Here is a 72,089-nt window from a genome sequence, read left to right as displayed (position 1 = left end):
AGCAGTTTGATATCTTCAGAACTGAAGACCTATGTATAAAATATGATTTTTTAGCATTTAGAAACTTCTAACAGAGAGCAGTGAAACCCAATCTAGTCAAGAACTAAGCAATACAACAAAAGATTTTACTTTTTTTTCACTTTTAAAGCTCTTAGACTAACCCACTGCACTTCCAACAAGCTAAAAGTTCCTTTACACTTGCTGATCTACAAGAAACAGCCAAGATTTACAACCTCAAAAGCAATACCAGAAGAGCTCAGCATGTATATCCATCACGTAGACCCTCAGAAATTAACTAAACAGCAGGCATTTTTATCACACTGATCTTAACAAATTCACATTATCTTTCAGCTGAAAACACAGATCAGAAGATAAACTGAACAAGAGAGAACCATAAATTAAAAGAAACAACAGTTGATAGGTACATACAGAACAAACAAGGGAAAAAAGCAAAGAACTTTGAAGTAAAAGAAATTTGGATCGAAGGGAAATACCCAGAAGAAAGGCAGAAAGGAAGAGCTCCAAATCAGAGCCCTTTTGGTTGAATAACTGAGTCTAGATCTCTGTAGTACAAAATAAGTGGAGAGAGAGAGAGAGAGAGAGAGAGAAAAGATAAATAATAAAAGACGTTGGGCTTTACAGTGAAGAGAGTGTCTTTTGCCTTGCTACCAAAAATAAAAGAGATTAATTACCTGTGGAGTTTACTTGAGATGAGTTTGGAAATTGGAGGTAACTACAAAAAACAAAGCTTTGGGGAGTTGGAGGAGATGATGTACTCTGCTCAATGTGGAAGAATTGTATTTGTTGTAAAATTTTATATGACATAATTGATTGATAAATCAGATATGCATCCCTGCCGACACCAAACAGTTTAGATCAATTGTGGAGATTAGAGGAAACAAAAGTAGAGAATCGGAGATTGATAAAAAAGGATTCAGATTTAGATTGCCAACAAACATTTTCCTAAGATTTTTGTTGTAATATATTTATTAGAAATGTCGGATTGGACCTGCTTCGTCACTATGAGCGACATTAAACAAATGGAAAACGGTGGTGGTGGGGGGGGGGGGCACATGGCCGCTTGAGTCAGTGTGACCACTTTCTCTTCAGAATCTCTCTACTAAGTAATAAACTTCGGTTTATCATTCCAATATTTTGTACTATTTGCAGTATTAATGTATGACATTCAATTAACTCAACTAATTTAAATTAACCCAACTTAAATTCAATTAACCTAAACAAATCAAATTTTAATAATAAAAAACACGATTCTGTTTAATTGAATAGGTGTCGCGCGTCTTTATTTATTTTCTTGATAAAATTTATATATTCTTTATATTTTTTCCTTTTTTTCGATTTTTGTTAATCTGTATCCATTCTACCCTCACATAAATAAAAGAGAACTAAACTAAACTCATAGTCGATTCAAATAGATTCTAATAATTAATTTTTAGGGTAAAGTATAGTAATGATCACTGAATATTTCTGAAGCTTGCATTTAGGTCCCTCAACTTTTAAAACTTGCAATACAGTCCCTCAACATTTATTCCGTTTGCAATATGGTCCCCCAACTTAAACCACAGTTAGAAAATTAGGGTAAATTATATAAATGGTCATTGAACTTTTCAAGCACTTGAATTTAGGTCCCCCAACTTTTAAAACTTTCAAAACAGTCCTCAATTTCATTATAAACCTCAAATTCCAAAGTAATTCAATTTCACTCTAAACCCTAAATTCCAAAATAATTCAATTAAATTCTAAACCCCAAATTCTAAAATACTTCAATTTAAGGTTTAGAATGTAATTGGATTATTTTGGAATTTAGGGTTTATAATGAAATTAAGGTGTTTTGAAATTTTGAACATGAATTTACTATTTTCAAAAGAAACAATATGTTCTCATAATATAAAATCAGAAATTCATAAAACAGTGAGTATATTAAACACCTTGAGAACAACTAAATTACTAGACTCAAGCCATGAAGTTGCAACAGTTGTGTCTTCACCACCATCCATTAACATTTTGGAATTCAACATTAAGAATATTTTCACAGTCATGCGTAAAGCCCCATAGACCTGATATCAGTCAAACAGAGAGGTTACAAAATAAAGACCATAGACCTGATATCAGAAACATATTATAAATAGGGAAAAAAGAAAACTAGGGCAGAATGGTCAAGTAAAGCAGAAAAAAAGTAGAAAGCATTTGGGATAGATTATATATTTATCATCCCGTTAGAAATCATCCTGCTGCTTCAATAAGGATATTTCAGAACTCAAAGACATGTTAGCAGACCTAAAATGTGCCAGATGAGGAAATATATCGTAACAAAGATACAACATATGGATAAAACTTCAATTAAAATATGTAATCTATTTTCTGAACAGTAAACAACTTAGCAATGTGACTATGACAAGAATTTAAGACGAAAAATGAAATAGTAACTATAATGATACATATCGTTCAAGGTCCGTAAGAAAATGAGTCCATCACCTTGATTGTAGAATAACTCATTAACAGTTCTTCTGCCAATAGTTCAAACTCTGAAGACGCATAATGTGCTAGCCCAAAGCTCAACACCCCCCGCTCAGAAGGCTTATATGCCCCTGCACCTATATAGGATGCAAACACTTAAATTAACTTCCTCATGCCAAATCTAATTTTATCTCAGTAAACTTTACAAGCATAATAATAAAATAAGTAATACAGGAAGTGCAAGAAATGGTAACTACACCTATAAAGGAGGGAGAAGCTTAAAGAGACAACTTCAAATTTATAGGCGCACGCACAATTTAATAATAGCTCAAACGGTAAAAGAAAAAATAAAACATAAAAAACACTTTGAAGGATCCAAACCAATAATCATGAGTGTTGGCCGTTTGCATTGCATGATATCAACATTTCTTAAAATCTTAACAAGAGCAAAAACTTAAAATTCTCAAACCTGAACCCGACTCCAAAGCAAAGGAACAGAAGCTCTGGCATATTTTCAATATAGACATTAGTCCAAAGTGGCTGGTAAGGAAATTCTAGAAGAAGAGTATCTGTATCAGTTGACATATTATGATTGTTAACAGTAAGGCTTCGGGGGACAGCTTCATAAAGGGTTCCAGCAGCACCAGAATTATTTGGGCAGCCACGATTAACTCCTCCTGAAGTTAGAAAACAAGCAAAAAATATTAAACGATGAAATCAAAAAGCTCTCAACGGTAAATTTATTTTCCAAGCTTATCATCCAACAATAGTTCATTTACTACGAAATTTATTCATTTATCTCACACCTTCAGAAGGCATCCCTCTAGCTCAAAGACACTATAATCATAAAAAAAACTGCCTTAAACTACACTAAAATATCTAGTGAATCTTTTGAAAATTGTTTCTTTTAGCAACAAGAAAGTATTTGAAGTATTTTAGAATTTGGGGTTTAAAATTTAATTGAATTATTTTGGAATTTAGGGTTTAGAGTGAAATTGACTTACTTTGGAATTTGAGGTTTAGAATGAAATTGAGGACTGTTTTGAAAGTTTTAAAAGTTGGGGGACCTAAATTCAAGTGCTTGAAAAGTTCAATGACCATTTATATAATTTACCCTAATTTTCTAATTGTTGTTTAAGTTGGGGGACCATATTGCAAACGGAATAAATGTTAAGGGACTGTATTGTAAGTTTTAAAAGTTTGGAGACCTAAATGCAAGCTTCAGAAATGTTCAGTGACCATTACTATACTTTACCCTAATTTTTAATATAAGGTACATATTCTCTTGATTATAAGATGTTACTTTATTAAATCATTCGATCATTAAAAGTTACAAAATGACCTCCCAATTACATGATGTTTCTTTGTCGAGTCCCTTGATTATTATAAGTTACAAAATGGTTACTCGACTATTTATTATGTTCTAAGCCCATCATTTTTCGTTAAAAAATAATGGCAGTTTGAGCTAGATGTTAGTTTGTTGTATGAGATATGATAATTGTTTAAGACTCATGAATCATATTTTATCATATCTCAGATAGTAGATTAACATCTAGTTTAGATTGTCGTCAATTTTTTTGATGAAAAATGACAAATTTGAAATATAATGAATTGTTAGGTGACCATTTTATAATTTTTAATAGTCGATGGACTCAATAAAGTAATATCCTATAGTCAGGGTTCATTTTATAACTTTTGATAGTCGGTGACTTAACAAAGTAATACTCTATAGTCGATGTATCATTTTGTTTATTTTGCCCTAATTTTTAACAAGTTTGATATCAAAATAAGTGTTCTAACTATATCTGAAATCAATTGTTATTCATTTAGGTATCTTGACTATAACAACCGTTATAAAATCCCATTAAGCGACACATGTCACAATCTTAAAATTTTAATTTTTTTATTTTTCTTAAAAAAATAAAAATATTATTAAAAAAAACCCAAAACCTTTCATCTCTCGGCCCTTTTTTTCCTACCCCTACTCCTCTCGCTTCCTCCTCGAGAAAAACATAGTTTAAACATTTATTTTGATGTTATGGATTCATAATATTATACGCACTGAATACAAGTAAATTTGTCGTCTGTGGTAAACATAACGTATAGAGGAAATCCAACATTAAAACATAAATATTAAAATAAGAAAAGATTTGAACACAATATGATCACAGATACATAAACCAGAGAAAGCGAAAATAGAAATAGTAGATGATGATATCAATCGAAGGAATCCAAATACCATGACAGGATTCCAGTTTATTATAAAATGGAGCTTCTATTACTTCATGTGTCCAACCACAGCACTTCCGGTTTTCAACCAACCCTGCAAAAAAAAAAAAGAAGAAATAAGAACAGTGAATCAATCAATGTATGAAAACCATCGATGAACATTCTTTTTCCTTCAAATTACATACTTGGAACAATCGACGTTCGGTGAAATGGCGACGGGCAATGTGATTCCACAGTTTGAAGGAAGAGCCTAAGCCAAGTCGTTTTTGGGTTTCATGTTCTTAGCTGCAGATTTTATGCACTCACAACAGCCTTCTTGTCAGCCGACGACGACGCCGCGGATGCCAGAGCAGACGCTCCGGCACAATAAGTCGACGGCGGTTTCCCGGTCCCGTTCACCAGATAATTCACACAGGGTCTCAAGTCCTTGATCACCGCACTGCACGAAATGGCGGCATTGGAAGTCGAGGCGATCAACAGAAGAAGCATAACCTAGATTTCGATTCTTTCAGCCATCGCTGTTCTTGTGTAAAACCTTTAGCTTTGATCGACGACTGGTGATTCTGATTTGGGCTGGATATTTATAGGAAGCTTGAAGTTCTAATTACTCATCGATCAAAGAAACGAGTGGAAATATTCTAAGCTGATTGTTTCTTACACCCAAGTAAGTTAGGCGAATTCTTCTGAAATATAAACCAAAGAAGCCTCGCCATGTCGGTTCATGCTGTCCAACACGATATGAGCCCAGCACTGAGAGATCAATGGCTGATTAATTGAAATGTGCTGAATGTTCTAATAATCTAATGGGTTAATATTAGTTTTGATATCTAATTTGGTAATAATTAGGGGTGTGCAAATACGGGTACCCGGATTTGCGAGTACCCTCAATATCCGAGTCGGTGATTTTTCTGTCCGTGTCCCGACCCGGATGTTATGGGTACCCAATAATCGGGTACTCGGTTTTTTATTTTTTATTTTCAAATTATTAATTTAAAAAAATATACACAAATATAAATGTTCGAAACTTCGAATTACATACTCTAATATCCGAACATAAAATTTAAAAATTTGAAATACAAAATCTAATAATTCATAATGTAAATAATTCATTATATATATATATATATAAACAAAAACAAACTGGGTACTCGGGTAACCGGGTACCCGGAAAAACTAGATTTTGTGACCCGACCCGGAAAATGTCGGGCCGGGTACCCGACCTGGTCGGGTAATTTCTTTTAAGAAAATTATCCGATTTTTTTAGGTTCGGGTTGGCGGGTTTGTGGGTCAGGTTAATCGGGTCAGGTAGTTTTGCACACCCCTAGTAATAATGCGGTACTTATTATTATTATTATTATTAGTGTAGTTGAGTATTTATTTTTCATTTTTTAGTATAATTAAATATTTAATTTTTAAAATTAACACGTGTATGTAAAAAAAAAAATAAGATAGAGTACATAAATGATCTCTGACTATAGGACTATTAAAATTTACAAAATATTAATTCGACTATTTATTATGTTTCAAACTAGTCATTTTCTATTAAAAATTTTACGATAGTCTAAGTTGTACATTAACCTAATGATTGAGATATGATAAAATATGATCGCATAATCTCAAACGACAATTATATCTCAATCAACATATTAACGTCAAACTCATATGACCGTTAACTTTTAATAGTCAGGGGACTCAATAAAACAACTCTCTATAGTCGAAGAACCATTTTGTATCTTTTAGTAATCAAGAGACTTAATAAAGAAGTATCCTATAATTGAGAGATTATTTGGGTACTTCACCCAAAAAAAAAATTAACGCCCAACTTTGGAATATGTAATACATAATGGCCTTTCAACTAACATCATTAAAATTATAAGTATGAATCAATCAAAATTCAGCATGTGTCATTAAAAAAATTAGATATCCAATTATACTAAAAGTATTAAATATATAATTATATCGTTTAAAATAATTAAATATCTAATTTCGCCAGAAAATATTGGATATCAATACCAAAAGTATTTACACAAAGTAATATTAACCCTAAGCTAATCAAGGAAGCTTTGTCAAAGTAGTTTTATATATTTTAAGGTAAAGTAAGTGGTTGGTTAAGATTTAAGAAATAAAAGCTGATAGAAATTGCAGCATAGTCAAATACAGTGAGATTACTTCCTTTACAAGAGTATACAGCACATCGAAAATCTACTGCTTATGTGTTGCCATGACTGAACATCTTAACCAAACTTTATATTTGTACATATAATACTAGAACTAGTACCATATAAGCTTATATCAAACAGTAATAATAGATAAAATATTAAATATATTAAACATTCGAACTAATTAAATAATTATTTTTTATAAAATTTAAAAAAACTGTTGATTTGATGAGGTAAACATAAATGATATTTAAAATATGAGAAAATAACCTCAGTGACCAAAAATCCCATATAATATACGATTTTAACTAACTTTTTCCGGATTTGCCAAAATGACCAACAAAATCGCAATGTGATCGCTAATTCGCAACGCGATCTCCATTATCGCAAATTCGCATTGCATTTCGCGTTGCGATAGTTGGAAATCGCGTTTCGATGGTATACAATGTCGTTGCGATTTTCCCAATTCGCAATGCGAATAAGTAAATCGCAACGCGAATTGGGAAAATCGCAATGCGATACTGACTATCGCAATGCGATACTTACTATCGCAATGCGATAATACAAAATCGCAACGAGATACTGACTTTCGCAACGCGATTCTGACTTTCGCAACGCGATTTACATAGCGCCATTCGTATTAACGCGTATTTTTTTTTCAAATTCCAAACACGAATTTTTTCTTAATAAATCGGAAACTGAACCGTCCACAGTAATCGCAACTCATAACCTCAAACCCAAAAACACAACACTCAGTCCCATCTCCATCTCTCACTCTCTACGACGAAATCCGTCCCCATCTCCGAAGATTTCCGTCCCCATCGCCGGCGAAATCCCTCACAACCATTCACAGTCAAAAATCCCTCACAATCATTCAGAAATGGAAAATCAACCTCCGAGGGTTAGTTTTTTTTATTTTTATTTTGAAAATTTTGCATTATTTTAGGTTTTTCATATTGAGATTGATGATAAGTTTACTGGTAATTTCAATAATAGATTAACCATTTCACTTAGATTTCTTATTAAATTCATTCGATTGCTGCCAATACTGCTAAACTATTTAGCCTGTGAAGTTAGTATTTGTCTTTGCTTTGTCTTTTGGTTGAAGTAATGCAGAAGAAGAATAGTTTCGAGAATGAAAATCGCAACGCAGAAATAACTATCGCAACGCGAAATAAAAAACGCAATGCGAAATAAAAATCGCATTGCGATTTTTGTTTCGCGTTGCGATTTTTATTTCGCGGTTGCGATTTTCATTTCGCGTTGCGATTGTCTGGTCGCGATAGTCATTTCGCGTTGCGATTCTCTCGTTGCGATAGTCATTTCCGCGTTGCGATTCTCATTATCTCATTGCGATTTTCATTTCAACCAAAAGACAAAAACAGTGTTGCAAATTTTAGTTTCAAGAATAAACTACTATTTATGTTTATTGTTTTGTTTTTGGTATATCTTGACGGTGTAATTTTTGGTATATCTAACTTGGTATGTTTATTGTTTTTTTGTAGAAATTTTTTTCGGCTTCATTGACATTAAGGAATAAAGTTAGCCTAGCCACTACAATTGCTTCTAAGCTTTCACCTGCACAAAGAAAATTATTTGAAGAAACCTGCTTCGGGCCATGGCTGAGAGTACAGCATCCGGGTGGAGATGCTAGTTTGACCCATTTGTGGCTTCAGACCATGACTAGCGATCTACCCGACAGTATACAACGTGGTGAGAAAGAGATATGGTTTCATTTTCCACCGGCGTATACTTGTTTTGGGCGGAAGGAGTTCTGCTTAATCACTGGTCTACGATTCGGACACGATGATGTAGGCCGGTACACTCGTCATATCACCCGCCCATCATGGTTATCCAGGGTTTTTCCTGATGAGTCAATAGAGAAGCCGAACTTACACGTCGACGACATGAAGAAATTGTTTAATAAGAAAGATGGTTTTACTCGGATGAATGACGTCGATGTTGTCCGAGTATGCCTTCTACTACTTTTGTATGCCGGCTTTTTAGGCAGAGAGGCCAGACAACCTATTCCTCAGGAGCTAATATTATTGGTAGAGGACCTAAATGCATGGAATCTGTTTCCGTGGGGTTCGTATATGGAAAGCTACCTGGACTAAGTTGTCGTCTGCCTTTGATGACCGCAAAAGTTTGCGGGGCGATGGGTCGAAATACACTTTGTCAGGCTTTGTTTGGGCCTTTAAGGTAAGAATTTCTATATAATGTTTTCAAAATTATAATTAATTATTTAACAATTACTAATGTTTGTTATTATATTGTTTGTAGATTTGGATATTTGAGGCCTTTTCCGCCATGAAGACATATGCAATAAAAACTTCAAATGATATTCCCAGGGCTATTTCCTGGAAGAGGAAACGTCTGTTGGATTGGGAAGACTTAATACCATATGCGACAATAAATAATGTAAGTTAACACAAATACTATCATATATAAACAAGTTATTAATATTAGACGTTTAACTTTGTTTGAGTTTTTATATTTTTAGGAGGCTAACATTCCATTAATGAGACTGACACCCACGGAGGCTGAGCTTGCCACTGATTGGTGGCAAGCTAGTCAGCGTTTTCTTGATGGCACGAATGATGAGCAGCCTCCACTTCCTCCACTTCGAGAGCCATCACCTCACCTAGAGCCATCACCTGATCGACCCGACTATACACCTCTACAACGAGAGCCATCACCTATCCCGTCACATCATCGAGCCTCTTCTCCACCATCACCTCATGATAGGCGACCGGCAAAGATGCCACGACTTCTATCTCCCTATTCTCCACCTCCACGGGATGAGTTAAGGGAGTTACGTGATGAGGTCAATGCCTTGCGTGAGGAGATCGGTACTCTACTTGATAACGATGGTGCATGGCGTGTGGAGGTGTCTACTTTACGTGGTGAGGTTGCCGCTCTACGTGAGATGGTAGTATCGTTGCAGAATGAGGTTCATACTCTACGCAACGAGGTAAGTTTAAGATTTTCCATATTTAACTTGATGATAAATTTACTCGTAATTTCACTTAAATTAACCATTTCACTTAGATTGCTTAGTAAATTTATTCGGTTGCTGCCAAAACTGCTAAACTTTTTACTTTAACATTGTGAAGTTAGTATTTGTCTTTGTTTTGTCTTTTGGTTGAAAGTTTGAAATATATTTATCTTTGTTTTCACTGTTTAAATATCATGTCTGTTTATTTATTGATATTTGTATTTTTATTTAGCGGACCGATAAGGTGGATGCTTTACGTCGGGTTTTTCTTGCACGACAGAGTTCACACATCAGACGGCGTGCACGTGCTATTAAGTCTCCGTATACCCCAATAGTGCGAAGACACCGCAAGAAGAAGCCCGACTCGCCTATCATCCCTCAAGAGTCCACTCCTATCGTTGAAGAGGCCCCTATCATTCCTCGAGAGTCCCCTCCCACCGTTCAAGAGGCCACTGTCATTGTTGAAGAGGTCCCTCCCACTATTCAAGAGCCCGATTCACATGGCGTCATATGTAGGATTCTTGAGAAACCCTCTGACGTGCCGGACATGATGGATTCAAGTTGGCTCTCGTATGAGTTACCGGCCAGTACCATACCGGTATCTGAAGAGGATTGGAAACAACTACCGGACACAATTCTGGATAACACCCTTTGGGCTAAGACCGCAGTTGATTTTTATCTACATGAGCGAAGCCAGGGGTGTTTCACTGACATATGCAAGCTCAATGATGATATCTATTTGTTGCTTGATCGGTCTTGGTGGGGCGTATTATTAGGGGTCAAAGACAATGGCTATTTCGATGGAGGGGTAAGTCTTATATTTTTCTTATATTTTCATTTGATTATTTTTTTTGTAAATTTATGTAAGTTACTAATATATGTCTTTTTTTGTAAAACAGCATATCGATGCGTGGGTGTCACGTCTTCTAATAAAACAGTATGTCCATTTGTGCTTTTTTATACCAGCAGACCTTGATTTTAGATTTCTATACAAATGAACACCACAAAGTCCATGAAAAGCATCTGGGAAACACCTTCTAACAGCGTTGTCAATTGAGTTTGCCCTATCGGATATGATTGTCAGATTACTAATAGGACCTATGCAATCCCTAAGATGCCCCATAAACCATATCCATGAATCAGAGGTTTCAGATTTGCCAACACCGTAAGCTATTGGCAATATCCCATTGTTAGCATCCATGGCTACTGCTAATAAGTTTACTCCAAGGTATCGACCTTTCAAATGTGCTCCGTCAACTATAATAACTGGGTGCATGCAAGTAATAAACGAACGAATCTACAAAATAATATACACAAGAAATATAATCATTTAAATGTGAAATGCATGTAACTAACAGAAATGAGTCAACAGAATTATATTGATTTACTAACCGCAGCACCAATGGCGATAAACAGCAACTCAAAGCGTCAATCTCTATCTGTTTTGATATGAGTTACCGACCCAGGATTTTTCAGCTTTAAATTGTGACAATAAGCCAGCAGTTGGGCAAACGATGCTTCTGGCGACCCCCTCAACAATTCCAAGGCATAACATTTGGCTCTCCAAGCTTGAGAATATGATATATTAATCTTGAACCGAGCATTCATGTCAGTCATAATTTCATGTCCCCGATATACCCTGCCATTCAAAAACATTAACTCAGCCAGAAAACCACCCAACACCTTTTTGTTTGCCTGTCTATGGTGAGGAAAAACTTGGGTTCTTGAACATGTATGTTTATCAATAAAAGTCCTAATTTGAAACATTGCGCAATCTTTTATCCTCTTTGCAATCATACGCCACGTACAGTTTTTGTCAATCGTACACCTTGTTTCGAAACGATCTTTGCTTGATTTGTTAACTTTTAGTTGATAGCCATCTTCCACACATTTCGTATACAAAGCTATCTTCAAGTCTTCCTTTGTATCAAAACAATCATCTTTCTTGATACGAATAACTTTTGTGTAACAATCAACTGCTTTCTTTGCCAACTCTTCTTCCGGTAACTGAAGTAATTCTGGCATATTCCAGTTATACTCCCGTGGCATTTTCTTTTCTTCGGGGACTTTTTCTTCTTCTTTTTCTTCTTCAGGATTATATGAATTACAGAATGGATGTTCAACATGTTCATTCACAGTCGTAACTTCCTCCTCATTATCATCAACAACATCTTCCTCGGCAACGGGTGTTTCATCATCAAAATTCGGGTATTGACCAATATCATTACACGCAGGGTCTGTTTCTTCTTCTGAAACATCATCAAAATCCGTGTATTGACCAATATCAAAGTCCGGGTATTGACCAAGATCAAATTTCGAATACTGACTAGTACTCATAATTTTTTCTCTTGGCTCATCATCGTCTAATTGGTCAATACGAAAACCGGAATTTAGTGCTGAAAGTTGATTTGGATTTGGATTAGAGAAAGGCTGTGGGTTTTGAGACCCACTTAGTTGATTACTACCCGCTACTGACCCAACAATACTACTTCTAGGTTCAACAACATACAATGTAACATCATCACTTGAAACATTAATGTAAGCAATGAATTGTTCAACATCTTCATTGTCGGTTAACAAATAAACTTTACCATTTCTCTGATAAGATAGCCTAAATCCACTTAGGGGCTCTAAATTCAATTTCTTTGAAACACGTAACATTAGGGTTTCATAAGTTAACTTCTTTAATGACAGTTTTAGTTGAAGATTCATGGGTAAAGGCATATATTGTAAAACACCATGAGCATTCTCCCATGACCCTCCAAAACACAAATCTATCCAAACATGATCAACATTAGATGATTTCATGGTTGTAACTAAACAAACGAGATGCGAAACTAAGACCTGTTGCCGGATGGGGAAGGATGTCGTTGGATATAGGAACGGATGTCGCCGGAGAGAGTGATAGATGGAGATGGAATGAGTTGCGATTTAGGGATTTAGGTTATGAGTTGTTGCTGCTGCGTATATATATACACAAAAAATTTGGCTTGCGAAACTAAAACCTGTTGCAAACTTTGAAACTCGCATTGCGATTCTGTATTATCTCGTTGCGAAAGTCAGAATCGCGTTGCGAAAGGCAATCATTTGACCATCGCAATGCGAAATGCAAATCGCAACGATAGAATCGCAATGCGAAATGAAAAAGGCAACGAGGATTAACATGCATAAACTTTTAACAATTAATGAATTCTAGGTACTTAACCAAATATTTTCAAACCAAAAGGAGTATATATGTTAACAAAACTTGCATTATGTGTATTTTATGTGTGTACTTTTAACATTTTCAGTTAGGCATGTATTAGTAACTTGAGTTTGAACATTGTTATAATATGTTTAGTTGTTATCACTTATTAGACATTCATTTGACTATCGCAACGCGAAAATGGCTATCGCAATGTGAAAATGGCTATCGCAACGAGAAAATCGCAATGCGAAATGAAAATCGCATTGCGATTTTCTCGTTGCGATTTTCATTTCGCATTGCGATTTTCTCGTTGCGATAGCCATTTCGCGTTGCGATAGTTTGTTTTGCCTTCAACATAAAGCAGATTGAAAATCAACAAATCAACTATTACATTTCAACACAAATTATGTACACATCAATTAAACAAATCAACATTTACAAATCATCTTTTACAAATCAATTAAACAATCAAAAAATAATAATAATTCTTATTTCTTCATCAATTATTGAATCAATGAATCAACAACTTTGTGACCCCGTACATCCATTTCACGCAGCTCACTTAAGGATTAACCTGCAGAAACCAAACATTTGCTCAAACAAGACTTCCTACATATCTAAAACCTACAAACAGCAAATTATTGAATTCTAGGTACTTAACCAAACATTTTCAAACCAAAAGGAGTATATATGTTAACAAAACTTGCATTTGACTTACTAATTAACAATGGACACTTTCATAACGCGGATGCAGATAGGCAGCATCTCGAATATATTGCTCTAGCCATATAATGCCGAAACCACAAGCCTACTGCAGCTCTATCTCTATCGGTGGGAGGTAAAAACTCTGTGCTTCCCGTCGTCAAACGCGCCAAGCAAAGGCATACGAGAGGACCACAATCCCCTCTGGCTCCCGGCGATTGCTGTGGCGCGGTCTCGTCTCTGACAACTGTGACATTGAACTTCTTTGGCTTCTTGTGTCCAGAATGACTCCAATACTTAATCCCATCCAAGAATTTAGCCAAATGAGAGCTCCATCCCTTGAAAATATCTCTCAAATCAGACAATGATATGTAATTGATCATGCTGTCATACACTATTATCTTCAGGGATGGGAGCTGAAGTTGGACGAGAAGCCAGTGATGACGTTCCAAAACAGGGATAAACACCTGCGATTATAAGTAATAATTCATTTATTTGCGCACTTATTTATGAACACCTTTAAAAAATTTAAAAAATAAACACTAACCTTATCGACCTCCCACCATGCAGGATAAAGTTTAGCTTGTCCATTGCCCAACAAAAATGATTCATCTCGTTGATTCTTCAAGTGAACTGCGTGAAAAGCCGTCGGCATTATTGTATATAGCGAATTTTTTTTATTTTTCCTAAGCTTCCTTATTATTAGTAGACGTGACACCCACGCATCGATATGCTGTTTTACAAAAAAATACATATATTAGTGAATTACATTAATTTTTAAACAAATTAATCAAAATCATATATAAGACAAATATAAGACTTACCTCCCCATCCAAATAGCCACTGTCTTCAACCCCTAATAGCACACCCCACCAAGACCGATCAAGCAACAAAAACATTTCATCGTTGAGTTTGCTGATGTCAGTGTAACACCCTTGGCTCCGCTCATGTAGATAAAAATCAACTGCGGTCTTAGCCCAAACGGTATTATCCACAATTGTTTCCGGTAGTTGTCTCCTCTCCACTTCAAATACCGGAAGGGTACAGCCGGTAACTCATACGAGAGCCAACTCTCATCCATCATGTCCGGAACCGGTGGGGGTTTCTCAATACTTCGATATATTACCCCATGTGAATCGGGCTCTAGAATGGTGGGAGGGACCTCTTCAACGATGACAGTGGCCTCTTGAACGGTGGGGGGGAATCTTGAGGGAGAATAGGGGCCTCTGGAACGATTGGAGGGGACTCTTGAGGGATGACCGGTGAGTCGGGCTTCTTCTTGCGGAGTCTTCGCACCATTGGGGTGAACGGAGACGTAATAGCACGTCCACACCGTCTGATGCGTGAACTCCGTCGTGCAAGGAAAACCCGACGTAAAGCATCCACCTTATCGGGCCGCTAAAAAAAATTAATACATAAATCAGTAAATAAACAGACATGATATTAAACAAAGACAAATATGTTTCAAACTAGCATTGTATTCACCCAAATCATTATTCTATCATAGTTCACAAAATGCTCAGATAACATTCCAGAAGTAAGCACTTATATAAACATTTAAAAGGACAACATATATAAATATTCCAGAAGAAGAATAGTTTACTTTCGCAACACGAAACTTAAAATCGCAACGCGAAATGACTATCACAACGCGGAAATGGCTATCGCAATGCGAAATGAAAATCGCAACGACAAAATCGCAACGCGAAATGAAATCGCAACGCGAAACACAAATCGCATTGCGATTTTCATTTCGCGTTGCGATTTTGTCGTTGCGATTTCATTTCGCATTGCGATTTTGTTGTTGCGATTTTCATTTCGCATTGCGATAGCCATTTCCGCGTTGCGATAGTCATTTTCGTGTTGCGAAAGTAAACTATTCTTCTTCTGCAAATTGAAACTTGAATGGATTGCATTACTTCAACCAAAAGACAAAAACAAAACCAAAAACAAATACTAACAAAAACAGTTTAGCAGTATTGGCAGCAACCGAATGAATTACGAGTATGAAAAATCTTAAACTTACCTCGTTGCGTAAAGTATGAACCTCATTCTGCAACGATGCTACTATCTCACGTAGAGCGGCTACCTCACCGCGTAATGTAGACACCTCAACACGCCATGCACCATCGTCTTTGCGTAAAGTACCGTACTCCTCACGCAAGGCATTGACCTCATCATGTAACTCCCCTAACTCATCCCGTTGAGGTGGAGGTGGAGAACAGGGAGATAAACGTCGTGGCATCTTTGCCGGTCGCCTATCTTACGGTGATGGTGGAGAAGAGGCTCGATGATGTGACAGAATAGGTGATGGTTGTCGTTGTGGAGATGTATAGCCGGGTCGATCAGATGATGGCTCTGGGTGAGGTGATAGCTCTGGGCGAGGTGATGGCTCCCGAAGTGGAGGCTGCTTATCAACCGTTCCATCAAAAAAACGCTTACTAGTTTGCCACCAATCAGTGGCAAGCTCAGCTTCCGTGGGTGTCAGCCTCTGTAGAGGAGTGTTGGCCTCCTAACAATATAAAAGCTCAAACAAAGTTAAACGTGTACTAGTAATAACTTGTTTATAAACATATGGTAGTATTTATGTTAACTTACATTATTTATTGTCGTATACCGTAGTAAATCTTCCCATTGCAAGGTCCGTTTCCTCTTCCAGGAAATAGCCCTGGGAATATCATTTGAAGTTTTTATTACATATGTCTTCATGGCGAGAAAGGCCTCAAATATCCAAATCTACAAACAATATAATAACAAACATTAGTAATTGTTAAATAATTACTTATAATTTTGGAAACATCATATAAAAATTCTTACCTTAAAGGCCCAAATAAAGCCTGTCAAAGTGTATTTGGAACCATCGCCATGCAAACTTTTTCGATCATCCAAGGCAGACGATAACTTATTCCATGTAGCTTTCCATAAATACGAGCCCCACGGAAACAGGTTCCACGCATTTAGGTCTTCTACCAATTTGATTAGATCATTTAGAATAGGTTGTCTGGCCTCTCTGCCTAAAAAGCCGGCATGCAAAAGAATTAGAAGGCATACTCGGACAACGTCGACGTCATCCATCCGAGTAAAACCATCTTTATTATTCAAAAATCTTGTCAGGTCTTCTACGTGTAGACTCGGCCTCTCCAGCTCAGGAAAAACCCGGGATAGCCATGATGGGCGGGTAATGTGTCTAGTGTACCAACCTACATCATCGTGTCCGAAGCGTAGACCAGTGATTAAGCAAAACTCCTCCCGCCCAAAACACGTATACGCCGGTGGAAAATCAAACCATATCTCTTCATCACGACGTTGTATAGTCTCTGGTAGATCGCTAGTCATGGTTTGAAGAAACAGGTGTGTCAACATCGCATCTCCACCGGGATGTTGTACTTTCAGCCATGACCCGAAGCATGTATCCTCAAACATTTTTCTTTGTGCAGGTGAAAGCTTCGACGCAATTGTTTTGGCCAGGCTAACTTTATTTCTTAAGGTCAATTGAGCCGAATAAAAGTTCTACAAAAACAATAAACATACTAAATTAGATATACCAAAAACTACACTGTGAAGATATACCAAAAACAATAATAAACATAAATAGTAGTAGTTTATTCTTCAAACTTAAATATGCAACACTGTGAATTTCGTATTTGTCTTTGTTTTTTGGTTGAAGTAATGCAATTCATTCAAGTTTCAATTTGCAGAAGAAGAATAATTTCTGAAAATGAAAATCGCAACATGAAAATGAAAATCGTAACGCGAATTCGACTATCGCAACGCGAAACTAAAATCGCGTTGCGATTTGCATTTCGCGTTGCGATTCTCGGTTGATTTAATAAGCAATCTAAGTGAAATAGTTAATCTATTATTGAAATTACCAGTAAACTTATCATCAATTTCAATATGAAAAACCTAATAATAATGCAAAAATTTAAAAAAGAAAATAATTAAAAAAACTAACCCTCGTTGGTTGATTTGGTTGATTTTCCATTTCTGATTGTGAGGGTGGCTCTGAGAGATGGAAATAGACGGATTTCGCTGGAGATGGGGACAGATTTCGTCGGAGATGGGTGAGAGAGTGAGAGATGGAGATGGGACTGAGTTGTGATTTTAGGTTTTAGGTTATGAGTTGCGATTACGGGATATACTGTGGACAGTTCAGTGTTCCAATATATTAATATTCATGTTTGGAATTTAAAAATAAAATACTTGGCCAGGATACTAATGGCGCTTTGAAAATCGCATTGCGATTATGTATTATCGCGTTGCGAAAGTCAGAATCGCGTTGCGAAAGTCAGTATCGCGTTGCGAAAGTAAGTATCTCGTTGCGATTTTTTATTATCGCATTGCGATTTTCCCAATTCGCGTTGCGATTTACTTATTCGCATTGCGATTTTCCCAATTCGCGTTGCGATTTACTTATTCGCATTGCGAATTGGGAAAATCACAACGATACTGTAGACCATCGCAACGTGATTTTCAACTATCGCATTGCGAAAATGCAACGCGAATTTGCGATAATGGAGATCGCGTTGCGAATTAGCGATCGCATTGCGATTTTGTTGGTCATTTTGGCAAATCCAGAAAAAGTTGGTTAAAATCGTATATTATATGGGATTTTTTGTCACTGAGGTTATTTTCTCTTAAAATATAACGTAGTATTTTGAACGTGTCGTGGTATTATTTTTAAATTGATTAGTTTTTTTAGTAAATTGGGTATAAAATAAAGTTAAATTAAATATGTGTTCGAATTAAATTCTAGTAGGTTAGAGGACGAACTTAATTTTGATTTTTTTTACTGGGAAAATTCATGAATTAGATAGACCTTTAGTTGAAGGCACAATACTGATATCGCTGTTACTCTTCCCAGATGATCTGCCGAGGGGCGAAAAATTCTCGGAAGAGCTGTGTTTAGGAGGTAAAAAAAAGGCAAAAAAAAATCATATCTAACTATACATTTTGATTTGACCACTCAACGTTAAAAAATTAACGGTGATGTTGATATGTCACCATAAAATAATGTCACATCAGTATTGAAAAATAATAAGAAAAATATTACATCAGTATCACCATTAATTTTTTGATAGCGGGTGACCAAAACATGAACTAAGTAATAGATGGGTGACCAAATAAATAATTTACCCAAAAAAAGAAAAGCATTCTACGATCGTATGCGAGTCTTCCGGTTTACTATAGAGAGGCTGTCAACGTGGACTAAGAAAGCTATTTACTTCATACTTCTACAAAAGCATTACAACAAAGGCACTGTTTTAGGAAAACAATAAAAGCATAGACCAATGTTCTAGAAAATATCTAGGTTTTAGCTGGTTGGAAAACAAAAGCTGCACAAGAAAATGCAACAAAAGTTGAAAATTAAACTTACACCTTCTCCGGTCTGCGGTCTCCCTCGTTCTTTACCGGTGATGTAAACGCTCTTAGCGGGGAGTAGGGCGGTTTCATCTGGACCATGAGACTGAATCAATCTCATCCATTGCAGATTTGTATAACTCAAGCCTCTTCACACATTGTTGCCTCCTTTCCATCAATGCAGGGTCTTCATCCAATAACTTTGCCAGTTGCTTGCCCTACAAGAAAAGAATGAAAACAAGTCAGCAAAGAACCCTCGTTTAGCGTTGCAACAGCCCGAATGGAATCCGTTCACAATCAAATTACCAAGTAGGTGTCACGTGGATGTGTCAAAATGAATGTATGTGCAAGTGGAGGAGAATGCTGGAGTAAAGATATTTGTTACCTCCATTTTACCCAGCTGTATATAGAAGTGATCAAGCAAGGACTGTTTGGCCTCCCTTACTTGGCAATAAACCACGGCCTTAGGAATGGTATTTCTAAGCGTATCAGACACCATCCCCACGTAAGAGTAAACAACTGATCCTATGCGGCGAAAGTGACTTTCAGCGTATCTATCTGCAGATGAGGAAGTTGGGTTTTCACCTTTCTCCACTTCTTGGGGGAGTCTCCGAAAGAAATCCACCGTCAAATACAATGATTCCATGTCCACCATTCGCAAAGTTGTTTTCTTACTCTCTTCACGGAACCTCCCCAATGCTTCACTTGCAGCTGCTGCAATTTCAGCTTGGAGAGTTGGAAAGCGCTTCAACTCCTGTTGAATTCCGAAAGATGAAATTTTGTTCTTCCATTATCCCTAAAGTATCACTATTTCATCCAAGAAGGTAGTGAAGTTTCAAACTCCTAACCTGAGTTTCTGCAATGGACCTTCTTACAAGCTCTTTTAAAAGAAAGTGAACCTGCAAAAAAGAGATAGTCACTGAAGATGAACTACTTTTAAAGAACGAAAATGCAATAGATTTTTGGTACAATGAATGAACCCTCAGCTCTGTAATGAAAACACTTACAAGGCTACAAAACCCTCTCCATTCTACTTACCTCCAAGTAGTCAAAAGGTCCTATGCCAATTATAACAGAGACCTAACCAAGATAACAAGAAAATGCCGCCTTGAGAAGGGAACTTGCAGCATCAACAGAAGCCTCCGCTGGGCCTCTGAAGTAACTAAGTGCACCATCAATGAGACGCCGGTAACCTTGCTCAGGAGCGATTAAATGAGGTTGGTACCCATCTGCCTCTGAAATTACTTTCCTAATGTTTTGCAGTGACAAATGACGGTCAAATGGAAGCTTCTTTAAAGCAGCAGGTAGCTGGTGGTCAAAAACTGCATAGATGCGGTCTCCACCTGGTCGCCTAGAGAAAGATAGAAACAGGATGAAAAAGAATTATGATTTTATTATATATTTAATTTGCACTGCAATTTCTGCACAAAATGGAAGTGAAAAGAGAGGAGCTAAAAAATAGTACCCTCCATCCAAGTGTTCCTTGAATATGTGATCAAATGCTCGGCATAACTCTAGGATGGTGTATAACTGAGCCTGATATACATAAAAGCAATAAAATTTAAATTGATTAATGAAATCTATGAATACCCCAATATGAAAAAAAAAGACACCGAATGATGAGGCTCACTACCCCAGAATCAACGGCAACAGATCTACCGAGGTGAGACAATTCTGCTTCAAGTTCTTCGATGCTTTTGTTAATTAAAGAAGTAATGCCAGGAAGCCGGGCTCTAATTACTGATTCCAAATGCTGACACCAAAGGAATATTCTAATAAGTAGATAGGCATGCCATGCAGAAATGCAAATAACCAGGAAACAAAACCTGTGAGAGAACTTTTGCAAGATATTCTGAGCCCATTTTGCTAGCTAAATGTCCATAATCAGAACTAGTTGCAAAGAACTCACGCTCCTTCTGCCTAGAGGCAATCATGTCAACATTTCTGTTAATATCAGCTTGTGAACGGTTTACTATTCCAACCCAAGGGTGCAGAAGTGGATAAGCTCTTCCCTCAAGAACCTGCATTTAAAAAGAAAAGAAAAGAAAAGAGAAGAAGAAAAGTTAACATGTGTAAACTGGGCAAGAACAAATAAGCCGTATGTATGATCCTATTCAACATTAAACTAACAAAATACATATTTGATTAGGTTTTATACACTGCAGTAAATCCCAGTCAAGTTATAAACATACTCTCGATGCATATTAAAATAGGAAGAAAGCTTACATCTATAGCATTTGTTCCCTTGTCCATCAAGTCAAGCTTGGTTAATACACCAAATGTCCTTTCACCTAATACAATTAACAATGGCTATACAAGACAGTCCGATTAAACTGTAACCAACAATGATAAGAAGACAGATACCTGCAGGATCTACTTCTCTAGACAGCTTCATAGCATCAGATGTCGCTATATCTTGATTAGCTGGAGTTATGGCCAGAATGATGCAATTTGGCTGCAATCAATGGAGAAGAGAAACCAGTCATTTGAATTCCCAAAGGTCTAAGAAACTCTAGCTTATATAGTAAATTGGAAAAAAAAGAATTAACAACAAAAAAAAAACATCAAATAGATATTTATCCACAGATATTAGATAGAGTTACCACAAAGAAAAACTTTAAGCAATTGGTTCTAAGGCCTACTAAAGCATCATATACTACCAATGAGGGCAATTTCAATTTATAATTATAGTATATTACACAAATCCTAGAAGCATGCAATTAATTGTATTCTTCTAGCTGCCCATCCAGCACAAATAATTTTAAAATGGGAAATTTACTGTTACCTTCTCAACATATGAGCGAACCATGCTTTCTATGTCTTGAACAATACTCTCTGGCTGTCCCTCTACCAAAAACAAAAACCTCTATTGACAATCTGACAGACGAAAAGAAAGAGAAATTTTTTAGGAGAGCGGGGGGTATACCTACAGCAACCTTTGTTAAACCAGGCAGATCTATCAATGTTAAGTTGACAACTGCAAAACCATGAACTACAATTGTTAGATAATAGAAAGCAAGATTACTAATAGTACAAGGATACCATAGAATGAATCTAAAGAGGCTAGTTTTCAGCTTCTTTGACAGAAGTCAAATTCTAAATGCTATTACCATTTGGTGAGTAGATACTGAGATGAATTGGTACAGGAGAAATCTGTTTTGATTTCCCAGTCATCCTTTCAGTTTCATCTTGTATTTCCTTCCGAACCATAGCTGCATTAGGAAAGAAGTAAACCATACAATTCAACTCTAGCTGGACATTTTATTTTAATTCACAACCAAGAAACGGATCATTAGTTCATTACTAAAACTTATAAACAAGAAGCAATAGCAAGTACATGAAGTTATCATTGTAATACAGTTTCTGACGATGAAAACACTATGACTTATGAACACGTCGATAGTTTGACTGATAATGAGCATGAAAAAGAAAGGTTTAAGGCTGTCTAAGCCCTTCAACTTTTTTTTAAAAGAAATCAATTGAACTCTTAATCTTTTTTCACTCAATTGAATACTTGGACCGAGAAATTGAATCATTTAAGTCATTTGACCAATTTTAACCGTTAAGTCTTAAGGATTCTTTTCTTAGATATTACTATTACATGACACATTGCAGTTCTGCCATGTGTCATTTGCGGATTTTGTAAAGGAAAAATATAACTATTAATAAATAGAAAAAAAGTGATAGATTTTATGGTCATTGGATTTAATTGATAAAATTTGGGTCAAAAAAGTTAGTAGCTTAATTGGTTTTTTTAAAAAAATAGAGGGATTCTGCATCCTTAATCCAAAAAGAAACTGACACCAAAACCAGAAAAAGTGAACAAAATCCGAAAATTATGAAATAAATAAATAAATAGGTTTATAGAAGAAATAACTTACAGAAGTCGGTGAATTTTTTCTTGGGCAAGTGAAGGAACTCTCCATATTCTTTAATCCCTTGTTCTGTTTTATGTAGCTGCAACACTAGGGGCCTCCTAGTCACAATACCTGAAATTTCAAAGGCATAGACAGAGACAGAGATATCATCTAAGTTTCTCAGCTTAACAACAAAAGCAATGAATTATATAAAATTTTATTTATCCATCTCCCAAATGAAACAGTATGAAGCATGCCACACCAGTTTTGACTTTTGTTTGAAGGATTAATTAGAAAATTTTTAAATCAGTTGGACCTTTTTTCCTTTTTTTAAAAAAGCTTGAACTCCCAGTATAGTTAATCCATAACTTAAAAAACATAAACACGTCACACGTGAGGTGACGTGCTTCGCCTTACATTATTTTATAATTTAAATATTTCTTTAAGATTTTCTCGGCTGCCAAACAGAAGTCAAAACAGAGAATTCAACATGCAAACATATAAATTAAAAAGAAAAAGAAAGATAACCCGATCCCCTAGGAAGGAAGTCGCGTCCGACAATGCTCTCCAGCACCGATGACTTTCCAGAACTCTACATTCGCAGCAAATTAACACACATTAACAGATAATCACAGCAACGCCACGAAAAAGTTATATACGGAGACACAGAAAGAAAGAGGCAAACCTGGCCTCCTACTACGACAACAGAGGGAAGAGCTTCCCAAAGAGTAGGCAAAGCAGCGTCTCCGCCGTGATCACCGAGTACCGTACAAGCTCTCTGAATCCTATTCACCGTCACAATCAAGCTCTCCATTGTCTCCATTTCACCTCCTTGTTGTTCTTCTTGTTGATTATAAGCCCTAACGGAGGAAGAATCAGGATTGGATTTCGAATTCGAACGGATCGAAATTGCTATAACGAAAGAGATTGAGAGGAAACCGTAGAGGAAGGAGACGAGGAAGTGAAGTAGAAAAGCTATTTTCGCTTCTTCTTCTTTTCTGTATGGGGAAATTAATTAATTTTCTGGAATTCTTTGTGGGCCTTGAGATGGTATGATGAGATAAACTTTCCAGAGGGAAAAGATGATATAGTGAGATATTGTCGGGGTATATAAATGCGCCACGTAAGCAGATATTATTTGAAAAGTTTTTTATTTTAATTTAATAAATTGTTATCGTTTCAGGAGTTTGTTGGTTTCCTCTGCATTCGGCGGACGCCACCGCCATTTGGATGGTAACGGAAACGGGTGGGCCCGTTTACAAATTTGAATCATTTTGAATTTTGGCGGACTTCTTATCCTCAACTGTCACTGATAGTCTTATATTGACTTATCCAATCCTTTATTGGAATATTTACACCTAAAGTGCTTAAACAAGGCTCACGTATATTGGCATTTGACCTTTTAAAAGTGTTGAAAGAAGAACTAATTTTTAATTATTATTGGCACAAATGTAGCAGAGTTTGCTTTAATTTTAAAAAAAATCAATCTCATCATCGTATTATTTTTTATGTGACCTTTCAACTTAAAAAAATTTAATGTAGTATTTTAATCAATATTTTTCATCGTTGACCATTACAGTACTAATATATCAGTTCACGATGCTAACGTGGTGATTCACAGTACTAACGTGACAGTCTATTTGTCATGTTTGAGTTATCAATTTAATTCATATTCTATTTCATCTGTCATGTTAATCTGTCACCCTAGCCCGTCATGTCAATATTGTAGACTGTCATGTCAGTACCGTAAACTATCATGTCAGCACTGTAACAGACAACAATAAAAAAATATTACTCAAAGAGTTATATTAGGTTTATTTTTTGAGATAGATGACAACATTGGAAAAAAATAATACGAATGTAACATTGATTTTTTTAAATATATATATAAGGACATGTGATGCCTTTTTGCCTATATTATTTTACAACTTAAAATTAGGGCAAAGTATAAATTTGGTAATTGTATTTTGTTCTCTCTCCTATTCTACTCATTGTATTTTAAATCTTTTTTAATTTTCTTATTGCACTTAACGCATTAGGTTTTTTGGTCACTAAGTTGCTTTCTCACTAATGGCTTTATGATCTGTGTTGGGTTCGAAGAAGCTCGTTCAATCAACCAAAAATGTGTCAAGAGGGGGTTAATTGGATTTTTGAAATTTAGAGAGCAAGGAGTAAAAAGATAGGGAAAATTGAACAATGATTTATAGTGGTTAAACTTCCTCAATGAAGTCTACATCCACTACCTAAGCTCCTCACTTAGGATTTTTCAACAAATGCACTAATTTGTTCTTTCTTTTTCAATGATCAAGAGTAACCTTTACAACTCTCTAGTTTTTCACTTGGCTAAACTAGAACCAAAACCCTTTACAAAGGATAAAAAATGTGTAAACAATAAGACATCTCTAGGTTGGTGTTTACAAAGATTTAACTCACAAAAACAAAACCTAAGGTTATACAATTAAACTCAAAACACAAATATTTACAAGAGAAAGAAAATAAGGATTGAATTTTTTTTCTATTGTGTATAAATGCTTGGGTAGAAGTTGGTCTACATCTTCAAGTGTCCTCAACTTATTTTTATATGTTGGAATGAGTTACTAGTCGTTTCTAGCCGTTGGGAGCTGAAAATTTTGCAATTTTGCACGGGGAATTCGAAACCATCTATGGGGTTTCAAAACATGTCTTTAAAAATTCGATTGTTGGGCAAGGGGATTTCGAAACCAGACCCAAAATTGCATGTTTCACCTTTAAAAACTTTGAATTATTTTTGCAATGTTTGAACAAATTCAATTTGGTCCAAAAACATTTTTGCCCTTATTTGTTATATCAAAATATTAGTTATACAATCTCCCCCTTTTTGATATAACAAAACCTTTGATTTTTTTGGCAAAAGCTTCCATTTGAAAAACATTTGATGAAAAATAGAAATATTTTTGAAAAATATTTAAGCTCCCCCTTTTTCATTCTTTAAATAAAAATTTTCAAACCTATTCTTCTCCCCTTTTTGTTATATAAAAAATAATTCAAACTTTAAGGTAAAAAATAACAATGGAGAGTAAGTATTAATTTTAACATTAAAATCATTTGAAAAATCAAAACTACCCCCTCAACAAAATGCATTCCAAACAAAAAATTTGACTTTAAAAGCTTGACACTTAAAAGACATTGAATTTCAACAAAGATGAACAAACAAATTAGTAGCACAAGAAACTCAATATATCCAAGCCTAATATACTTTATGCAATACCAATTGTTGTATTTAAGTGCATGTGCATAAAGCTATCCAAAAATGTTATGCATTCGAAAAATTCATATCAATTGTTAGAGAGATGTCATTTGCAATAAATCACATGCATAAACATTTAAATTAAGGTCAAAAATTAAAATTTGTAAATACAAAGCACTAAAACCAATTTTCACCAAACAATCATTATGATGAACAAACATTTATGAAAAATTATTAAAACTTTAGAAAATGTTCATCACAACACTTTTTAACATACATGAGATAGAAAACATAAAATCATTTAAAATCAAAACTCATGCATGCTTAAATCAAATGAGCAACCAATTATGCAAGATAATCAAAATAAGCTTAGAGGTTACCCATTCTATATCAAGTGTAGCTAGAGCATTTGAATATCTTCACTTTCATCATCATTGCTCCCACATGCCTACAAGAGACATTTATTTAGATTTTGGTATCCAAATTGCTTTGAATCATTGAACATTAATTTCAATGCCCCTTGTTCCCTTTTGGAACCCATACTTGTTTAATTTTAAAATGTTTTCCTTTCTTTAAAGGATAAATATGTTTCAAATGAACATGAAAATGCCAATGTGAGCATTTTCCATTTGTATACATAATGAGTTGTTTTTAGAAATTAATTATTTTGCTTTTGTTAAGCTTTCAAGCTTAACTTTCAAATCAAAAAATTTCTTTTTCTAAATCATTGATCTTGATTTTTGAAAGTTGTAAATCATTTTTCAAAGTTTCATTTTGTTTTTCAAAATCAACTTTTGCTTTCAAAATCAAATCTTTTTCGACTTTAAATTTTGAAATTAATTTCTTATATTTGGAATTTATGGTCTCAAATTCCAAATACAACTCATCATAGGCATCTTGTAACTCTTTAAATAAATAAGAATTTAAATCACAAGAGTTAGAAGTTACTATTGAATCTTCTTCGATGGCCATGAGGCATAGATTGACTATTTCATCATCATCAGAGTTTTCTTCATCACTCCAAACTGCCATAAATGCCTTCTTTTTGCTTGATCACTTCCTATTTAGGATAAGACATTCATACTTGACATGTCTCATCCTTTGGCACTCAAAGCATATCAAGGGACCTTTTTTCTTACTCGATTCATGTTTCTTGTCTTCTTTGGATGTCATGAATCTTTTGAATTTCTTGAAGAACTTGGTGTTGGGACTGTCGGTGCACCCCATGGAGCAGCGGAAACAAAACTCGACGGTCTCACCAGCGATCCAAGTACAAAAAAATGAAATCGGGAGGAAGTGATGCGAATACTTACAGCTGGTTCCTTGAAAAACAACAAGGAAAAAACAACAAGGACAACAATGAATACTGGTGGTGTAGATCATTTCGAATTGTAGGCCTCCACGAAATCACGTCTTAGCCTCTACTCAGTTCACCCGATTGAGAGCAATAATTTTCTTCCCCAAAACCGTTTTGAGAGAAAAACGGTTGAAGGTTTTGTGTGTGTGTTCTAAAATGGCTGTTAGACCTAACACACCCTTTTATAGCCAAGTTACCCTAATCATATTAGGGTTTTATTATTTCAAATTAATTAAATCTATATTTAATTAATTGGAATTTAATAATCATTTTATATCCAAGTTACCCTAATCATATTAGGGATTTTATTATTTCAAATTAATTAAATATATATTTAATTAATTGAAATTAAATATTTTGGATTATTAAAACATATATTTAATTAATTGTAGATATATATTTTAGTAACGTACAACAAATTGTACATCTTTGCTCGTTTCAATCCTAGGGTGTGACCCTGTAGGTTCTTGTAACGTTAGCATTAATTATTAGAACAATTCTAATATTACATACAATGAGTGACATCTACAATATATCATTGTCACCTAAGTTACAAGAAAATATGATTCGACATATCATCTTGGTGATTAGCTCTTTTATGTATTACATCCTTATGCCCTTTATATCTAGAATAGACACAAGTCTTGGAATAGTCACACTTGTATAGCTCATCTATTGTTTCTTGATATCTAGAGTAGACTTTAATTAACGAATAGTCTATGATATGTCATATCAACTTATTTGAGCATGGCCATGCGTTTCTAGTCTTACTCAATCAAGTGGCCTGTGATATATTTCCTATTATGTATGAAGGACAAATCCTATCTTAATCATACACACCCACTACATATATTGAGATATATTCAATAACAGTCTTTATAGAGAAACCGGTTACGGAGCTTGTTTAGTTACATCAAAACATACAACAATATATGTTGGGATAGTATCGATCTCAAGTCTAAGGATCATACATATAGTCATCACCATGAGCAATGTTATGACTGTCACATAATAATCCAAGACATATGCTCATGGTGGGTCAATCCAATACATTGTTCTCTAACAATATAATCATGTATCAATTTTGACATCTCTATGTCAATGACAACTCGTTGTCATCAATCAATAACATTTTAGTCTTAAGTGTATTATTATTGTTCATGCCCATAATAATACTTGACTAGGGATCTTTTAATAATAACAATTATGTCATTATATAGACTTTATTATCTTACAGTTTATGTTAAACACATATATATAACTGAAAATAATAGCGGCAATGCCTTTATTCAATAAAATTGGTAAATAAAAGTATTATTACAATCATCATATGATTGGTCTTTGGGCATACTCTAACACTTGGCCATTTCTTCATCATCATCATCTTCTTCACTTGAGGTGTTTTCATCTTGAGTAGAGGATTTCAAGGCAACACAATTTTCTTTCTTTTCTTATTCTTGTTCTTCCTCCTTTTCCATCATCTCATGAGTGAGAAAGTAGCCAATAAGTTCATTAAGTGATAGAGTTTTTAAGTTCTTCACTTCAATGATCATTGTCTTCTTCGATTGCCAAGATTTTGAAAGAGAATATATCATCTTCCTAACAAGATTCTCGTTAAGGATGATCTCTCCATATCCTTTGAGACCCTTGACAATCACGGAAAATCTATCCGTCATAGCTTTGATGTTTCCATCCGGTTTCATCTTGAAATTTTCATATCTATGATATAGAAGACCGATTTTCGTTTCCCTCACTTCATCAGTTCCTTCATGAGTGACTTGGAGCTTGTCCCAAATCTCATTGGCATTTGAACAAGAGGAGACTATTCCATATTCATCCGGGCCTAATGCACAAAACAAAATGTGCATGTCTTTAGCGTTGAGTTGGAATTCTTTCTTCTCTCTTTCACTTCATTCCGTCATACCTCTAGTTGGAGTAGAGTGACCCGTCATGATAGAGCTCCAAGCATCTAGATCAGTAGCTTGAATGAAGATCATCATCTTATTCTTCTAATAAGCATAATTTGCTCCATTGAAATAGGTTGATTTGTTAACCGGTTGAGAATCTTTGATGTAGTAAGAGCTTGAGGTAAAAGTCATCTTTATTGGTTAATTGAAAAAGTTGATAGAACTCTTCTAGAATCTTCTCAAGGTTGTTAAATCGTTGATTGTGACCCGCTCTGATACCAATTGTTGGGTTCGAAGAAGCTCGTTCGATCAACCAAAAATGTGCCAATATGGGGTGAATTGGCTTTTTGAAATTTAGGAAGTAAGGAGTAAAAAGATAGGAAAATTTGCACAATGATTTATAGTGGTTCAACTTCCTCAAAGAAATCTACATCCACTACCTAAGCTCCTCACTTAGGATTTTCCAACAAATCCACTAATTTGTTCTTTCTTTTTCAAGGATCAAGAGTAACATTTACAACTCCCTAGTTTTTCACTTGGCTAAACTATAACCAAAACCCCTTTACAAAGGATAAGAATACCTCTATAGGTTGGTGTTTACAAAGATTTATCTCACAAAAACAAAACCTAAGGATATACAATTAAGCTCAAAACAAAAATATTTACAAGAGAAAGAAAATAAGGATTGAAATTTTTTTCTCAAATTTTTTTCTCTTGTGTATGAATGCTTAGATAGGTGTTGGTCTACTTCTTCAAGTGTCATCAACTTGTTTTTATATGTTGGAATGAGTTACTAGTTATTTCTAGCATTTGGGGATGATTTAGAGCCATTGGGAGTTGAAAAATCTGCAATTCTGTACGAGGGTTTCGAAACCTGTCTTTAAAAATTCGACTATTGGGCAAAGGGGTTTCGAAACCTGTAGGCCAGATTTATATTCTACCTTAGAGGTTTCAAAACCATACCCAAAATTGTCTATTTCACCTTTTAAAAACTTAAAAACTTTGAATTATTTTTACAATGTTTGAACAAATTCAGTTTGGTGCAAAAATATTTTTGCCCTTATTTGTTATATCAAAGTATTAGTTCTACAATGTGGCTTTTTATATTTTATTTTTTAATGGGTAACTTAAAAATTTAATAATTGAATTTTACTCTCTCTCTCTCTCTCATATTTCGCGCATTACACTTTTAGTTATTTTTAACTTAATCACTGAACTTTATGCATTGGAATTTTTTAGTCACTCCTCTATTAACGACAAAAAGTCACATCATAAGGTCACTAGTGATGAAACGATTGAGTGATAAAAAAAACCCAATATATTTAGTTCGGTGAGAAAATTAAAAAGATTTAAATTACAATGAATGGAATAGAAAAGAAAGTAAAATTCAGTTACCAAAAATGTAATTTATTCTAGAACCGAAAGAAGTTAAAAATCATTACTAAACTATCTTAAAATTATATTTTTATTATTAAATATTTAAAAGTTACAAAATAAATATTAAAATTTTATTTTATTATAAAATAAATAATATATTTTTAACGAGGTGATGCAACATGTTAAATTAAAAGGTAATATCTCTTTGATTATTTAAATATAATTAAAATTTTATTTTTAATACTTATAAATAAAAATTCTAAAAATATACATATAACATTTAATATTATAATTTCATGTTTAAAAAACATAAATAAATCATTTTAAGTTAAATTTATATTTTAACTTTAAAAAACATTTATTTTAATTTTAATTTATTAAATATATTTTATTAAAAATATTTATTATTATTATTATTATATCTATACAAATGTTAAGATTTTTTTTTATTAATTTGAGGTAAATAGTATTTGTTTATAGATAATCACTCATCCTTTTGATATTGACGGTGTTTGAACATAAGTCTTCAACTAATAATAACAATTCTCGTGCACAAATGTTTTAGATTGAATGGAAAGAAAGGTGCCACTAGTTCACCTCTTTGTTGAACCGCCAGTGCGAACACAGTTGTCTCTCACCTTTGGAATTTGAATCACGACACATTGCTAGTTTTTAATGGCGGGCATCTTGCCAGGAAGTTGGTGGCGGGTGGTTTCGTGATCCCGTGGAAACGGCTTATTTTATGCCTCAAGTGTTAGTAACCGAAAATTTTCCTAACCATTATTCAAGGCTTTTCTGTTATGATTTTTCAAATATTCTACAAATTACAAAATGGCAATACCGAATTCAAGGGACGGCAAAGTGTTAAGAAGAGTGCTGGTAAGTGGTAACTGGTAAGTGATTATAGGTATGCGGAGTCCAGCTAAGCCAAAGCGTTGCTGTGTTGGGAATTATATGAACGAGACTTTCGACTTTCATTTTGACTGAGAAAAGTCACCATTGTTTTGCTTCTCGCCTTTCTCCGTTGCCAAACAGTACTCTCCTCCTCTCGCTTTCTGTTTTCAAGAATCCGAAAATTTAAGTATGTAGCGTGTGTGACCTGTTTTCTACAGTTTTTAGTTTGATTCTTTGAGTTCCAGATGCCTGAAATGTGTAAGGTTTTGACTCTGATAAGAAAGAATCAGTATATATGTTTATTTTAAGTGCTTATTTGATGATAGTAAAAATGAGTTTGTGATATGCATTGCATGGTATTGTAGATTTATTAATTGATTTTTGCGTATATTTGTGGATAATTTAGTGGTTGATTTGAATGGAATGGCATCGATCGTGCAGGTGAAAGTCTCTTTAACTATTGTGTCCAGAATTTGGCATAATTAGTAAGTAGATTTAACTGGACTCACGGTGATGCTGACGAGATTTGTTGCTTATTCTTGGAAGTAGTTGGAAGATAGAAATATGCACTAACGTTTCATTATTATTGTTTAACCCAATAAGATGGCTGAACTAGGAACTAGGAAAGATTTTAGCATTATATTTTATTTTTACTTATAACGGTCAAAGTGAAGGGAGGTAGTGGACAATTTCTTGTAACTGCATTACATATTAAATATATTATTTTTTATTTTTATAAACAGGGATGGATCGAGCAGACGTCCCCTAAAATTTTTAAATTTTTATATATTTTAGATATTTTCTATTGATAATCTACTTTTACCCCCATAAAATCTTATAAGTTCGCCACCTCCTAAAATTTTATAAATTTGCCCCCCTAACATATAAAATCATGTGTCCATAAGCTCCGTTGATTTGAATATAATTGCCTACTAAGGGGAGGATAGCAATTTACAAACTCTGTCTGTGTAGGAAACATCTGCTTGGCTGGATTTTGCTCTCTTTGTTTCCTAAACTGTCATAGATCTTTTTAAGTTAATATTCTTCCAGTTTAGTCCATTCTTGCTATGTATCTTATGCTGTGTGTTGTCTGTACTCTTTTTTTTTTGGTTGCAAAGGGAGAAGTAACTAGAGATCTTTTTCGACCATTAACGTCATGTCTTTGTCTGTACTCTTTCATTATTATGTCTTTTGTCAAATTATGTCTAAATGTTTGGTCTTCCTGGCAGGATGACATTGTGACATTATTGGCTGTGTGAATTTCAGTGCAAAGAAAAGAGAATATTTCTGTATATTGTTTATGGGAAGATGGTTTCAAGTACATGATTTTCTAAGATAAGCATCTCGGTTAGAATGGGAAGCTAAGATTTGCGTGCAGTATTGGATTCATGCAACTTTATTGAATGGTCTATTGCAGTGGATAGTAATGCATACATTGCTAATATACCGGTACCTCTGTTGGTGCATTCTATTTGGCCATTTTTACACATCTGTCCTTTGTCTTTGTTTGAAGCAGTCAGAGAATCTTTTCCAGAAACCTATATTGGTTTTGAGAGATGAATCCGTAAATGACACCTCTAGCCACATTAAGAATTCAATTTCATTACCATTAAATGGTTCTCTATCTTGCGAGGACTTGGAAGGCGTTGGATCATTAAATTCTACCTGTTTGTTAAACTCAAACTTGTATCTGAGTTCTGATCTTTACATTTTCGGTACGGGAAATTTAGAGATACTTCCCCATGTTTCTATCCAATGCCCTAAAGAAGGCTGTATGGTTACCTTTAACATGTTTGGAAATGTAAATCTGGGTCAATATGTTGTCATCGTTGCTGGTTCAGTAGTTATTTATGCTGCCAATTTGACCATTGGTCAGAATTCTGCTATTAATACAACATCCTTGGCTGGCCCACCACCTCCGCAAGCTAGTGGTACACCTATTGGCCTTGATGGAGCTGGTGGAGGACATGGTGGCCGAGGTGCATCATGTTTAAAAGATACTAAGACAAGCTTTTGGGGAGGTGATGTTTATGCTTGGTCAACTTTGTCTGAACCATGGAGTTATGGGAGTAAAGGTGGTAGTAAGATTGATAGTCCTTTGGTTGGACATTGGTTTGGAGGGAAAGGTGGAGGACGAGTTAAGCTTATTGTAGAGGACATGCTGGATTTGAATGGATCTATAACTGCAGAAGGTGGAGATGGAGGTCTACAAGGGGGAGGAGGTTCTGGTGGAAGTATCTATATAAGAGCTGTGAAGCTGTAAGAAATTCGCCTGTACAAACTGATTTCCATGTTTCAAGTTTTCTGCATGGTTTTTTTTTACCATTTGATTCTAATACCTACTGATTAATCATTTTTACAAAAATATATTTATAGTACTTATCATTTTCTAATTTAATGAAAACTCAATTATGCCTTACCCTTCATACTCATGTACAAATATCTTATAAAAGGTTGTAATGATACACTATTGACTAGTGAGTTGTTGCATCCTAGCCATTCCTCATTGTTGGTGATTCAATGTTTCCGTTGCAGCATTGTGTTTGACTATAAAATGATGAAGTTGATACATCAGTTGACTAAATCTTGGATTCATTTTGTAACATTTTTCATTGATATAGTTAGGAATTCAACCAAAAAATTCTGTTTGAGTTTCTCTTTACCTTTTCGGCCAGGTTTTCATTGTGTACTATGGTTAACATCAACCGTAGGCTTATATGTTATAAATTCAAGTGGAGTCTGTTGTTTGTTAGAATAAAGCTCTATTTGCTTGATTATTTTCTGGAGAATATTGAATGGGCTTATTCTTAAGCTCAAAACCAACCAAATAGTGTAGTTTACTTTTGTTGTGACTTTTTGTTCTTGGTTTGAAGAGACTGAGATGCTTTCTTACTGGTTCCATTTCTCTTTCCGTGACATTTTTAGATAGTAATATGAATGAAAAAACAGTGGTGTTGTAGTCCTGTTGGCCACATCAGGGAATTAAAGTTGATCATCCTACACATAAAAATCATGAGTTAGATTATATATCTTGACTAAATGCTTGCGTCCTGTTTTGATTGCATAGGAAGGGATGTGGTACTATAAGTGCAGCTGGTGGGAAGGGGTGGGGTGGTGGTGGTGGTGGACGAATATCTCTGGATTGTTACAGCATACAAGAAGAAGTTAATGTTTATGTACATGGTTTGTATTGATCACACACTCGTAAAGGCTAAAAATTTTAAACCTAAATGTAAAATGATCTTTTTGTAGTTAGATTAGGCTACTTCACATTCTTCATTTTTGGCAGGTGGTTTTAGTTTTGGTTGTCCTGGAAATTCTGGAGCAGCTGGTACATATTTCAATGCTGATTTACTTAGTCTAAGAGTCGGCAATGATAATGTTACCACTGAAACCGAAACTCTTTTGCTTGATTTCCCTACTAGACCACTATGGTCAAATGTTTTTGTGGAGAATAATGCAAAAGTTTTGCTTCCTCTTCTTTGGAGCAGAGTTCAGGTCTTAACCTCTATCTTCTTCCAAATATGCTATACTCCTTTTCATAGATTTATCATTTTTAATGTTTTCTTGTATTTCATTGCTTTCCAGCTCAATATCTTTTATAATATACATTGCTCTTCTAGAATAGAAGTTAGTGTAATATTCCAAATTTCCCACGGGATGTTATTTTCTTAGCATTCTTTTCAACTTTGAAGGTGAAAGGCCAAATCGGCCTGTATAATGGAGGGGCAATTGTCTTTGGGTTGTCTACATACCCAATATCAGAACTTGAGCTTGTTGCGGAAGAACTTTTAATGAGTGATTCCACCATAAAGGTATTTCAATTTATTTTTTATTAATGTTTTTCGAGGAAAACTTCAAAATTAGATATTATTATTTTTATTTAGATAAACCTGAACTAAAAAAATTCGCGGCTCTATCAGGTGCTAAGTAGTTGGGATGTGAGCTATTTCTAACAAGGTTGAGCACATTTGGAAGATGAGCATTTATTGTTTGACTTGGGGTTAGTTCTTGACCAAGATTTTGGTCCTTACCCTAGAAGCAGATGAAATAATTGTGTGTGCATGGTGAAAGGACTAATAAAAGACTTTACTTTGTTAATGGTTCTTTGAGCCATTCCTTTCCAAAACGTGTTTTGGGACAATCACTAGCTTAAAGTTTTCAGATAATAATCTGTGTCTTATTATTTTACACTGCAATACATATTTTGTTCATAAGTTTCACTTTGTTAAGGTCTATAGGGTGATGATATTTTGATGAAATGATTCATCACTTATCCGCAATTTTCATTTCATTATGTTCTGAGCGGTGGCTCCAATTGTGTAGCCCTATTAGTCTTAGGGAAGCTCGAAAGAGCTGTATTTTTCATTTTATTTTGGAACACCCCCCCCCCCCGCGCGGGAAGGGTCAGTCCTGTTTAACAAGCATGGTCATTTTTTTTCATTGTTACTAAAAAAAAGTTACTCTTCAAAAATGAAGGTATTTGGTGCATTTAGTGTTTCTGTCAAAATGTTACTCATGTGGAACTCCAAAATTCAAGTAGATGGAGGTGGAAATACAATTGTCGCTTCTTCTATCCTTGAAGTGAGGAATTTGGTTGTTCTAAGGGTATAATGCTTGAACTTCTCATGATTTCATTGCTATTTCTTATTCTTAATACACAGTCTTTGTCCTGGATGATTAAAAGCGTTAGATATTTATGTGGAGCGATTCTCTTTACAGGAGAACTCTGTCATTTGTTCAAATGCAAACTTGGGTTTATATGGTCAAGGGTTGCTGCAGTTAACTGGTCAGGGAGATGCAATTCAAGGCCAGAGGCTTTCCTTGTCTCTGTTCTATAACGTAACAGTAAGCCATTACTGCATGAATCACTTTTTTTCTGCTGTTTCTAATTACCGTGCTGCTATTTTTGTGTACGTGTATCCTCAAGTATGCTTAGCTCTGTGTATATGTGTACGTATGTATATCTGTGTAAGTTCTGCACAGATGACTCTGGAGAAATACTATGGTATTGTGTTCATACATATGAGAACATCCCCAATATTATGATTTTGTACCATAGAAAACATATAATATAATTACTTTCTAAAAGAATCTTGTTATCCTCCGACTAAACTCTCTCTGCACTTACGTTAACATGCATAGTAGAATCGAGGTAATGTTTATGAGAATCTAGGCCTAGGTCAATGTTCATGCAAAAATGTATTGACCAACTTTACTACAGACAATACTGTTTTCTGTCGGGACTATTGCCATAAGTCCTTCAGAATCTGATTAAGAAACTTTCTAAGCTTCTACTTAGTTTTATGAAAACATTTCTTCATTTGTCTCCGAGTTTTATATTATTGTCTTATATGTCTGACATCCTTTTATTTCTGTTGAGATAAATTTCTCTTATATTCTTCATATTTGTCCTGTGGTTTAAGTCCTTGTATGTTATAGGTTGGGCCAGGTTCTTTACTTCAAGCTCCAATGGATAATGATACTAGCAACAATGTGTGAGTGTGAATTTTGATTTTCTTTAATATCTTTTTCATAACATTTGGTGTCATAGTTAAATGTTTGAAGTTTCTTTTAACTATATTTTTCATTTGTTTTTTAGGGTTACAAATACGCTTTGTGAGTGCCAAACATGCCCAATTGATTTGATAACTCCTCCAGATGATTGCCATGTTAATTATACACTGTCATTTTCTCTACAGGTAGAAATCATATTTGTCTTTGATTTTATCCAGAATAAGCCATTTGTTTTCAAACTTCTCACCACTTTTCAATATTTTCAAAATAACGCAGCAAGTTGGACCCATTAAAATTTTCTAATATAGAGTTGAAGGTGTTTTGGATTGGGTATAAAGCAAGTTTAGACCCATTAAACTTCTTCGATTTTAAATTGAAGGTTTTTTTTTGGATCGGGTTTAAAGAAATGATGTATTGTTGGGTATGAATTTAGGAAGAGTTAATGAATAAGACAAGAAAAACGAAACCCGATATGATTAACAACATGGTTTTTGCTGAGAGGGGTTTAGGAGGCTTTGATACATAGGATATTAAAGAGAGATCAATAGAGATTGCCATGGTTGGTTTTGTTCATTCATCATGGAGTTACCAACCTTTTTTACCAACAATTATTTAACCTATTCTTTCACATATTTCATTGAACACTTGGTTTTTGGTTTCAGTAATAATTAAAGAACCTAAGTTAATGGCCTTTCCTACATTGGCTGGTAACATGCACCAGTCTTCATGTGAGCTTCTTCCTGGTTCACTTATATGTGTTAGGATGTTATTACTACAGTGGCAAAGTTAAATATCTAACTGGTTATGTTTGATCAATTTGCAGATTTGTCGAGTTGAGGACCTTTTTGTTAATGGGATCATCGAGGGAAGTATAATTCACATTCATGGGGCAAAGACAGTTACTGTTGATGTTGATGGTTTGATTACTGCATCTGAATTAGGTAACAAAGAGTATAATCCACAAAATATTTGATCCATTTTGGTCTATTGCATTTCTAACATCTCCATCTTTATATAATCTACAGGGTAATCATGCTAAATAATCTGTTAATTCCTGTGAATTATGAATCAAGCTTTTGTTAGCATTTCTAATTTTTTAGACCCCTATTTTAGGTTGTAGCAAAGGTTTAGGAAAAGGAAACTATCTTAATGGAGCTGGTAGTGGTGCTGGCCATGGAGGACGTGGGGGTGCTGGATATTTCAATGGAATGTTTAGCATTGGTGGTCATGAATATGGTAATGCTGATCTGCCTTGTGAATTGGGAAGTGGAACAGAGGATCCCGCTCAGCCATTTGGACATGTATTTGGAGGAGGAATGATTGGTGAGTTTTCAATTAAAGAATTGCCAAAATAGGTTATTATAGTAAGAAATTTTACATGTAATGTGAGCTATTAAATCTTTCAAGAAACAAAGTGGTAATCAATTTATACACTTAATGTGTTTTCATCATTTTTAATATTCTTTGACATTGTACATTAATTATTTTGACTGTCTGATTGTTGCATCTTCGCTAGTAATGGGATCAACCCAATGGCCTTTGCTAAGAGTTAGTATTTATGGATCTTTGACGGCCGATGGTCAGAGCTTTAATGAAGCAACATTAAATGGTAATGAATTGTTAAGGGGTGGACTTGGTGGAGGTTCTGGTGGATCGGTTCTTCTATTCCTTCAAGAGCTTATACTTGGAGAAAATTCATCTTTATCAACTGTTGGAGGAAATGGTGGTCCTCTTGGTGGTGGTGGGGGTGGGGGTGGAAGAGTGCATTTTGATTGGTCTAAGATAGGTATTGAGAATGAGTATGTTCCAGTTGCTACTATCAATGGTTTCATCAATAGTAGGTATGACTCTTTAGTTCAAAAAATGTCATTATTTCTTTTAATGCTTAAGTGAATTGACCAGTAGCTAATGAATTGTTTAATATTCAACTTTTATTTGGACCAACTATGTTACAAACATTTTAGACTACTCCTGATTTTTTCTGTTTGCATTTTGTTGTTCATTATTTAGTTTCAGATAAAAGAGTTAACCAACAGCTAATACTGCAAATATTAGGTGGATTCCTTTTCCAGGAATACTATTTGCACTTTCTATTTATTCTTTACCATCATATTGTTAGGAGTACACTATCAAATGACAACAGTTCTTTTCCAGAAAGATTTTGAAAGATTTATTACGTAATGTCTTCATTGCTTCATGGACCAATAATGTATGGTGTTTTATTTTCTCGTCTTAAGAAATTATTAAAAATTCAACAGAGAAGCTTACTCTTCATTCATGATGATTGACAGTGGAGGTGCTGGAGATAATGTTGGATTCTTTGGAGACAATGGCACAGTAACTGGGAAAAAGTGTCCAAAAGGCCTCTTTGGTACATTCTGTAGGGTAAGGTTTCACTAATGTTGAAGTTGTTACACACTTCTAAAAATTTATGATTCTACCTGTTGTAGAAAAAGGCTTGTGCTGTTATGCATTACCCCGGTGGGGTCTTGTTATGAGAATACTTACAATTCTAAAAGTTCATGATACTTTGGTGTATATGCCAAATCCCTCTAAAGCTAATTAAATCCTAGTGCAACTTTGGTGTAGCATCATAATACATTTCTTTGTAGGTTGCCATGGAAGGATATTAGACTGCTAAGCAATTTTTGCTCTGATGCCATCATTTTTCTTTCTTCAATGATGACACACAAACTTGAGTTACTAAAGTTTGCTCTGGGAAAAATATTTACTTTCCATACTATAATCTGATTTGTCTGATAATACTCACTTTATTACGAGACTATAATGAGAAATTATTCACCATTAATCAATCTGGGGCTTGGTTTGCTTGACATATGGGTATGTACCATTCAAGTCTTTGAACTTTTTCACTTATCAATATAGATGCAAAACTATTGTCTTTTTCTTTTAGGTTTAGAATGTTGGTATCAGTTCTATGCATCATTTTATGTTTTGACTATGAAAACTTTTGATGTTTCAACTAAACTGTTTTTTTTTAAAATCATACTCAGGAATGCCCCATTGGCACTTATAAAGATATTGATGGCTCTGATGAAGATCTTTGCATCCCTTGCTCTCTGGAGCTTCTTCCTGATCGTGCTAATTTCATATATGTACGAGGTACTTGTTAATAGTGTGATTTACATTTTGTTCTTTGTCTTTATTTTCAGTCTTCCATATATTTTTTGTTCTCACTTAGAGTGTTTATTTTTTGCAGGAGGAGTCAGTGAGCCATTTTGCCCCTATAAATGCATATCTGACAAGTATAAAATGCCAAATTGCTATACTCCTATTGAGGAGTTGATGTATACATTTGGAGGTCCTTGGCCTTTTGCACTTATTCTGTCTGGAGTTTTGTTGCTTTTAGCTGTTTTGTTAAGCACTTTAAGGATCAAATTGGTTGAATCAAGCTCATATGGTGCTAATATTGAACATCAGAGTAGCGATCATTTTCCATGCCTTCTTTCCTTATCAGAGGTATATTGTTGAAAGCCATATTTCATTGGTATGACAAGAACCAGTTTCATCATTATATGACAATGCTTTATGGACTGTATATATTTTCTCATTCAAGGTACGGGGGACAAGAACTGAAGAGACTCAGAGTCATGTTTACAGAATGTACTTCATAGGTCCCAATACTTTTAGAGAACCATGGAACCGTCCTTACTCTCCTCCTGATACCATCACTGAGATAGTGTAAGTAAATATTTTAGCTCCATAAAGATCAAAGTATGGCACTTTTTTCGTGCTAATGTAATATTATAATTCTCTAGTTGATCATTGCTGAACTCAAAATTTACTCCGCCCCAAAAAAGTATTATGCTATTTCCAAAATTTTTGTTATGTGCATAGTAACCCAAGGTTTTAACAGCCTGCTGGTCATATGGGCATTGTTCTTTTCATTTGTTTTTATTTTTGGAGGGTTCGGGTTGTGAGAGTGGTATGAAGAGTTTACCTCATGTACGTTTAATTAGGATGCTAATTGCTAAAGTACCCTTCATGAAAAATCCTTGGGAGAACAATGATCATGTAGCTATATTTACCCTGTTTTGCTCGCTGTTGATGCAAAATACACATTGAATCCCTTTTCTTTTCGTATGTTAGAACCCAACATTCCTTTTTATTTTTGGGTCCTAAAATAGCATTCATAATTAAAAAACTTCCCTGAGCCATAGGTATGAAGATGCTTTCAACAGATTCATTAATGAGATCAACTCAGTTGCTGCATATGAATGGTGGGAAGGATCAGTGCATAGTATACTGTCATTTCTTGCATATCCTTGTTCCTGGTCCTGGAAACAATGGCGCCGCAGGAAAAAAGTAGATCGACTTCAGGAATTTGTCAAATCGGAGTATGACCATTCATGTCTCCGCTCTTGCAGATCACGTGCTCTATACAAGGGGATGAAGGTTATGCTTCTCATATTTTATTCTTTTGTAGCCATCTTATTCTCCGAGTGCTAAACATTGTCTAGTCAACCTTTTCGTTATTGTTAGCTTGAGATGTATTTCTGAAATTATTCTGATGCCACGTTTTGTTACTGTCTTGATGTCACTTATAATTTTGAAGAAGATATTGAATTCTATATCATCATGATTTAACTACCGTAAGATGGTTACTAAGTAAATCATTTCCTTAGGGAAAATTGAGTGGATGGAAGTCAAACCTTTCCATGAATTCCTTGTCTTATTTACTCACTTATATAGATTTTTTTTTAATTCAAAAATTGTACATTTTATCTTCTTTATATTGGTGCCTAATTTATGCAGTTTGGAGCAACGCCTGATTTGATGGTTGCATACATTGATTTTTTCCTTGGTGGTGATGAGAAGCGTATGGACATGGTATCAATCATACAAAAGAGGTTCCCCATGTGCATAATATTTGGTGGGGATGGAAGTTATATGTCGCCCTACAATCTTCATAATGATACATTGTTGACTAATCTTGTTGGTCAGGTGTGTTGGCTGTCTTGTAAATTTTCAATAGCTTTATCGTAGCTTGAATTATCCTTCATCTGATTTTAAGAAATGTTCTCTTCCCAGTACATTCCACCAACTGTTTGGAATCGTTTGGTGGCTGGTTTGAATGCTCAGTTGAGGACTGTGAGACATGGATCCATTCGCTCTGCACTAATTCCTGTTGTGGATTGGATGGCTAGTCATGGAAATTCCCAGCTTGAATTCCTTCGGGTTAAAATTGAGCTAGGCTGGTTTCAAGCATCAGCTTCTGGGTACTTTCAGCTAGGCATCTTGGTAGTGATTGGTGACTATCTCTTTCACAATTTGCACCAACCTGATCCTTCAGATAGAAGCAATGATGAATACCCAAGGTAACCTCAAGTAACTATGCCTCTTTAGATTTCTATGATAACGTTTCGAATATTTGAATGGTTTCTCTTTGATCTCTGTAAATTATTATGTCCTCATTGGCTGTTTGTTTGTTTATGGTTCAGGAAAGATGCTGAATCCACAGACAAAAGCCTCAAACAGCTTCAGCAGAGTTGCCCATACCCAAGTCATGCATTATCCCGTAGAAAGGTCACAGGGGGAATCAGTGGAGGTCTTATAAATGATAGTACCTTGAAATCTTTGGAATTTAAAAGAGACTTTTTCTTCCCATTCTCTCTCTTACTGCACAATACTAAGCCCATTGGTCGTCAGGTGATTCCGATATATTTCTTGTATAACCTCACTCATATGGCTGATTTTATGAATTGTTCATCACCTAATGCTTAAAATTTGTGTTTCAGGACTCCCTTCAGTTCCTATTTACTACCATTCTTTTGGCAGATCTTGCTGTTACCCTTCTTACTTGTCTTCAGTTCTATTGGATGTCTCTTGGTGCATTCCTTGCTGTCTTACTTATTCTTCCTCTATCGCTGCTTTCTCCATTCCCTGCTGGTTTGAGCGCCTTGTTCAGTAAAGAGCCTCGGAGAGCTTCTCATACTCGTATATATTCCCTGTGGAATGCCACATCCCTGTCAAATATTGTGAGTAAACTCTAAATAGGCACCTTCTACCAATGGCAGTTATTCTACTCTGGCATTAGCACAAATAAACTACAATGCTTTTGTTGTTCTGTGAAATACTCTGATGCAATAAACTAAGGTGTAGTGTTACGCTGAAACCTATCCGTCATACTTATACTGTAGTCACTAGTCATTAGGCATCGGTATAGCAAGCGGAGGAATTTGTGTTCTCTGTAATTCGTAAAGCATCGAATCGGGCACTATATAACCATGTGAATAGGACATCAATAGTTGAGTTACATATGTCATATCTTATTTTTGGCAGGCTGTGGCTTTCATCTATGGCATGATTCATTACGGATTCTCCTCTTTTCAGCCACCTGAGAAGGGAAGTACTTGGAACACGAGAAGGTGAGGAATTTGATGGTTATTAATCTAATACTGGATATAAACTTGAGGATGATTATAACATGAAAAAATAACCGATCGTGACATTGACAAACGTCCGTAATTTATTTCCATGGATTTTAGCAACAGGGAAGATAACAAATGGTGGCTTTTGCCAACCATACTTGTGGTATTGAAGTCAGTACAAGCTCGTTTAGTTGATTGGCACATAGCTAATCTAGAAATCCAAGATTTGTCCCTCTTCTGTCCGGATCCAGATGCTTTTTGGGCACATGAACCTACGTCTTGACTTCTGCTGCTATGGGCTATGGCTCCAGCTTCCTCTGTAAATTTTGTTCGAATCCGTACAAAGCACCAGGTGCAGTATGCGTTCTTTTATCCTTTTTGGGCATAGTTTTTGAGGTTAATTAGAAACCATTTCCTTCATCCTTACATAATAAGATAAAAAAGGGTTGTAGTTTATGAGTTGGAATCAGAGTTGGTGTTCCATTTTCGAACAATTTTGCAACACTCGATGTTCGATTATGACTTCATATCTGTTTTGGGCCAATAGTAATGGGTTTTATAAGTCTTGGATTACACAAATTGTGGGCTTTAAGTAACATACCAGTGTTAAAGCAAAGCCAATATTCTTTTTTGACAGTCAAGTTACTCAAGTTGATGACAATTTATACACAATTTTATTGTATTATTTTTCTTCACAAATGATACTGATGCACTCCAAAGAGAAATACTAAGATGAATGAAACTTTAATCTAACGATTTTTGTAGTTATACTTTTAATTTAACTTCAATATCGAATTCAATTTCATGATCCAACAGTAATTTCGATAGCTCTTCTATAAACACGTTAAGAAAATACTTAACAACTCATAATATTATGCATCTTCGAATCCTTACGAGCAGACGAGAGTGAGAGGAGAACCTTTGTCCAAAGCTTTTAACAAGTCCTCTCTAAGTCTAGCTCTCGCTTATGAAACCCTGAATTACGAACTCTTCATAATTAATTGATTACGGTGATAGTGACAAACGATAATTGTGACAATAACAACAAAGAGAGAGAGTTAAAGAAGAGGGAATAAATCTTGAGATGGAAAAAATAGATTCTCTTTATTTAGAGTGAAAATTCAAACTTTTTAAAAAAAATAGAAAATAACGATTTTATTAATGTGCTACATGAATAATTGAGTGATCGAAAACATAAGTGACAAAAATCAAACTTTGTCAAAATATATAGTCAAATAGAACATATAAAAATTAAAAGAGACCATCTATGTAGTTTAACCATTTGTTTTTTGGCAAAACAAACTTTAGCATGGTGTTAACAGCAAGGCAGAACAAATAAGTAAACAGTAAAAATAAAGGGCCTGGAAAACAAAATCCAATTAACAAACGCTCAATACATTTCCCCAATCTCCCAAACCCCAAATCCAGCCGAAACCACCGCCACCAAAAGACTCATCTCTGATCATGTTCCGGCAAGCGTCACGCCTCTTGGCTCGAACCACCACGGCCGCCACATCTAGGAGGAGTCGAGCTTTTTCCTCGGATGTACCGGCCACTCCAGCTCAAGATTCCAACTTCATCGAGTCATGGACCAAAGTGGTTCCCAACCTAGACCCTCCCAAGACTCCCTCTTCCTTCATGGCACCTCGGCCCGCAACCCCTTCTTCTATCCCTACTAAACTCACCGTTAACTTTGTCCTTCCTTACGCATCTGAGCTCGCCGGGAAAGAGGTTTATTTCCACCTCCTTTTTTTAATTAAAAAATGTTTTTTCTCATTCTATCATGGTTTGCTTGGATCTTTGGTCCGTGGATTATGAATTTGGTTTTGGCGTCTGGGTTTTGCTTCGATTTTGATTTTGTAGGATTTTCCCATTGTTTTTCTTTAATTTGATTGGTCATGTTGAGGCTCTCTGTTCCTTGAATTAATGACGCTCATCTAAGATTGGAATATATCATTCGATCGTCCATTTTATCTTGGAACTTTTGATTTATTATTATTATTATTATTGTGCTGTATTTTAAAAAAAATCAAGTTATTGATCAATTTTCAAGTTTTTAAAAGGGATTGTTTTTATGCATTTAGTGAGAATTTGTAGCTTCTTCACTCTTTTTTATTGACCGTTTAATCTGATAATTTCAGTTTATTTTATGAAGCATATCTTATGGAAACACTGAATCAATTATCTATTCAAGCATTCTTGATATAACTAATAGCCTGTTATTTCAACATATGCATCTTTTTTATGTATTAATTCCATTGTGTACCTTCTTCTACGAGATATCATTTGTCCGTAATTACACCTTTTGTCTATTGATCATTGGATGTCTTAAGCATGGTGACCATTTCAGAAATTTACCTAATTAAAATTGGAGTCTTTTTACTTTTTGGTCTGAATGATAGTATTCAGCCTAAAAGCCACATAGAATGAGGAATGTTTATAAACCAAAGAATTTTTAAATCCTTTTGATCTTCTGGAATTTTGTAATACGAGCCTTCTGATCCATGAAACTTTTGTTTCATTTTAGATTCTTTCTTTTCCTTTTCACTTTGCTAGTATAAGATGGATAAATAAGCTATTGTCGCAAACTGAATAAACTAATCGAGCCTAGCATAATCTACTCAACAATGATGAACCAGATTTAGGAATGAGAAACCCCTAAGTACAGAAATATTTTGCATCTTTTGAGAGTTGAATAAAAATTTCCTATTTCTGGGATATTACATTGTCAAATTTCTGATTTATAGTATTTTAACAGGTTGATATGGTAATAGTTCCAGCAACCACCGGACAGATGGGTGTTTTGCCTGGACATGTCCCTACAATTGCTGAACTGAAACCCGGGATCCTGTCGGTGCATGAAGGAAATGATGTAAAAAAATATTTCCTTAGCAGTGGCTTTGCCCTTATCCATGCCAACTCTGTTGCTGATATTATTGCCGTGGAAGCAGTGCCATTCGACCGCCTCGATCCTGCTTTGGTCCAGAAGGGTTTGGCAGACTTTACCCAAAAGCTTAGCTCGGCTACAACTGATCTGGAGAAAGCTGAAGCCCAAATAGGTGTTGACGTTCACAGTGCTATGAATTCCGCTATTGCAGGTTAATTGTTTTCTTAATCGACTTTGCTCGATTCATGGGCTTTTGTTTTCTCAGATTGCTTCTTGTTTTGTGCATCAACTTTTTTTTATGTCTTGATGATCATCAAATGACAGAGATCTCTGAAGATGACTAATTAGTTGATTTTCAGAGATTTTGGAATAAAATTTTCTGAAACAAGAAACTTGTAATATACCTTTGTTTGCTGTTGATGGTTTTATTCAAATTAGAATCATCTCATTGTGGTTATTAAAAAGCAATAATCTAAATCTGTTTTACTCCAACGTCGGTTTTATCTTACGATTTGATTCGAGAAATTCAAGGCTAAATATGTTAAAGCCTCACTGGTCTTCATGAATACTGGCAATGGCAGCCTCACTGCTCTTAATGAATCCTGGCAATGACACCATTTACATTTATAAGATATATAATTTTTTGTGCTTAACATTGACATTAATGTAACATGATATCCAACTTTTTTTTTGCAATTGGTATTTAATAATTTTTGGTACAATTAGATACTTTTGTCTTTTCCCTTTAATACAATTAGATACCTAAAAATAATATTTAGCATTTTTCTTTGAATAATTTCATTATATTTAGCATTTTTTTTATAATTTGAAATGATTATAAGGTAATATTTGTGAAGAATCTTTCTTAATTTGTAACAATATACACAAATCTTGTAAACATAATTTCTCGAACTTGAATCTTTAAAAGAGAACAATATTCTTTTTCACCATTGAATTACTTGTTAAGTTCATATTTACAACATAATTGCTCGAACATGAATCTTTTAAAGAGAACAATATTCTTTTTCACCATTGAATTACTTGATAAGTTCATATTTAGCGTATTAAGTATGAAGCATCGTTTTGTGGGGGGTACCATGTATCTCTATAATTGCATGTATTGGGTAACTGTTGTTATAGCTGTGATTGATGCCACTCGTTGCCATGCTTTCAAATTTCAGCTGTTGCTTCTGTCATCAAAGACCACACGATGCATGTTTTTCATGGTTTTAAATTTTAAAGTCGAACGATAAAATCATTAATATTTGTTTTTATATAAAATCTTGTTTATGATATGACTTTAGAGAATCATCGTATGTGTGGCCGAAATAGCTGCCCTCAATAAGCAGGCAGCAGCTGAGAAATTAGCCGCCAGAACTAAACCAATGTTTGATTAGGACATATTCATGGCCGGTGCCTAAGCTGTCCACTTATTTTGTGCGTTTACTTTAACCCATTGAATCAATGTGATTAAACAAACACAAATTCATTATATCGACCAAACACTGCTCATGTGTTTGGTTTCATATCAGGAAAGGGTTGGGGCCCTTTTTGTTGGAGCATGCATGGGTCGCCTACTGTCCTATTTCTTACTTTATAATTTTAGCCCATCAGTTCTATCAAGCCCCCAAATCTACTTTTTCCCTTATTATTGATGATTATAAAGTAATATCTATTCTAAATACTATTAATTATTTGAAAATAAATATTAAATCACCATGCTACAGTCATTGATGCTTGAACCCGTAACTTTAGAAATGACAATGATTCCTTAAACCATTGAGATAAGCTGATTCGTGCCTTTTACATATTATCTTAAATTCATTGTAAATATTTTTTATGAAACTTGTGTTTATGAAAAATCGACTAAGGTTCAAATTATACAATAATTTCTTTAACCATTGAGGTAAGTTGGTTCGTGCCTTTTACATATACTAAGGTTCAAATTATACAATAATCCTTAAAACTTGTGTTTATGAAAAATTAAATAATTAAAACTTAATTCAAATATTTTTTTAATCAATTAATAAAATGTGTAACATTTTATATGTATCACTTGAAATCAAACGCCCATAATCCCACTACTACTTTTAGGTTATGAATTCATTTGTAAAAAGAAAAGGTGGTTGGATTTATTTTTCAAATACGAATAGTTTTTTACCCAAACCAACAAGACTAAAGGTTACTAGAGGATACATTCATATGATCGGGTAATTATGTTGTACGGTAGTCTAATATAAGGCTAAAGAATGATGCTACCGGAAATGTTAATATATTTTTAATATTTTCGGTAGAGCGCTACCTAAAATTTTATTTTATTTTACATGAAATGTTAATTCGCTACCTAAAATGAATATTTTCGATATTAACATTTCAGGTAGAAAAAATAATATTTTAAGTAGCGCCCGATATTAATATTTTCTGTAGAAAAAAGAATATTTTAGGTATCGCTCTACCGGAAATGTTAAAAAAATATATTAACATTTCCGTTAACGTCTTTTTTCAACCTTATATTAGGTTGTCTTTCATTTGACATCCCCATCTACTCACTTTAATTACATATGACATAGTTGAGATATCCACTAGCCTTATAATTAATATGATGTATTTTATTAAATTTATTTCGATCTGTATTTTATATAATTATCTCTAATTTAAGAGTTTTAAAAAAGTATGAATCAAACGAATTTAATGATTACGGGATCTAATGATATCCCTTAAAATTTCGAGTTCAAGCACTACATATTTAGGGGCATAAGATTTCATTTATCAAAGGGTTGAAAGTCTTTAAACATAGACTACTTTATATTCGTCAAAATTTATATAAAAAAATATTTTACTACACAATTAAACTGTCTATTAATTAATATTGAAATCAAGTTTTCAATGTCTGCCACTGCCACCTTTGCTACACAATAAAGCAATAAGAAACGTTTGAAGGCAATGAAAACAAATTAATTATCAATGAATGAATGAATTAAGATTGATTCAATCTGAATTATTTTACTCTACAAACAATTGTTCATGTTCCAAACCACATACTTGCTCAATTGATTAGCATTAGGTAGTACTTATCTTACTTATTTATTATGTGTGGGGACACTACCAAATTCTTTATAATTAATGAATAAACACCCCTAAACTTCTCTCTCCTTGACAATGCAACCCAAAACTAGAGGGGAAAAAGGGGTTTTGAAAATTGAAATTTGAACAATGGAAATTAGATGAGAAAAGAAATGAAAATGCATGGTGCATGTGACGTGGGAGTTGCAAAACCTATAAGAAAGTTGAAACCATGAGAACCCCGTTTAATTGGATAGGGTGTTGTAAATCACAATTATTATAACCAAAACGACGCGTAGCTTCCTCTGAAGTTTCATGCACGATTCGTATATATCCAAGATGAAGAAATGCCCCAAGTGAGGGCAATTTCCATTTTCTTCAAACTCTTATGCAAAAGCAAAAGCCATCGAACCAAATTAATTAGCCGACCCTTATTCTCATATGTAATGGGATAAGGGAATGTAGGGTAGTAGGCTGCTCTCAACGCCAGGTTGATAGCAGCTTCCGTAGGAGACCTCCGAGGTATTTCATAATTCGGAGGTCTCCTACGGAAGTTGCTCTCAACCTGACGTTGGGAGCAGCTTACTATCCTACCTTCCCCTTACCCCATTACATATGGGAATAAGGGTCAACTAATTAATTTGGTTCGATGGTTTTTGCATAAGAGTTTGAAGAAAATGGAAATTGCCCTCACTTGGGGCGTTTCTTATCTTGGAGAGTGCTTCAAAATTTTCTCGAGAAAATGACTGAAACCAAACATGTCGGACTTAGATAATTACACCATCTAGAAAACCGTGTTGGGGAATATAAAGCCAAACTGTTCGTGGAAAGAATCGAACAAATTAAGTCTGGAAAATCGAATGAAAACAATGTCAAATTGTAGCCGGTGAATGGTTGTTGCATGTGTAAGTCTGACGCGTGAAGGTTATAAAAACAAATGCGTAGCATTATGGTATGAAAGAGATGGATGGCATTGGCAATTGCAAATTCAAAGTTTCATCTTGCGCTCATCCTCCACAGTTCATTGGGTTGATTTGTATTTGTTGGTGGTATTTCAATAATTTGATCTCATGTTGTGGTTCGTTTTTCGATACAATTAGATTTATTTGTTTATATATTTGGTTCGAGTTTTTTAATGGATTTTTTTATATTTTTCTAATATGGTCGTTACTTGATCTAAAATAGTTTTTCTTATATAATTGTTTATAAAAGAATATCTTAATTATATGTTTAATTTATAATTATAATTGTGAATTTTTATTATAATTTTAAATATTCTTCTTTTTAATAAAACTAATTAATTATATTTCTATTAAAGAGTTATTTTTATTATTAAGTTGGTTAGATAGTACAGGAAAATGACAAAAATAAGCTCTGAAAATGTTGCAAATTGGCAGCTTAATTTAAGGTTATGAAATAATAGAAAATGAGCGTGATAAAAAAATGTTATAAAAGTTATAATATTTTCGATTAGACACAATTTGAAAGGTTAAAATTCTAACATTTTCAATTGCTAACAAAAAAATGTTATAAAAAGGATTTTCAACTAAAAAATATTAATAAAAAATTAACATTTTAGGTTGCGTCCAACTAAAAATATTATAATTCTTATAATATTTTCGGTTGCGATTTTTCTTTACCTTAAATTATGTTGTCTTTCCTTAGACTCCCAATCCTTCTTGGAAGACAGTAAAAATAATTATTCCCCAGGATTCTCCCCTTATTGGGGGCTAAAGTGTCAGGTTATGGCTGTTAATGACCAAAAAATTAAGCTAAAATCATTTATGAAAGATAAATATATTGGTATCACAGTGTACCAATTTAGAAACACTGTCCCATTTCACAGGGAAGCTTTACTGCCTGGTTTTCAAAATTATGATACAACTTTAACTGCAGTATTGATTTGTCCTTTTTGGTGAACCACTCAGCATTTGAAGAAACTTTTGAAGATTTCAATAGCCATGGAAATGAAACAAAACTTAATTAAGTGTGGTCTTGGGGTATCAACAAATCCCTCAACCTGAAATAAATGACCAAATTGAGCTGTAGGCAGTTAATGCGCAGATGAAGTAGAGTCCCACACAATACAAATGGGGCCTATATGGTGGTGGACATGACAATGGGAGTGTAGGCACAATAAATTGAGAGGAAAAGAAAGATGTTTTGGTTTTGGTGTGGAAGTTTTTGATTCTTTGGGAGCCGATGCAAATGCCCCACTCTTGGTGTTGTTGCTTGCTTCCCCTTTACCCCCTTTTCTTGTGAGTGGCATTATAACAAGAATCAAACATTGTCCTTTCAAGACACACTCTTATACATTATTGCACCATCTACCACCTCCTTTAGTCACATTTCCATAAATAAATATACTCTTCTAAACGGTATGAAGTAATTATAAGATATTATATATTAAGAATCTATATAAATTACTGACACCCTGCAAACGTAGTTAATCAAACCCGAGACCCGTAGGAAGAACAACATTTCATTTTACCATTAAAGTCGTTTGATGAGTTCTTATAAATAAATATACTTATTTTTATTTGTAGAATTTATTTTTATTTCGAGAGATAAATTATTTCAGCAGTTTTTTTTTATCGGTAAAACTTAAACTCAAAATCTTCCTTAAAGAAAAATCGAATTTGTTACCACTTGATTTAACCTAGACTTTGATTTTACACTTTATTCTAGCCAATGACATAGAGTACTTTCAAATAGTTAGGTATCCCACCACAACCATCTTACCTCCCCTTTACATTTGGGTTTTGCTTATAAATTAATCACCAACACACACTCTCTTTTTTATATTTACAATAAGTTCATCAACCAATCAAATAGGGGATCCAATTAGCTTGAGTTAGGTATAAATTCATGACAACTAACAAAAAATGTGGATCACTAATCCTCCATTTCCTCCCATTGTTAGTTCATCAAAAACCCATGAATAATAAGATAATATACTATATTGTTCATTGCATGCTACATTGATCTTGTAATTATATAGGCAGGCTTATAGTCTATATATCACTAGCACTTGTTCCAAACTTTTACATCAAATTACCAATGTCTAGAATTTAATAGAAGAAAAAAGGCTTTTGGTGAAGCCATTAGGTTTAAAAGCAAAGGTGGAAGACTAAATTAATAAGGAGTTTAGTGTTAATTATTTGGGATTGGGGGTGAAGATGAGTAGTGGGTAAGACTGTTGGGAGTTGTGGGAATGTTGAAGGGATGGTGCCAATGGCAAGGAAAGGTTTCAAGTGCAAAGAAAGCATGGGAAAGAGGAAAATCAACAAGAAAGCTTTTTTCAAAAGGAATATAAAAATTATTTTGTTATGGGATGGGACAATGGGAAGGGTTGAATTATCATTAAAGAAAGTAAAGTTGGCATTGTCTTGAAGCCAAGAAAATGTGCCTCCTTTCACGCTGCTTATTGGAAATGGTGATTCATTCGCGTCAGACTTAGCCAAGTTTTCATCTCATCAAGACCACCCACATGAGCATCCCTAAGCGTAACCGACCCTTCCTACTAGCGGAGGCAAAGGGCAAATACAAAGACCATTGTGCGAGTGATTCCAAAGCAGTCACTGTTTCCTTTATTTTCCTTTCAGTGTCACTCACCTCCTCCATTAATTAAAGTTAAAATACCCTTGTTGGTTTCGCGGAAGATGACCAATTTCAGGCTAACTTTTTAATTGTTGAATTTACGTTACCTAAGCCACACTTCCTTGCTATATACAGAAGAGTATTCAGCGAATTTAATAATATTTAAATTATATTCATCAATTATTTCTCTTCTACCTATGGAAATGGATGTGTGAAGTTGATATCAAAGACACAAGAGACGTGAGACTGAGACTCGTCCTCAACAATGAAAGCCAACTCCAACCCAAAGTAAAGCAAACCAAAAGACGAAACACTTCTCTCTCTCTGATTCTTTTTCATTTCTTCATCTCTCTTCTTTTACCTATATATCAGAAGCAAAGAGAAGCCCAATGAAGAAACAAGAAAATGAGGAAGAAGGAGGCTGATTTGGGTTGTTGAGCTTATCGTTTATTTCTTTCCTCATCTTCTCCACCTCTTTCTCATCTTTCAATTCACCATGGCCGTTCAAGCTCAATACGCTTCGAATGTCTTCCTTTTAAACAGGTTTGTGGTCTTTTTGTTTCTTTTTGCCTTTGCTTCCGTTTTCATCTTGATTTCCATCTATTTATGTATTGTTCTGGTTGGCATGTATTTTTTCAGAAGTGGGCAAGATGAGTTTTCATTGCAGCAGCAAGGACGAGTTTGTATTGATCAATCCCATATGTTGTTCAACAATGGAAGCAATAACAGTCCAAGGAAAAGAGGAAGAGAAGTGGAAGCGGCGGTGATCAATTCGTTTTCTTTGCAAACGCAACCGCCTCAATTGATAGACATTTCTCAACTCCAAAGACCCAATGGAGTCTCCACTGGAATCCGCTTATCTTTTGGCGATCAACAGCAACATTTACAGCAAAATCAAAGTCATGAATACCAACATCAAAATCTTGTTCCAAACTCCTCTGCTTTTTGGTCTATAATATCTAATGATTTGGGTACCCAAATCAAACGCCAGAGAGAAGAATTGGATCAATACCTTCAAGCTCAGGTAACCCAGATTTTTCTTTCTTGAATTGGCTTTTGGTCAGTTTTTTGTTTGAGGAAAAATTGTAACTTTTTTTTTTAAATGGTGTTAAAGGGGGATGCATTGCGGCGTACGCTACTGGAGAAAAGGCATAGGCACTACCAAGCACTACTGAGGGCAGCGGAGGAATCGGTAGTGAGGAGGTTGAGGGATAAAGAAGAGGAAGTGGAGAAAGCAAAGCGCCGGAACGCAGAGTTGGAGGCGCGCGTGGCGCAACTTAACGTGGAAGCGCAGGTTTGGCAGGCGAAAGCCAGGGCGCAGGAGGCGACGGCGGCTTCGTTACAAGAACAGCTCCAACAGGCTATTATGAGCGGAGGGGATGCGGCGGTGCAGGATTGCAGGAGAGCGGAGGAGTGCGGTGAGGGAGCAGAGGACGCCGAATCTGCTTACGTGGACCCAGAGCGGGTGGTGGTGGCTTCGGGACCGAGTTGCAAGGCGTGTCGGACACGTTTGGCGGCGGTGGTTATGCTGCCGTGTCGGCATCTTTGCTTGTGTACAGAGTGTGATCGCGTGGCGCAAGCCTGCCCGATTTGCCTCATTCTCAGGAATTCTACCGTCGAGGTCATTGTGGATAGGTTTTGAAACCATGACATGGAAAAATGGTCCGCCTTACCTCTACCATTAGTCTAGGCAATTATTTGAATCGTAAAATAGTTGAAATATTTTTTATAATCTCATTTTGAAATCAAAGCAATCTTTTGTCCTCTTTGTCCTCATCGTCGAAGTTTCGTTTATTGCTCTCCGGCGACTTGTGTCGTGCACCGCCATCGTTATCGTCTTTCTCGCCCTTCCTTGACTAAAATCCGATCGATCACACTCTGTGAATCATCACCGTTTATTGTGAAAGAAGCTTCGCCAGAAAACCTTAAGTCCGCTACTGTTTTTCATCGTTTCATCGCCATCCCGACATTCGTTAATCACATTGTCGGTGTGTCGTAACCGGTTTTCGTCCGGACACGAAATATTTACTTGATGGAAAAAGTGATGTGAATAAATTGTTTTGAAAATAATTTGGGAGTCGCCATCGGCCTTTTGGGTCAGGTAGGTCGAATACCTAAAAAAAATATCTTTTAAAAGAGTTTTTAAGAAAACATCAATTAAAAGATAAACTGATCTGCGTTTTAACCAAAAATTCGTTCCTTTTTTTTTAATAATAAAAAGGGATTCGTGGTCGGTTACGTTTAGGGAAGGATTAGCACCCCTACAACGCCCAAAATTGATACTTTTTAATTATAAATTGTCTCTATTTATTAAAAATTAAAAATTCAAAATATATTTAATTTAAATTTATTACTATAATTTTAAGTAAATTTATTAATTTATATAAATAAGATATTTATTTATTTAGAAATATCAGAAAAGAGCTTCTAGGTGTTTTAAGACAGTTTCTTCCTTTGATATTAAAAAATAAATAAATATTAAAACATTTATCTAAAAAAATAGATTAATATATATACAATTTATAAAAGTATAACATTTATTTATTTAAGAATATCAGAAAAGGACTTCTAGGTATTTTAAGACAGCTCTTTTCTTAGATATTAAAAATAAATATATATCAAATATGTTTATTTTTCTTAAAGTAATTTATAAATTAAATTTATAAATAGGATTTTTATTTAATAAACAAATAGAATAAATAAATATATTATATATATTTATAACTTAATAATAATAATAAATAATCATGAAGATAATTTAAACATATATCAAAAGTAATAAAAAATAATAATAATTAAAATGAAAGAAAACAAAGTAATAATATTAAAACTATTGGATCATATTCATAAATATATGAACCTAAAATGTAAAAATAATAAGACTTATGGTTAAAATTAAGATTATATAAAATTTAATGATCAAATTATAAAATATAAATATTTAAGAGACATGGTTAGAATTATCATAAAATATAAATACTAGTAGTATAATTAGTCATTAATTATTTAATAGGTGATTAAAATAGAAATATTAAAATTATTAGGGACTAAATGTGATATTTATCCTAAATATATTATTTAATACTGGTAAGGACTAAAACATAATAAAATAAAATTCGAATACTGAATTAGAACATTCAGAAATTAGTTTTAGTGACTAAAATGAATAATTACAAAACTTAGATGGCTACGGAAGGGGTTTAGCCATACATGTAAATTACGCATATACACCTTCCCAAAACGACGTCGTTCGGGAAGGGGTATATATACCCCTTCATAGCTGGCCCGAAGGGCCAGCAGCCTCATTGTTCTCTTTTTCTTCTTCTCTCAAAAACGAGAGAAGAAGCTCTCTCTTCCTTCTCTCTTAATTCCCTCACCGGAGGGAATTCCGGCGCCGATAGCCACCGCCAACCTCACCGCCGGCCACCGCCTCCGGTGTCCGAAAAATAAAACTTTATACCACAACGTAGATCGGATCGTCCTAATGACGATTCCGGTATTTGTTTACCTTAAAAAGCTCTCAATCGGAGCAAATCTATAAAAATACCTTCGGTTTTCGAAGGTTTGTTGTGGAGCGTGGAGGCGCGTGGTTACTCCGGTGGTGGTGTGGCTTTCCTCGGTAAGGTTTCTTTCGATTTTTATCTCGTTATTTTGGTGTTTGATGGTGGTTGGATTGCTTGCTGTTGGTGTTATTGTCTCCCGTTTGCTGGCTGTTGTGTTTTTTTTTTCTTGCAGGGGACGGTGGCTTTTATAGCCACCACCGGTGATGGCTTCAGACCGGTCTAGAAGATGAAAGGCCCGGTGAGTCACCATAGCTATGGTGGTGACTCACCATAGGGCTCAACGTGGGTAGCTTCGTGACGTTCTGGAGTGTCGGCAGCAGCTGTTGGACCACCTGGACTCATCAGAGGCGGCTGGAAGCATCTAGAAATGGCTGGCTGCTAGGGTTAGAAACCCTAGGGTTTTCCATATGGAACCCTTTTGGGCCGTTGGATCTTGCCAGATCCAACGGCTGATGATGTTGACGGCGGCTGGGGGCTAGGGTTTGAAAACCCTAGCTGAAACCCCAAATCAATTCAGGGTTTCCATTTAGGTTTGGGATTTGATAACCGGGCCTCCAGATTTGTAAAACGGGCCTCCGGGTCCTTTGGGCTTGTAATATATATATTAATAATAATAATAATAATAATAATAATATTTAGTAATAATAAATTTAATAATAATAATAAAATTTAAATGAAAAAAATGATGTCTACAACTGCCCCTCTTTGCTCATCCTTGTGTTAACAAGAATAGAGCAAAGACGAAAAAGACAATAATTTTTTCATTTGGCTTCTTTTGAGCAGGATTGAAATGTTTGAAAACATCATGCACTGAAGGGCTTACAGATGACCCGAAGGCTTTGAAAACATCAAAAAGCTCCCGAAGGCTTTTTGGAAACATCATGCACTGAAGGACTTACAGATGACCCTAAGGCTTTGAAAACATCAAAAAGCTCCCGAAGGCTTTTTGGAAACATCATGCACTGAAGGACTTACAGATGACCCTAAGGCTTTGAAAACATCAAAAAGATCCCGAAGGCTTTTTGGAAACATCATGCACTGAAGGACTTACAGATGACCCTAAGGCTTTGAAAACATCAAAAAGATCCCGAAGGCTTTTTGGAAACATCATGCACTGAAGGACTTACAGATGACCCTAAGGCTTTGAAAACATCAAAAAGATCCCGAAGGCTTTTGGAAACATCATGCACTGAAGGACTTACAGATGACCCTAAGGCTTTGAAAACATCAAAAAGATCCCGAAGGCTTTTTGGAAACATCATGCACTGAAGGACTTACAGATGACCCGAAGGCTTTGAAAACATCAAAAAGCTCCCGAAGGCTTTTTGGAAACATCATGCACTGAAGGACTTACAGATGACCCTAAGGCTTTGAAAACATCAAAAAGCTCCCGAAGGCTTTTTGGAAACATCATGCACTGAAGGACTTACAGATGACCCTAAGGCTTTGAAAACATCAAAAAGATCCCGAAGGTTTTTTGGAAACATCATGCACTGAAGGACTTACAGATGTGGGAAATAGTTTACTAAGTAAAAAAACTAAGGAAATCGTTTTCTTACTTTTCATCAATTTCATTTTTAGAAAAGATTGAATGAGAAACTATGGAAATCGTTTTCTCATTTTTTTTCAAAATAACATGTTGATTGGGTAACATGCCCCAATCTCAAGATAATGCTCATTTTTGTGGATTACGTCCATCTCTTCTTCAGATGTTTGCATGATTCTTGTATTTGTGGTTTTGAATACCTTCTTCGTGTAAGGTATTTTTTTTCCTTGAATCTTCTTGTTCTTCCGAAGATCTGTAAAACTTCATGTTTGAATGCACTCAGATGTATCAATGTAATGCATTGTCTATTGTGTAAATGATATTTTTATGAATGCATGAATGTTGATGCAATCTTCATTTGACTTCAAAGTGGTGAACTTGGTCTTCCTTCACTTCATCATTTATTGCCAGGATTACCTCTAGATATCAGTGTAGAAACTTATGCTATCAAGCTTGCATTCATGCAGAATCATCTGATCAAGTTGTATCTTTGCTGTCTTCTTTGCTTCATGAAAGTCTTAGAAGAAATGTTTCACTTGTGGAACTCTTGTCGTAGTCAAAATTATGACCCTGATGCCCGATTTTGTCTTGGATAAAACCAACTTTATTTGCTTGGACTTGTGTGTAAATCCCATAAAGCTTTCATCTTTAAAAAGAGAATCTATCATCTTTGAAGAGTGTAGATGTAGATATGCCTGACTCAGCAGGGATTAATTAGGAGAGTAGAGTCTGTTCTAATTTAACTCTTGAAACATCACAAGGAAGATTTATTCCAATTCCTTTCATGTCTCCACATATAATCAGATCACGAATAAGGCAACTTGGACTAATATCATGTCGAGATGCTTAACAACAACCTGTAGTTCAACCTTAGTTGACCCCATTAGTTTCTTGTTTAAAATTTCAACTTTCCTTGGAAAGAAATCTTCATTATATCTCACTTCTAATCTTGGGGTTGAAGAAGACAAACTTCATTTGGATCAATAAATGGAAACCATGATCGTAACATTGGTTCAGCATCAGAATAGCAGGTTCGTAAAACATTTGACAGTGCATTCATCCTTTCCTGTGGCTTCTGCTCAGATGTTCGTAAAACATTTGACAACACATTCATCCTTTCATGTGGTTTCTGTTCAGATGTTCGTAAAACATTTGACAACACATTCATCCTTTACTGTGGCTTCTGCCAAGATTTCTCAATCATTTAAGCTCTTTGCCTAATGTTCAAAGCTTTTGAATAACGTCACAAGACCACTTGAGAACCAAAACTCAGTGGGGATTCAAGTGTAATGTTGGTATGACCAAAAAGTTGGTCAAATTCATAAAATGTGCTGGTATCGAATTGAATAGGAAATACCGACAAATCTTGATATCATCTCTGGAAAAGGCAAATGTGATACTGATCATGCTTTCTTTCGTAATGAGCATGGTAGAAAATAGAAACACTTCAGCTATAGGATCTATGTACAGAACGATATCCGTAGAATTCTTGATGCTGGGGATGAAACGCACTTGATAAACCAAATAGATGAAAACTCGGTTTAGTCTAGCTGGCAATGATAACCCCAGTAACAATCGGGAAAGAGCAATATACATGAGCTTCTCTCTTTAATGTCATCAATTAAACAAAACTGATGTGAAAAACAGCTTCGTAACCTCAACAGTATGGTTGAAACTAACTGATAGGAATCTCAAAGAAATGTTTTCAATTATTACCGACACATAAAAGGCCAAATTCAGATTTCGAGGTCTCGAGGAACTGATCCTTGGATTGAATGTTCTACAAAGGGACCATCTTTGTTCATGCAACCATGATGTAGCTTAACAAAGAACATACTGTCATGTGACACATGGTTTAAGAAGATTGAGCATTTGAAACCATACTTGCTGAATAAATATTTGTTTAACAACAGGACCCTAATGCAACTGCCTGATGAATGAAGCAATTATGTGTAGTCAGATTGACTGTTATTGTTTCACCATTTTCATTCTTCATATCTTTGTATCTCATTGGAAATATTTGTTCAAGTCAATGATCTTTACACAGGATATTGTGGGCCTTCAGCATGCCCCAACATTGGCTAATACAAGTGTTCAAAATGCATCAACAGTTCTGATTCTGATTGAAATGGGTTTTCAGTATGCCCCAACATTTTGCTGATAAATATTCAGAATATTTCAACATTTCTGATTCTGTTTGAAAAGGGTTTTCAGCATGCCCCAATATTTGCTTCTTGTTAATCTGAGTCTTCAAAATACCCCACATGGATCTGTCTGAAGTGAGCTTTAAAATGCCCCAATATTTGCTGATACAGATGTTAAAAGTGTGTTCAACATTACTTCTTGTTGAGATGAGCCTCCAAGAATGCCCAAATATTCATATTGTTGTGAGCCTTCAAAATGCCCCAATATTCTATTTCTGGTTGAAATAGGCTTTCAAGATGCCTCAATATTCTGCTTCTGATTCACTCTCAATGTCTGTTTGACTGAAATGTCATGATCCCCACGAGGTCCAATTTTGATAATGAACTTTTGTAGGTACTTGTGGTTTTATTCATGCCCCAAATCTATTTATCATTGAATACTCTTCTCCTGGTATCACGAAACATCAGTGTTGTCAAGTAACTGGAGAAAATCTCTTCTTGTTGTCACATAATTAAGAAGTATTCAATCATTCTGACAGAAACATCTGAAATATGTGTCTTCTGAATGAGGTGACCATTTTCTGGATCTGGAGGGATTTAGTCAGACAGAGCAATAGCTTGGTAATCCATTCCAGGCTCACACAGTGGCTTATCATCTCTCAGTGAAGGTCATCTCTGAAATATACTTTTCTGTGGGAGAGAAACCAATTTATATGAACGGTAATCTGATGCAATGGCAAGATTACATATACAGTGGTATAGTCTCTTGAAACATCCACACCCATGCAACATGTTGATTCTGATAACAACTCATCTAATTATGAAGTGATCTTTCAGGATGATTTCACAGATATTGATAGTTATTTCTGATACCAAGAAAATCCTGAATTCTGATTCTGATGAGGAGAGTAAACTGTTATACTTGACAAAAATAAGATTCTCAGAGGCTGAGGCTTCAATAGCCATTGAGATGTGGTCCGGATTCATCAATTACAGGGTTAACAGATTTTATATGTGCTGCTCAAATGGCTAAAGCTGCTGACGCACTTTTTCCGGTAGAATATAGGAAGCCATTTATGCAATGATCCTAATTTCAAGAAAAGGCAAAACTCGAGCAATGATTTGTGGAAAATGAAGAAATAAAGGAAGCTTAAAAAGAAGCTTCTTAATGAAGATGATCATGCAGTTCATCTTTCAATTCCAATGATCGGTTCTGGGGTTCCTACCGAATCAGATCATATAACTCAAAGAACACTTCCAGAAGATGCTATTGGGTCTCCTTATTTCTACTATGAGCAAAATTCATCTTTCAAATCCAATGATTGATTTTGGAATTCATACCAAATCAGATCAGATAACTCAAAGAACACTTCCAGAAGATGCTATTGAGTCTCCTTATTTCTACCATGAGCAAATTCATCTTTCAAATCTAATGATTGATTTTGGAGTTCATACCAAATCAGATCAGATAATTCAAAGAACACTTCCAGAAGATGCTATGAGCACATTCATCTTCCAAATTCAATGATTGATTCTGTGGTTTCATACCAAACCAAATCAGATAACTCAAAGAACACTTCCAGAAGATACTATTGGGTCTCCTTATTTCTACTATGAGCACATGGAACTTGTTCCAGTTAATGTTTGGACTGGAATATCACAGTACTTATTCGATGTAGAGCCAGAATTTGTAGATTTGAAGCATTTTCATGCTATTACACTGAAAAGGGCTATATTCATAATTCTGCCAATTGAGAACAGATTTTCTCTTATTCTGCTTCCTCCATGTGCTGATGCTTTTCCATTGACAAAGAAATGATGGTCTTCCTGGGATCCAAGAACAAAGTTGAACTGTTTATAAACATGTACAGGAAGTGCCAAATTGACAGAAAGGATCTGTAAGGCTCTTGAAGCTTATGACAATGAAACACCTTCGAGTGTCCAGAAGTATGTTCTTGATGAGTACTTGAAAATGGAATCTGGTATGGATTAGAAGGAATAAAATGGTTCTACTTGAACCTGATGAGGTGGAAATGCTTCTAGGTTTCCCTAAAAACCATACATGAGGATCTGTATAGAGACATGTTCCATGGTGGTATCAATGTCCTGTCTCTTTTCTCTGGAATCAATGATGCAGAGATTGCCTTCTATTGTCTTGGAATACCTTTGAAAACAGATGTACAAGAAATGAATGATGATTGGTTGGAGAAATTGATGAGTAGACTTGTCGATTTCGACCTTGTTGTCGATGACATCCAGTGTAACAACCTTACTGGAAGAAATAAACATCATCATGATGAAATAGAAGATTTTTTTGCTGGTGCATTTTCTTGCAATGACTACCACAGTGATTGTCTTTTCTGCTGCTCCAAAATACACATTGTCATATCCCACTCTTCCCTAACTATGGAAAGGTTTAGTTGATGGTAAAACTGGTTATCTCAACTTTTGGAATCCTGTACGGCATACAAATGTCGAATTTTGTTCCAATGTCTTATTCTGTGCCATAAGTCCTCAAATTCAAATTCAGCAATCTTCTGAAGGACATAATGGGTATCATCTTGACAAAGAAAGTGATCGGCATAGAAGAAGTAGCAATGATGTATCAAGACTTGAGACAGCATCACGGTATAACCAGAGTGCAGGTAATGACTTGCTCATGGTTCTATAATGTAATCTTCTAGAGAACATAAATTGATGGTTGGGGAAAATAATTTGTCTGGTGATGTTTATCGAACTCGGCATGAGATAAACGATAATCTTTCTTGATGAGTTGCTAATAATTTCATAGGGGAGTGTCACAAGTTCAATTCTCCAGACTTTCTGGCTTCTTAGACCACTTGCTTTCAAAAATGTGAAGTGCTTCATTATTCTGGCCTCGTTCATTCCTTTTCTATAACAGAGGTAGGACAGGCATCAACTTGCTTCAAGGACCTTTCTCATTCGAGATTGTCCTGTTTGAAAATGTTTTTTCTCCTTTCTTTATTGAAGAATGAAAGACTTTTACAAAGTATTGCCCTTCTTAGGTTCATAATAGAATCAAATCATAAACAATGAGTTTAATAAATATCAAATAAATCAACTACACTTTTAAATCATTCAAAAATCATAGTCCTATGGCAAGTGTCAAAATTATTGACTGATTTAAGGTGTAGGTGGATTCTGGTAAAGTAAGGTCTCTCATGTTGGTTAAGCATATATGTTTTTTTCGAGCTTCCGCTAACTTGAAGAAATGGTTGTTATGCCTATCTTGTAGAGATATTTCTTGTTTCCCGACTCTCAGGAACGTCTTCGGGATTTGCGGTGCCTCATTAAGAGTTTAAGATCGTCTCTTATGTCATTGTTGAACCATTCATTATTCGAGCCGCTTTTTTTTTAGGTTTTCAACTCGAATCCTCCTTTGGTTTCAGGATGTTATTTAAAAATTTACATCTTGAACCCCCCCTTTATCATTTTTCATATCATGCATTAAAGATTTTTAAAAAATAATTTTTGCAAATAAAAATCAATCTTGGAAGGCAGAATGAATTCTAAAGATATCATCTTTTACTTAGAAATCTATGTATGATTATAATGGACTTTTCAGGTACGTAACGTAGGCCATGGCTTATGGTTACGAAAGAAATGGATAAAAAGGCCCAAATAAGTGTTTAAGGGTAATCAAACCAAGGATCAATTCATTCTGATGCCATCAATCTTGCCTTGCTTAACTTGGATCTGCTTTGTTGGGGATTTTTCCATCATTTGGATCCCTCTAGACTGCCAAATTTTGGATTCATTTCCAATTTCTCATATCTTCAGCATTTCTTGCTCTTCTTGTTCGTACTTGATCAACCTTGTAACTTGAGGCTCAATAAGTCACCCATCTTGATTCAATTTTCCTTTTTCTTCTTCTCTTTTTTTCTTCTTTCTTTGTTGGACAAGTATAATACTTCAATTGCTTTGAGCACCTCCTTTTCCTTTTGCATTTTGGAGATTTTCCATTATTCTTGATTGGATTGATCTTCAAGCACTCTTGCCCCCCAATGTAGAGGGTGATCCTTGGTTAGGGTTGAATTAGAAGAAACATTATTCAGGCTCAAATGGGGACAACCAAGGATATATATATATATATATATATATATATATATATATATTAAAGGATAAATGAAACAATGCCGTTCATCATCTCATACATAGAAACCTTTGTAAAAAGAGGTATCCACAGGGGGATGAATATTCAAGATTAACTTTATTTACATGAAAACAATGTAATTAATGTATGATATATTTATTTCAATCAATCACTTTCCCCTTATTCTTTGAGTATGCCCTAATCACTTGAAATTATCATCAATGAGTTGGTCCCTGATGCCTCATCTCGTCTCTTCTTGCAGTAAAATTCACGAATAGTTGAAAGTTTGGTTCTTTTGAGGTCTTTTGGTTTATGATGGTTTTGTGTTCGAAAAGACAAATGTGTGACTTTTGAAGTCATGTATATGGTGGAATGTAGTATCATCAATCAACTATACCCGAAAAGGTAAACATCTGGAGTAGATGTAAAAACAGGTGGAGACATTTCTTCAGAATCTTTGTAGTGTCAGGATTTGGTTTGAGTAATTGGCATTGGATGGGATATTAAAGATATAATTTTACCACTTGCCAATAGATCTATAACTCTTGAAAAATTAAAAGAACATTTAATCTACTTGATACTCATTAATCTCAAGATTAAAATTTGATTCCTTGCTCATAACCTTAATAAGCAACACACATTTATTTATTTCACAAAAAGCAGAGAAAGGAACCAAAAACAAGTTCAAACAAAATGCTGAAAATAGAAAGTACTACAGTGGTAGATAACACTTCCACTTGTTTATACATCATGCCTCCTCTAATGTTGGGTGTATACTTGGACCAGGGTCATTGTCTTTATTTGCCCCCCATTTTTTGATCATTTCCTGTGTCAGGACTCTTTTGTCAACAAGCATCTCTATTTCTTTCAACAGTGGCCTACAATTGCCTGTAGAATGCCCTTTTACCCCCAAGTGGAAATTACAAACACTATCTTGATCATAGCTATGAGAAGAAGGGTTTGATGTCACTTTAGTTGGTCTTGGTGTGATGTATTGACCTTTAACCAAATGAGGATACAAGTCTGAAATGGAAGTTTGGAATACTTCCAAAGTTTGTCTTGATCGCATGACTTTCTTTGGTCGATCCGAACAGTTACTTGCTCTTTTTCTTTTGCAATTGCGAGGACTCTGGATGCAACATTCATTCACATGATCAGCTTTTGCTTTTTGATCCGTCGGGCTCCTGGATGTGACTTTTGAATTTTCTTCATTGATTACATTCTCAATTAAATCTCCACTTGTCACAAGATTCTCGAATTCAGTTGTCGGATTTGCCTGCATTAACTCGAAGAAAGGCGCTGGAAGGGAATCACGAAACATACGTGATATCTCTTCTTCTAACATGGGAGGTTGAACTTGTACTACCACTCCTCTCCATCTTAAGGCATATTCTTGAAATCTTTCATTGGTTTTCTTTTTTACTCTTCGAAGATCCATACGTGTTGGAGCTAAGCCTTTAACATACCGATATTGTCCCAAAAATGCATCAGCTAAATCTACCCATTTCTTGATCTGTTCTTGGGTCAACTGATTGTACCAGACTACTGCTGGGTTAACAAGGCTATCATGGAAAGAGTGAATTAACAGGTCATCAGAATTTAAATATCCTCCCATTTTTCTGCAAAACATTCTTAAGTGGATTAGGGGACAACTTGTGCCATCATATTTCTCAAAATCAGGCATTTTGAATTCATGGGGAATAATCAAATCTGGAACCAAGCTAAGCTATCTTGCTTCTAATTCTTTGTGGTAGGCACTAACATCTTTCATGTTTCTGATTGCTTTCTCTGTCCTCTTGACTTTCTCCTCATATTGTGAATAATTAATGAGGTTATTCTTTGGGTTTGAGTGGAATGCCCCAGGGTATATTATCTGTCTCGACTCTTCAATCTGATAGCACGATTTCTCTTTAGCAGTTATCTTTTCTTTATCAGATTCCATTCCCTGAATAATTTGATCTGATTCATCTGGTACTGAATCTGACGCTTCTTTCCTTGTATCCCGAGGTAACCCTGTTAATTGTTCTGGCCACTGGTCTTATAGTCCCTCATAAGATTGCTCCATTGTTTTCAATGATGATGGTAAAGTAAAATGAATGAATGACCTTGGTTTTACTGTTACAAAACCTTTCATTAATTATTAACATGTTTTTATAATTAAAGTACATAACAGTACTTAAATAAAAATGTGAAAAATGCATAAATGGAAAAATAAGAATGCAAAATGTGCAATTCAAAGATAAAAAGTAAAAATACAAAATGAAAATGCACAGATACAAAATGTAAATGTATGTATGGAAAGGTGTTACTTAAGAGTGATCATCTTAGAACAGATTTCATTGAACACAAAAGCTTCAATAAATCAAACAAAACTTTTACATGTAGGGGACAACTTTCAGTCCTAACTTCAGCAAAACTTTACATATAGGGAATAACTTTCCCCTTTTCTTCTCTAAAACCAAGTTAGTTTATCAGCTTATGGGCCATATTGCTTGTCTGGACTGCAGTTCTTCCATGACATTCTGGTGTTCTTTCATCTCCTATGTCAATTCTCGGAGTTGCTCATTTTCCCTTGTGAGAGAACATTTGTGTTCAAAAAGTTTTTTGGACAAGATCTTCATGTATGTTGCAACTTCTTTTTTTTTTTTTAATTTGGTGACCCCTACTATCCACTCTTCTGGGGTGTTCCCTATGCCAGTATTTTGAAAGGCTTGACTGACCTTCTGGAAGTCTTCATGTATGGTTTCCATTTTGGTGCTCAATTTATCGTTTTCAATCTTCAAATGACGTATTTGAGCTTCAAACCTCAGCAAATCTTCTTCTCTTTGGGCGCCCCTACTGATATTTTTACATTTGAAGACTTTTGGTATTAATCTATCAGGACCCTTGGTTACCAAACTAGGTCGATCATTTACCATAAATTTTAAGGTTCCATGATCCAAAAGACTTTGGACTCGACGTTTGAAGGCAAGACAATTCTCGATGGTATGTCCTTGAGCTCCGGCATGATATTCACAATGAACGTTAATGTCATACCAATTCGGATACAGAGGTTGGAACGATTTTATATAATATGGATCCACTTCTCGTGCTTCAAGTAGCTTCTCATACAACTCTTTATATGATATGAGGATAGTATCAAGATGAGAACCACCTTTTGTCTTGGATTGAACCTGAGTTTTAGACATCGGGAGTAGACCAAACTTTGATGATTTCTGATTACATGATTTCTTCTCATCTCTGAGAGCTTTTACAGTGGTCACCATTTCTTTGGTATCTCCAGACGATTTGTGAATACGAATGATGACTGTCTGTAATTTCTCAAGTTGGTTAGGATCAGAAGTCTCTTGCATATCTGAAATTACAGGATTATCTTTATTAAGCTTTCTCTTTTTCTGTGCAGGAATCTCTTCTCTTTTGGCCAAAACAGATATTCTTTCCATCATCTTGGACATCTGCTCTCTTATCTCATGTATCTCCTTTTGATCTTTAATGGGCATACAATCTTTGGGTGCATAGCTCTCCTCTATCCTTGGAGTTCCCTCAGGATGTCATTCCACGGTTGCGTCATATTTTGTTTGATCATAAAACTTTTTGTCCATTTATGATTTCTTTCCAATTTGATGAACAGTCTTTCCAATTAACACCTTTTGGTCATGATCATGCAATGCAAACAAAAGAAAACCATATAGACAAATTAGAGCAAAAATAACATGCATATGAAAATAAGAAAAAATAAAATGGTTAATACCAACTAATTTAAAGAAAAATTTATTTATCATGGTATATAATAAATCCTAACCTCATGCTTTCTAGTTCCATGCTTTGTTTGGAAAATTTAACATAACCGCATGATTTCTAGTTCACATGCATTTATTCAGGAAAAAGAAAAGGAAATTAAAAGCTATAGCTTATTTCTCCTTTGTGTATACCTACTGAAATGGTTTCAGATCGGGAGAGTTTTTAGGGTTTATTATATGCAGGTTTTTAGTTCTAGGAGTAAAGGTACTCGAATTGTCCTTGTTAGTGCCCCCTTGGGCTGTCAACCCTCAATCCTAGTCCATTACAGATTTAAGTGGATCGAGTTCAATTCGAGGGGATACATTTCTCTATACCTGACACGGAGAATAAATTCTCACGAAGACATAGAACATATGAACCCCGAAAGTTACTGGCTAGGTCTGACACGGAGAATAAATTCTCACGAAGACGTCGCTTTCACTCCCACTTAAAAGGGACAAACTCAATTATAGAGCTTTATGTTATGCAATGTAAGTGTTGTGTGTGAGGAGAAATATTCAAACCTCTAACAGATAAATAAAATAATTAATACCTGAATAAAAAAACAATATTACTATAAAAATAATAAAAATTTGAAAGAAAAGAATTAAAAATTAAATAAATGAATTTTTAATTTTTAATTAATAGAGACAATTTATAATTGATTTTAAAGTTTGACGGTCCCCAGCGGAGTCGCCAAGCTGTCGTAACCGGTTTTCGTCCGGGCACGAAATATTTACTTGATGGGAAAAGTGATGTGAATAAATGGTTTTGAAAATAATTTGGGAGTCGCCATCGGCCTTTTGGGTCAGGTAGGTCGAATACCTAAAAAAATATCTTTTAAAAGAGTTTTTAAGAAAACATCGATTAAAAGATAAACTGATCTGCGTTTTAACCAAAAATTCGTTCTTTTTTTTAATAATAAAAAGGGATTCGTGGTCGGTTACGTTTAGGGAAGGATTAACACCCCTACAACGCCCAAAATTGGTACTTTTTAATTATAAATTGTCTCTATTTATTAAAAATTAAAAATTCAAAATATATTTAATTTAAATTTATTACTATAATTTTAAGTAAATTTATTAATTTATATAAATAAGATATTTATTTATTTAGAAATATCAGAAAAGAGCTTCTAGGTGTTTTAAGACAGTTCCTTCCTTTGATATTAAAAAATAAATAAATATTAAAACATTTATCTAAAAAAATAGATTAATATATATACAATTTATAAAAGTAGGACATTTATTTATTTAAGAATATCAGAAAAGGACTTCTAGGTATTTTAAGACAGCTCTTTTCTTAGATATTAAAAAATAAATATATATCAAAATATGTTTTATTTTTCTTAAAAGTAATTTATAAAATTAAATTTATAAATAGGATTTTTATTTAATAAACAAATAGAATAAATAAATAAATATTATATATATTTATATAACTTAATAATAATAATAAAATAATCATGAAGATAATAATTTAAACATATATCAAAAGTAATAATAAAATAATAATAATTAAAATGAAAGAAAACAAAAGTAATAATATTAAAACTATTGGATCATATTCATAAATATATGAACCTAAAATGTAAAAATAATAAGTCTTATGGTTAAAATTAAGATTATAAAATTTAATGATCAAATTAAAATATAAATATTTAAGAGACATGGTTAGAATTATCATAAAATAAATACTAGTAGTATAATTAGCCATTAATTATTTAATAGGTGATTAAAATAGAAATATTAAAATTATTAGGGACTAAATGTGATATTTATCCTAAATATATTATTTAATACTGGTAAGGACTAAAACATAATAAAATAAAATTCGAATACTGAATTAGAACATTCAGAAATTAGTTTTAGTGACTAAAATGAATAATTACAAAACTTAGATGGCTACGGAAGGGGTTTAGCCATACATGTAAATTACGCATATACCCCTTCCCAAAATGACGTCATTCGGGAAGGGGTATATATACCCCTTCATAGCTGGCCCGAAGGGCCAGCAGCCTCATTGTTCTCTTTTTCTTCTTCTCTCAAAAACGAGAGAAGAAGCTCTCTCTTCCTTCTCTCTTAATTCCCTCACCGGAGGGAATTCCGGCGCCGATAGCCACCGCCAACCTCACCGCCGGCCACCGCCTCCGGTGTCCGGAAAATAAAACTTTATACCACAACGTAGATCAGATCGTCCTAATGACGATTCCGGTATTTGTTTACCTTAAAAAGCTCTCAATCAGAGCAAATCTATAAAAATACCTTCGGTTTTCGAAGGTTTGTTGTGGAGCGTGGAGGCGCGTGGTTACTCCGGTAGTGGTGTGGCTTTCCTCGGTAAGGTTTCTTTCGATTTTTATCTCGTTATTTTGGTGTTTGATGGTGGTTGGATTGCTTGCTGTTGGTGTTGTTGTCTCCCGTTTGCTGGCTGTTGTGTTTTTTTTTCTTGCAGGGGACGGTGGCTTTTATAGCCACCACCGGTGATGGCTTCAGACCGGTCTAGAAGATGAAAGGCCCGGTGAGTCACCATAGCTATGGTGGTGACTCACCATAGGGCTCAACGTGGGTAGCTTCGTGACGTTCTGGAGTGTCGGCAGCAGCTGTTGGACCACCTGGACTCATCAGAGGCGGCTGGAAGCATCTAGAAATGGCTGGCTGCTAGGGTTAGAAACCCTAGGGTTTTCCATATGGAACCCTTTTGGGCCGTTGGATCTTGCCAGATCCAACGGCTGATGATGTTGACGGCGGCTGGGGGCTAGGGTTTGAAAACCCTAGCTGAAACCCTAAATCAATTCAGGGTTTCCATTTGGGTTTGGGATTTGATAAACGGGCCTCCAGATTTGTAAAACGGGCCTCCGGGTCCTTTGGGCTTGTAATATATATATATATATATATTAATAATAATAATAATAATAATATTTAGTAATAATAAATTTAATAATAATAATAAAATTTAAATGAAAAAATGATGTCTACACGGTGTCATTGGGATTCTCGTCTGTCGTCGAGTCAACCATTATTTGTGGTGTCCTTGTTGTCGCCGATGTAGGGAGGTGAAGCCAAGGAAGTTTTGGCCGTTTGAAAAATCGTATCACTGTCACTATCCGTCATAAAATAACACTTACACGAGACTCATCAGTCATCAATCGTCGATTCTGGAAAATACAATGTCATTCTGATCACTAGCAACGCCGCATGAGCCACCCGCAGCGCGTGTTCTTCATATGTTGACTAAGAGAGTTTCAGAACTGATTTGGACAGGTCTAGACCGCCCAAACCGGTCCAGATCATCCGAGCCAAGTCAGCTAAGTTGCCTGAGTCGTGTGAGTCGAGCCATTTTCGAGTTGAGCTAATTGACCAAGCCGAGTCGATTGATTGAATTGAGCCGTGTCGACCGAGCCAAGTTGCGTTGACCAACCATTGACTTTTTTCGGGGCCACTTATCCTAATATTTTTTAACGGCATGAGTCTGTTTTTGGGGTTCGTTTCAACAAATTCAAACTCAATAAGCTATTTTTTAATATTTTATCTCCTGATTCGATTTGATTTTCACATTTAAATTATGTTTCTTATGCAAATTGTGTTGAACCTATTTTTTATAACAAATTTAAGGGTAAAACATTTTTGGACTAAATTGAATTTATTCAAAGTCAATAAAACTTGAATTTGAACAAAAAAAATGATTTCCTGGGCAAAAAGTACCGATATTATTCTTATAGTATTGATACCACATGAACAATATTGATATTGTTCTT

General features: G+C 34.9%; 5 protein-coding genes across 7 annotated transcripts in view; 3 read left to right on the top strand and 2 right to left on the bottom strand.

The window, feature by feature from the left end:
- LOC120187155 (probable methyltransferase PMT14) overlaps positions 1-594 on the bottom strand; it is a 4,544-nt gene extending 3,950 nt beyond the window's left edge. The window contains exon 1 of one of the 2 annotated variants that reach the window (XM_039190932.1): positions 495-594. The gene's annotated coding sequence lies outside the window, so the exon portion shown is untranslated. The remainder of the gene's footprint in view (positions 1-494) is intronic. The other variant, XM_039190931.1, reaches the window with a different exon arrangement.
- Positions 595-19,166: 18,572 nt separating this feature from the next.
- Positions 19,167-23,962, bottom strand: LOC120187062 (dynamin-related protein 1E-like). Its single transcript, XM_039190857.1, has 15 exons — positions 23,654-23,962; positions 23,497-23,560; positions 22,993-23,100; positions 22,222-22,323; positions 22,038-22,088; positions 21,897-21,958; positions 21,476-21,566; positions 21,338-21,402; positions 20,938-21,132; positions 20,745-20,864; positions 20,577-20,647; positions 20,237-20,462; positions 19,960-20,010; positions 19,497-19,865; positions 19,167-19,329 (listed from the first exon to the last, which is right to left on the bottom strand). Exons 1-15 carry the CDS (start codon positions 23,789-23,791, stop codon positions 19,201-19,203), a joined length of 1,842 nt encoding a protein of 613 aa, XP_039046788.1. The 5' UTR covers positions 23,792-23,962; the 3' UTR covers positions 19,167-19,200.
- Positions 23,963-31,666: 7,704 nt separating this feature from the next.
- LOC120187127 lies at positions 31,667-44,026 on the top strand. The gene is made up of 23 exons (XM_039190914.1): positions 31,667-31,714; positions 33,246-33,988; positions 34,797-34,912; positions 35,019-35,227; positions 35,425-35,544; positions 36,209-36,337; positions 36,452-36,577; positions 37,172-37,227; positions 37,332-37,431; positions 38,070-38,187; positions 38,360-38,569; positions 38,763-39,087; positions 39,538-39,631; positions 40,261-40,369; positions 40,467-40,726; positions 40,824-40,948; positions 41,428-41,662; positions 42,023-42,211; positions 42,299-42,585; positions 42,709-42,916; positions 43,006-43,245; positions 43,550-43,635; positions 43,762-44,026. The coding sequence occupies exons 1-23, from the start codon at positions 31,667-31,669 to the stop codon at positions 43,919-43,921; spliced, it is 4,293 nt and encodes a 1,430-aa protein (XP_039046845.1). The 3' UTR covers positions 43,922-44,026.
- A 799-nt stretch (positions 44,027-44,825) lies between these two features.
- LOC120186977 (ATP synthase subunit delta', mitochondrial-like) lies at positions 44,826-46,923 on the top strand. The gene is made up of 3 exons (XM_039190770.1): positions 44,826-44,836; positions 45,067-45,369; positions 46,397-46,923. Exons 2-3 carry the CDS (start codon positions 45,103-45,105, stop codon positions 46,739-46,741), a joined length of 612 nt encoding a protein of 203 aa, XP_039046701.1. The 5' UTR covers positions 44,826-44,836; positions 45,067-45,102; the 3' UTR covers positions 46,742-46,923.
- Positions 46,924-53,422: 6,499 nt separating this feature from the next.
- On the top strand, positions 53,423-54,873 carry LOC120187084 (BOI-related E3 ubiquitin-protein ligase 1-like). 2 transcript variants are annotated; one of them, XM_039190883.1, is made up of 3 exons: positions 53,428-53,731; positions 53,828-54,212; positions 54,303-54,871. In XM_039190883.1, exons 1-3 carry the CDS (start codon positions 53,685-53,687, stop codon positions 54,828-54,830), a joined length of 960 nt encoding a protein of 319 aa, XP_039046814.1. In that variant the 5' UTR covers positions 53,428-53,684; the 3' UTR covers positions 54,831-54,871. The 2 variants fall into 2 exon arrangements, with proteins under 2 accessions (XP_039046813.1, XP_039046814.1); XM_039190882.1 differs by having other exon boundaries at positions 53,423-54,212; positions 54,303-54,873.
- Positions 54,874-72,089: the final 17,216 nt, after the last annotated feature.

Source organism: Hibiscus syriacus, unplaced genomic scaffold, assembly GCF_006381635.1.
Source record: "Hibiscus syriacus cultivar Baekdansim isolate YM2019G1 unplaced genomic scaffold, ASM638163v2 tig00113722_pilon, whole genome shotgun sequence".
Lineage (NCBI taxonomy): Eukaryota > Viridiplantae > Streptophyta > Magnoliopsida > Malvales > Malvaceae > Hibiscus > Hibiscus syriacus.
This window is presented reverse-complemented; position numbering and strand designations above follow the sequence as displayed.

Coding starts and splice junctions, on each gene's coding strand:
- LOC120187062 (XM_039190857.1), bottom strand. CDS start 23,791: ATGGAGACAATGGAGAGCTTGATTGTGACGGTGAATAGGATTCAGAGA. Junction 21,403..21,475: donor TAGAGAAGTAGATCCTGCAG/GTATCTGTCTTC, acceptor TAATTGTATTAG/GTGAAAGGACATTTGGTGTA. Junction 19,330..19,496: donor TACAGCTGGGTAAAATGGAG/GTAACAAATATC, acceptor CTTTTCTTGTAG/GGCAAGCAACTGGCAAAGTT.
- LOC120187127 (XM_039190914.1), top strand. CDS start 31,667: ATGGCAATACCGAATTCAAGGGACGGCAAAGTGTTAAGAAGAGTGCTG. Junction 35,545..36,208: donor TGAGTGATTCCACCATAAAG/GTATTTCAATTT, acceptor TCAAAAATGAAG/GTATTTGGTGCATTTAGTGT. Junction 40,370..40,466: donor TAATTTCATATATGTACGAG/GTACTTGTTAAT, acceptor TATTTTTTGCAG/GAGGAGTCAGTGAGCCATTT.
- LOC120186977 (XM_039190770.1), top strand. CDS start 45,103: ATGTTCCGGCAAGCGTCACGCCTCTTGGCTCGAACCACCACGGCCGCC. Junction 45,370..46,396: donor CTGAGCTCGCCGGGAAAGAG/GTTTATTTCCAC, acceptor GTATTTTAACAG/GTTGATATGGTAATAGTTCC.
- LOC120187084 (XM_039190882.1), top strand. CDS start 53,685: ATGGCCGTTCAAGCTCAATACGCTTCGAATGTCTTCCTTTTAAACAGG. Junction 54,213..54,302: donor ATCAATACCTTCAAGCTCAG/GTAACCCAGATT, acceptor ATGGTGTTAAAG/GGGGATGCATTGCGGCGTAC.